The sequence below is a fragment of the Salvia hispanica genome, chromosome 6, assembly GCF_029641045.1.
Source record: "Salvia hispanica isolate PSC_SH4W2 chromosome 6, Shi_PSC_v1, whole genome shotgun sequence".
In the NCBI taxonomy this organism is placed as follows: domain Eukaryota; kingdom Viridiplantae; phylum Streptophyta; class Magnoliopsida; order Lamiales; family Lamiaceae; genus Salvia; species Salvia hispanica.
In genome coordinates, this window is record NC_142697.1 from 22735871 (window position 1) to 22807307 (window position 71437).

The 71437-nt window shown below is 36.9% G+C and overlaps 7 protein-coding genes across 8 annotated transcripts in view; 3 read left to right on the top strand and 4 right to left on the bottom strand.

Moving 5' to 3' along the window:
* The window catches only part of TBL2 (trichome birefringence-like protein (DUF828)), a 3373-nt gene extending 1479 nt beyond the window's left edge, over positions 1-1894 (top strand). Inside the window, exons 2-5 of the mRNA XM_048105380.2 lie at positions 264-456; positions 545-735; positions 866-1024; positions 1465-1894. Of these exons, the coding sequence (XP_047961337.2) occupies positions 264-456; positions 545-735; positions 866-1024; positions 1465-1795 (874 nt within the window). The 3' untranslated portion in view covers positions 1796-1894. The remainder of the gene's footprint in view (positions 1-263; positions 457-544; positions 736-865; positions 1025-1464) is intronic.
* Positions 1895-17052: 15158 nt separating this feature from the next.
* LOC125204492 (homeobox protein knotted-1-like 6) lies at positions 17053-21461 on the top strand. The gene is made up of 5 exons (XM_048103159.2): positions 17053-17585; positions 17663-17782; positions 17903-18014; positions 20929-21170; positions 21242-21461. The coding sequence occupies exons 1-5, from the start codon at positions 17283-17285 to the stop codon at positions 21383-21385; spliced, it is 921 nt and encodes a 306-aa protein (XP_047959116.1). The 5' UTR covers positions 17053-17282; the 3' UTR covers positions 21386-21461.
* Positions 21462-30135: 8674 nt separating this feature from the next.
* LOC125205789 (cysteine-rich receptor-like protein kinase 2) lies at positions 30136-32729 on the bottom strand. Its single transcript, XM_048104912.2, has 5 exons — positions 31761-32729; positions 31219-31683; positions 30917-31151; positions 30693-30843; positions 30136-30607 (listed from the first exon to the last, which is right to left on the bottom strand). The coding sequence occupies exons 1-5, from the start codon at positions 32491-32493 to the stop codon at positions 30296-30298; spliced, it is 1896 nt and encodes a 631-aa protein (XP_047960869.1). The 5' UTR covers positions 32494-32729; the 3' UTR covers positions 30136-30295.
* A 450-nt stretch (positions 32730-33179) lies between these two features.
* CRK3 (cysteine-rich RLK (RECEPTOR-like protein kinase) 3) lies at positions 33180-35774 on the bottom strand. The gene is made up of 6 exons (XM_048104911.2): positions 34943-35774; positions 34749-34865; positions 34322-34672; positions 34004-34238; positions 33760-33904; positions 33180-33673 (listed from the first exon to the last, which is right to left on the bottom strand). Exons 1-6 carry the CDS (start codon positions 35712-35714, stop codon positions 33359-33361), a joined length of 1935 nt encoding a protein of 644 aa, XP_047960868.1. The 5' UTR covers positions 35715-35774; the 3' UTR covers positions 33180-33358.
* Positions 35775-44393: 8619 nt separating this feature from the next.
* NRT2.5 (nitrate transporter2.5) lies at positions 44394-46431 on the bottom strand. Its single transcript, XM_089060106.1, has 2 exons — positions 45118-46431; positions 44394-45044 (listed from the first exon to the last, which is right to left on the bottom strand). Exons 1-2 carry the CDS (start codon positions 46260-46262, stop codon positions 44672-44674), a joined length of 1518 nt encoding a protein of 505 aa, XP_088916232.1. The 5' UTR covers positions 46263-46431; the 3' UTR covers positions 44394-44671.
* An 8446-nt stretch (positions 46432-54877) lies between these two features.
* Positions 54878-63191, top strand: LOC148923387 (alpha-glucan water dikinase, chloroplastic-like). The gene is made up of 24 exons (XM_089060430.1): positions 54878-55005; positions 55545-55888; positions 56341-56385; positions 56506-56615; positions 56693-56771; positions 56875-56966; positions 57047-57200; positions 58239-58646; positions 58731-58838; positions 58974-59072; positions 59185-59325; positions 59423-59511; positions 60031-60165; positions 60447-60609; positions 60702-60791; positions 60901-61086; positions 61371-61433; positions 61501-61563; positions 61650-61709; positions 61809-61961; positions 62075-62158; positions 62410-62586; positions 62672-62778; positions 62976-63191. Exons 2-24 carry the CDS (start codon positions 55619-55621, stop codon positions 63160-63162), a joined length of 3063 nt encoding a protein of 1020 aa, XP_088916556.1. The 5' UTR covers positions 54878-55005; positions 55545-55618; the 3' UTR covers positions 63163-63191.
* Positions 63192-63543: 352 nt separating this feature from the next.
* Positions 63544-65545, bottom strand: LOC125204599 (uncharacterized). 2 transcript variants are annotated; one of them, XM_089060429.1, is made up of 3 exons: positions 65373-65545; positions 63860-64884; positions 63544-63780 (listed from the first exon to the last, which is right to left on the bottom strand). In XM_089060429.1, exons 1-3 carry the CDS (start codon positions 65373-65375, stop codon positions 63702-63704), a joined length of 1107 nt encoding a protein of 368 aa, XP_088916555.1. In that variant the 5' UTR covers positions 65376-65545; the 3' UTR covers positions 63544-63701. The 2 variants fall into 2 exon arrangements, with proteins under 2 accessions (XP_088916555.1, XP_088916554.1); XM_089060428.1 differs by having other exon boundaries at positions 63860-64887.
* Between the last annotated feature and the right edge of the window lie 5892 nt (positions 65546-71437).

A 71437-nucleotide genomic window follows, 5' to 3' on the forward strand; every position in this document is an offset into this window, starting at 1 on the left:
GGAAATTTATCGGGGATATGTTGTTAGCAACGTGTTTTTCACAGTCGGAATTTATGGAACTACAGTTTCTTGTTATTGTTAAAGAAAATGAAACCTCTAACATAAGTTTGCTAAGAGGGACATAGTGAATGCTTCGGATTGCTTTGCATCAACTTAATATCTAATTGTAGAACTGATAATTATGCTGCTGCTGGCTTAGCAGACACTATGGTAATACTTATATTCGTTTGATGTATAAATGTACTTTTTTTTATGGTTTCTAGGTTCAATGTGATTGATTTTCTCGAGAGACTTAGAGGGAAAAAGCTAGTATTTGTTGGCGACTCTTTGAATAGGAACATGTGGGAATCTCTTGTTTGCATTCTCCGCCATGGAGTTGCAGACAAAAGCCGAGTCTATGAGATATCTGGGAAGCACGAATTCAAAAAGAAAGGATTTTATGCTTTCCGATTTGAGGTATGTTCTCTACATTTCAAATTGAAAAATAAATATTGAAACACACGTTTCTAATTCTTTACACTTTGGCTGTATTTGAAATTTGAAGGACTACAACTGCTCTGTAGACTTTGTTAGTTCTCCTTTCCTTGTAAAAGAATCATCCTTCAACGGAAAGAATGGCTCTGTTGAGACATTGAGACTGGATTTGATGGATGCTACAACTTCAATGTATCATGATGCAGACGTGCTCATTTTCAATACCGGTCATTGGTGGACTCATGAGAAAACTTCCCGTGGGTGAGTTTGTCTTATATCTCTCATGAAAGTTGAAACAAGGTTTCATTGAAACACATACCGTAGTTTAATTACAAGTACTACTATATGTCGATTATTCCTATTAATTGTAATATTTATATTCTTTTTATAGAGAAGGCTATTACCAGGAAGGTGATTATGTGCACCCGAGACTCAAAGTTTTGGAAGCATTCAAGAGGGCGCTCACCACTTGGGCCAGATGGGTTGATAAGAACATTGATAGTAACAAAACTGAAGTTGTTTTTAGAGGATATTCGGTCACACATTTTAGGTATGTTTGTAAACCTCAGTGCCCTGCTTTGGCCTCACATATAACTTTATATGCTGTTCATGTTATCGTCGCTTGTTTTCTATTTATGACCATAGCATAATGTTTGTGAAGATTGAGGTTCTGATGAAATGATGTTAATTTGATTTAGCCTCATTCTGAAAAAAAGACAACCTTCCTAACTATATGTTTAAGATATTTTATTTTCTTAGATTGTGAATGGATTGATTATATCAGGTTTAAGATTAGATTTTTTGATAGGGACTTACATTAAATGTTTGAGCGATGCATTTCCCATTAAATCTAAGTAATACAACTGCATTGATAGGTGCATAATACCAAATTGCATAATGCATATACATAATGAATTTTTAGGCATTAAAGACTTGAAATAATTGAGCTATGTATTGTCGAGGATGATCTTAAATGTTGGTTTGGTGCAGGGGTGGGCCGTGGAACGCGGGAGGTCAGTGCAGCAACGAAACGGAGCCAATAATGAAGGATGCTTATCTAGCAAAGTACCCTGCGAAAATGAGGATTCTAGAACACGTGCTCAAGGAGACGAAAACCCCGGTGGCGTATCTGAACATAAGCCGGCTGACGGACTATAGAAAGGACGGGCACCCATCGGTTTACAGGCCGGAGTCACAGAACGAAGTCCACGCGCAAGACTGCAGCCACTGGTGCTTGCCCGGAGTGCCGGATACATGGAACGAGCTGCTTTATGTGTCACTCTTGAAGAGTGGAAAGGGATCTTGGAGTGGTTCCCTTTAGATTTGTTCAATCTTTGTTTCTTTACACATATTTTTTGTTTGTTGTGGTGCTAAATGTATAATAGTAGAATGTTTGATGCAATACACCATTGTTAATCGATTTAAGTGTTTATAAGTATTTAATTAAATCCCACATAAAAGAGAGGCAATAGAAATAGGATAATAGTACAAAGTAAGTGAAGGTACGAAATACAAGAGCCAAATAAGGTGAGTCCTTGCCGTAGGGTGACTTGCCGGTGAGGTGGAGAGATGGAGCAACGCTATTGGTCGCTTCAAATCGCCGCCGCTGGGTGGAATTCCTCATTCCACCACATTTCTGAACTCTCACATAGAAAGCTGAGGAGGAATTTGCATCTGGATTTAGGGGGTTTAAATAGAAGATGTTTGTATCATTGTGTGTGTGTGTGTGAGAGAGAGAGAGGTGGTAACTGGTAATGGTATGATGATATCATGACCAACTTATGAATTGCCTAATCTCTCTCTCAGTAGACATTCCACCATTATTTAGTTAAGTTGTTATGGATTTCTTGTTTCTACGATTTTGTATTTTTGTTTGAAAGATGCCAAACTCGATTTTTACCAAATGAACATAATCTCACGAATTAGGGTTTTATTAAAACATTGTTACAATCACCACATAACTATTTACCAAATTAACACAATCAATGCTCGCTTAGTCAAGGGTGTAAAACATATTTTAGCCTGATTTTGAATGGAAATGGAACATTTATTTATCAGCTCAATAAGATTTCAATTAAAAATGAATATAGAAATCGTCATTATAAATTTGTTTTATAATTTATCAACATATACTTCTATTGATATTAACATGCTAGCTTTTGCTAATTGAGCTACTTTAGTGTGGTGTAGTGTATGAGTAGCACTGCACCCACTAATTAGTGCTACTTCACCACTTTCTCTATTTCACAATCAACTAATCTTCCACTAGTATCACATTACGTGTCGCCCATCAACTACTATTATCTTTTTCTAAATTTTATAAAATTAATTTCAAGAAATCATTCCAAGAGTTGAGTCACCATATATATTTGGTGACCAATCAATACAAATACATAGAAAAGGTTGTCCATGCGAGGTGACTCGACTCTTGGAGTATTATTTTTATTTAGCAATTTTATTTCACTGGTATTACAGGTTTACCTACTTAATGCTACAATTATCTTAAAAGTAATTAGCTTACTCAATATAAAAATTAGCCATCATCATATAATATAGTATGTAGTTTTGTTTGACTGTGAAATTTTAATTAAATCATATCACATATATAATCGTGGCTAAATTTAAGGTAGTCATTACATAAAGTGAAAATTACAAATTATTCCATTTTCAGAAATTCGAATAGATTGTTTTTAGAATAAATACAATCAATATGACAATATCATTACATTGACCAAAATTTAATAAATACATCTAAAATTTATTATATTAGGAGTAATAAATAACTTTTCACTTCTGTTGGAATGGAGAAATCAATTAATTGGAGAAAAAGAAATTAAGAGATGAAGTTATGGCAAGAATAAAGAAGGAAATTAATTTAAGATTATGGAAAATCAAATAAAAAGGATATTTGTATAATTAGAATATATTTTTCATGTATAGCTAGACATAGAGCCTATAAAAGGTGGTGTAGCATGCAGAGAATTAATTCAAGTCATTCACAATATAGTCTTTAAAATTCTCCCCCGTCTTTTACTTTCTACAATAGTATTTTATTTTCCGCATTTTACTTTTCAATATGGTATCGGATCAAAGGATCGTTCACTGTCTCTATATCAAAAAAAGAAAAGAAAAAAAGAAAGTTAAAATGCTAGATGGCTGAGTATTGTTTGAAAGCTAGATAGCTGATTATTCTGGAATTTGTTTGGTTGACCAAAGCTAAAATTAGGTGCAGCAGCAGACCTTATGTTTGATTCCACAGTTTGTCCGGCCGAGGGGGAGAAGAAGGTATCCGGCCAGACAGTTCACCTTCAAATCTTCTAATAAGATGCGTAGACCACCAAGGAAAAGTCCGAGAATGGCAGCCAAGAACCACAGCAGAGGAGGAGAGAAATGAGGCATTGTGGTAAAGAAGGTGGAGCGAGTAGCAAGGCCGCAAAGGCTGACTGCAGATCGGGAACGCCGAGGTGGCTGAGAAAAGCCGTTGATGGTGGAGTCAGTATGTTAAGGACCTAAATCCCTAACGATTCGACGGAAAATAACAAGATAAAGATAATCCGGCACGGCGGCACCCGTGAGGGTCGACGGAGATAAGGATCTGGGCGGCTGTGCGCGGATTCCAACCCGTCGGGCAACGACTACAGATCAGATATACATTCCGGTTGTGCGCGGAGACCTTCCGTCGGACAACAGGTAGCGTAGAAAATTATGGATTCAAAACAGTTTGCAAGGCATTTGGCCAAAATAATATATTCATTGATCCATTGATTGGATCATTAAACATATAACAAGCTCTCCTATTTATAATACTACTAGACTTCTACCCTAACTTATTGACTAAGAAAACAAAGATATGGAAAAAATATGAAGAAATAAAAGATACTAAATAATTGAGAGATATGATCGTTTCAACTGCCCACGGTTAAAACCCGTCTTGTCCTCAAAGTGGAAACCACAACCCAACGACTTGAAAGCAAAAGCTTTAGTGAGGCGTCTCCTCATGGATCAAACACACACCGAACAACGGAATAGCAATCAATACTAATACATAGAAAAGGTTGTCCATGCGACTCGACTCTTGGAGTATTACCTACTTAATGCTACAATTATCTAAAAGTAATTATCTTACTCAATATTAAAATTAGCCATCATCGTATAATATAGTTATAGGATTGCAATATAGTAGTATGTAGTTTTGTTTGACGGTGAAATTTTAATTAAATCATATCACATATATAATCATGGCTAAATTTAAGGTAGTCATTACATAAAGTGAAAATTACAAATTATTCCATTTTCAGAAATTCGAATAGATTGTTTTTAGAATAAATACAATCAATATGACAATATCATTACATTGACCAAAATTTAATAAATACATCTAAAATTTATTATATTAGGAGTAATAAATAACTTTTCACTTCCACTATCCATTTTGAATAGTTGTCACCATTTACTTTATATCATTCCTAGCCTAGGTAGGTTTCTAACAAGAAATACATATATACTAGTAGGGTAGTAGGATTGCGATTATATCATAACTCATACTTACGTGATAGTCTAATAACCTTATCATTTTATGGGTCAAAAGTATCATTTTTACTAAAAATGATATTTATATACGATAAAATGATATTTTTTCAGCATGCACAAAACGATACTTTTATTCCATAAAATAATATTTTTCATCCAAAAAATAAGAATTATTAAATTATCACCATAAATATGGGTTATGAATCACAGGGTAGTGATAAAATGCAAACCCATATATTGTACAAACTCTAAACTTTTTCAACACAATATCAATATAATGTCAACACAGTATAAAATTTCAAGATTCTGATATCAACACAAAATCAACACAATTTCAACACAACATCAACCGTTGACATTGTGTTGACATTTTTTGTTGCTATTATTTCATGATCTGTTGATATTTTCTAACGGTCCAGATCAAAGTTTGGAGTTTGTACAATATTTAGAGTTTGCATTTGATCACGTCCCATGAATCATATCTCTATACTAGTACTTCTAAATTTCTAATTCATGAATAATAAAGCAACATCTATTTAAATGATAGAAAGTAGGAAATATTGAGCGGTGTGAACCGAAAATAAGGAGACAATATTGGATTGGCCGACACAAAAATCATTAAAGTAATACTCTCAATAAAGACGTCTACTTTGAGATTATTATTTGGTCTATATTTTCGTGACTCACCAAGTTTCAACAGCTACCAGCTTCACAGTAAGAACAACTCATGAATATGAATAATAAAAATAGGGGATTCACATTATATTTCTTGTTTGAATATGTAACAATGATCTCATGCACAATAACTATTTAGAAGTTCATAACTTCAAGAAGCTAAAATTTTGACTAAACGTATCAAAACACAAATTTTCTTAAAATATGTCATCGGTAGATTCCAATCTTATTATAACCAATTAACCATAACCTAATCGAGTTTACTAGTAATTACGTTGGATGAGTCCCCAAAGAAACCGAGCGATGAAGACTTTATGTCTGTAAATATAGTGATATAAGAGCATCCCCATCCGTGTTTTTAGCTAAGAGCATGGAAGTGGGCCCGGACCCACTTTTACTCTTTGTCCTTAGCTAAGAGCACAACACCCACAGTCGTGCTCTTAGCTAAGGACTTGCTCAAGGGTCCCACCATTATATTATTCAATTTAAATAAAAACATTTCCACAATATTAAAATGCATTAAAAATTTAAAATTACATAATTAAAATCCTAAAAAATAAAAATTACATAATTAAAATCTTAAAAAATAAAAATACATAATTAAAATCCTAGAAAATAAAAAAATACATAATTAAAATCCTACAAATTAAAAATTACACACGTGGAAGACTAGTCCTCTATCCTCAATTGCCTCTTGAGACCCCGGATCATTTGCTCATGTGTTGCAAGTTGATCCGGAGTCATCTTAGACGTATCGGTCAAATAGAGTTGACCCAAGAGGGTCCACAACGTGTTGTTCGGGGGTGGAGGAGGCACAAAGGGAGCGGGGGTGGGGGCGGATGGAGTCGAGGCGCGACGGCGGGTGGTCGTCGCCTTCTTCTTTCCTTGCGGCCGGCGGGAACTGCTCGGGCCAGCGTCGGGGCTACCCAAGTTAGTTCCGGCAAGTTGGGTAGCCACATCATCGGAGGCGCCGTCGGATAGGGCTACCGACCTCGACCGTTTGCTGGAGGAGCTGGAGGAGGATGCTACTACGCCGCCCTTATACTTCGGATGTAGGTGCCCCTCCTGCCAACAATCGAGGTACTTGAACGCTTTGAACTTCATGCGTTGGTAGGTCGCCAAGGCGGCATTGATGATGTCGAGCTCGCTCGTGCCACTCCCCGCCGACCGCTCTTCCTGGAGGTAATACTCCTGGAACTTACCGATTGCCTCGTTGCATCTGAAGAGGCAATTGCGCGCACCATACTATCATTGCGTTAGATGGTTCCCCCCCGGCCGGATTTCATTATAAAGACGAGTGATGCGCCACCAATACGTTTCCCCGATTTGGTTCATGCCAGTCTCCGGATCTTCGGAGATTGCCAAATAGGCTTTGAACATCGCCATCATCTCACCCGGTGTGTACGGGGAGAGGGTGCCACGAACAGGATGAGTAGGAGTACGAATAGAAGTATGAGTAGGAGTAAAGCTGCTGCTCCCACCCGATCCGGGTTCGGGTGCCCACCCGAACCCGGAGGCATTTTGGTCGTGCACCGGTAAGGACGGTAGCCACCCGGAGCTTGCGAACCTTGGGTTTGAGGAGGGGCCGTAAATTGCGTTTCCGGACTAGGGAACGAGTCGGAGTCGAACCAATCATGGTTCCAACCGCGATTGCCGGAGGGGTGATCGCCGGAGCCGAACATTGTGTAGTGTGGTGAGAATTTAGATGAGAGAATATGAGAAAAAAGACGAGAGAATGTAGATGATAGAATAGATGAGAATGTGATTTTTTTTTGTGTTGAAGTGAGGGTATTTATAGATGAAAATGTGAATTTTGGGGAAAAAAATTGAAAAATAAATTAAAAGTGGGTAGAAAACGGATATAATTTTTTGGGAAGTGGGAAAATATATATTTTTTATTTAAAAACTTTTTTTAAAATAAATTTCGAATTTTTAAAAAATAAAAATAAAAGATTTGAATATGCCATCGGCTATGCTGTTGGCCAATAAGAAGACGCCATGTAGGGCTGCTCAGCGGCACGGACAGACAGTTCGCAGCGGCGTACGAGGTCGTCCTTGCCGCTGGCACGGACGGACGGACGATGAAAAACCTACCGCTGCGGATGCTCTAAGGTTCAACTCCACCTCTTTTATGTTAGTAAAAAAAACTTATGTTGAAAAAATATATAAATCTCACTATCAATACACGTCATAGTATATATTTAGGTTTACAATATCTATAACCTTATATGTAGAGAGGCTAAAAAAAAACCCCTTATATGTAGAGAGGTAGAGTACATTAACCAGAGTAAACTACGTGTAAGTGTAACACAATCATTTCAAAAATTATTTTAAAAGTAAACTATCAGCTCCAATTATTTTGGCACACTAGAATTTATAAAACCGCGCATGCAGCCCATGAAAGGATAGATACAATAGGCCCTATATATATATATATATATTCCAGCCCAAAGAAAAAATTGAAATTAGGGCATTATCCACAACTTAAACTGAGATTTGTCATTCAAGTGGACCGTTATAAGCCCAAACATATATAGTCGTTTTACAACTTTTATTATTAGACCCGCTTTAATATTATAAAACCATATATTTAAGTGGTATGGCTTGTAGGGGAATGTGATCAAATGAAAATTTTAAATATTGTACAAACTCAAAATTATGATTTGTACCATTGAAAAATATCAGCAGATTATAAAAAAGCATCAACAGAATTTCAACGGTAGTCAATGATTGATGCTGTGTTGATATTCTGTTGATACTGTGTTGACATTAAAATCTTGAAATTTTACAGTGTGATTATATTATATTAAAGCTGTATTAAGGAGTTTTGAATTTATACAATATATAAGTTTGAATTTTATCACTACCACCATATATATTAAATGTGAAAAAGGGACTACAGTTCCATTTCGAACATCCAATCCAACGATAAAGATCCTAGTTAATAGAAAAGTATAGGATTCAGTGCCGGCCGTACTCATTCTTTCATGTATAACAGCATGGAATAATGCAATTTTCATAGATATCAATAATATTATATCATATCTTCCTATTTTGCAGTGAGAAAAAGGCGAAAGATAATGGCGCACCTCCATGATTAGGGTTACGAGACGATGATAATATAATACTAATTCAACAACTTGATTTGCTCTTCTATTTATGTCCTATTGACTACCCTTTAAAATAGCATCACTTTATCCTAAAAATGGTTAAAGCCCAATTAAAGAATCTATGCATCTTTTTGACTATTAACTCCAATCCACGACTGTATTACAATCCACTTGCAATAAATTACATTAGTATTCAACCACGTAATAAATTAATTAATTAGTCTCAACAATTTTTATTTTATTAAAGGATATGATGCCAAGTGCCAACACCACCACTTGTCGATATTAGCCTTTAGGGCTGGGATCTTTGCAAAGCTTGTCCAACAAAGAAATTAATGACTACCCAAGAAACTAATTCTACATAATATATGATTTCAAATAAGATTTCTACTATTATTTAACCGTGAAAAAAATATAAAGAAGAATCGGATTTTTCTGACTAAAATAAGTCAATATATTGTACTCATTATATATACATGAGACATGCATGTAACGAGGGGAATGAATTAATTTAAGTCATTACAGCTTCTAATTAAATATAGTAAATACTACATGTATCCATGTTGCTTAATTTAGCTAAATTTTTTATCTCTAGATTTCCTACCCCAAAAGATATTTTAATCAAAGATAATAACTGGTTTTAACTTTTACATATGTTCTAAAGTTAATTAACAATTCTGGATATGGATGTATGAAGTGTTCTGTCTAGTCCATCACACAATTTTTGATCATGAAGGGCTAAGAACCTAATCGTGAGTGCAGTCGTAAAACTCAACTAGTATTTCCTCAAAAAAAAACAAATAGAAGTAAAAGTCAATTAGTTAAATGTAGCCAACCAAAGACCACGTGATTGTGCTTACTAATATATATATATATACTATTGTTTACCTTGTTGTTCTAGGCATCCACGTGTCTTTTTACTAATGACAAGCAACATAAGAGACTTATATTTTGAAGCAGGAGTATAAGGTAGAAGCAAAATGATAGTTTAAAATGTATTACGAAATGGCCCTTCTACAAGTTCTTTTATCCAAATAAATGCATTCAATAGTCAATACCCAATATAAAGTTATAGAAAGAATGACATACTACTATAAAATTGAGAGAATTCCATTCTCATGGACCATATGTTGTTGGGCATGACATATAGCATAATATACAATTTGGAAAGACATCCCATCTTTCACACAAATAACTTCTTCCATCATTAAGAAATTAGCCTTTAGTGAGTTAAGTTAATAAATACAAGGGAGAAAATAGAATAAAACAAGAAATAGAATAATGTAGCAGAATTAGAAAGTTGCGTTTTTGCTAAATGATGAAATGTAGAAGTATAATTTATCTTACGGTCCCAATAAAGAATATTATCAATTACCTAGTGGACTGGGATGAATGGAGTATATGATTCATGATCTCATTTGAGGCTGCTTTAAAGTTTAAATACTACTCGCGCCGCAAATTTTCATGACTTAGTCTTATTAAAAAAGGGTGATTTGAAATTTCTATTGTTCATCTTTGATAACACATTCATCATGCATGCTTGTTGGTTTTATATTTTCTCTCTAAATATACAGTGCAAAAACCATGATGATCATCACTCACGTAGTTGGCTATACTACTACTAAAACGTAAAATGATTGCCAGTTAATAAATACTCCTTCATTATCCACTTATAAGTTGAAAGTGTGTATCATTTCATAAATGACTATGTTAATTTGGTAAAAATAAGAAGCTAAAAGATTTTAAAAATGGAATTCATCCAACCATATAAAAGCATCCTTAACGCTAGAAAAAAATTGGGGCTGGACCGCAACTGGGGTTCGGCCTGGGCCCAGCAACGTTGGAGGTGGCGGTGGATTGGAGAGGCCTGGGCCGCGTCTGAAGATGTTGGAGAGGCCCAAGGCCGCGCCCGGTTGCGGCCTGGCCTGGCGTTGCAAGCTCCTGGGTTGCGCTTCGTTGCGGTCCGGCCCGGCGTTGTGGGCGCTCGGGCTGGAACCGGACTCCAATTGTATTTTATTTATTAAAAAATGATTTTTATTTTAATTTTTTTTCCTATTTAAATTCCACAACATTTTCATTTCCTTCCTATATATTCCTATGAATTTTTTGAAATATAATTGTTCAAAGTATTCAATTTTTAGGAATTGTAATTTTTAATTTAGGACTTGTAAATTTTAATTTATAGGGTTTATAATTATTTTATTTATATCTAGGGTTTGTAATTTATAATTTCGGAATGAATAATGAATTTTCTGAAATGTAATTGTTCAACGTTTTCAATGTTAAGACTAGTTTAGGGTTCCCTGGGATTGAAGATAACTTGTGTCTTTTGCAAAGAAGAGCCAGAGACTGTTGATCATGTCATTTTCGGATGCAGGTGTTCTAGTAGATTATGGTATTTCTGCTGCTGTTGAAATTTATCTCTTTGTTTTCCCATAGACCCGGTCTCGTGCTTACTCAGCTGGATGGACGCTCCTTTCATCAAATTTGATAAAAAGCTGTGGTGCTCCCTCTTCTATGTGATAAAGGATAAATCATAGAGAAATTTTTGTTCTCGTGTGGCATAACCCTTTAGAGAACTACTAGTTCATATATAATTTCATTATAATTTTAATTTCCCCATATAAAATTGAAGTTATCTAAGTATTTGGGCAATAAATATCACACTTATTGTAGTTGGTTTGCTATAAAAAAAATTTGCGAATTAGTGGCGGAATATTCCGTTGGTAAAGTTGAAAAATCCGCTGGTAAAATGAATTACCGGCAGATCAGCGGCGGAATATAATGAGGTCGCTCCATATTTATATGAACATACTATACTAATTACTTAATGGATCCATAGACAACGAAAGATTAAAAAACATGAATTGGGACCAATGGAACATTTATATTGTCGTGCAACAAGGAAAAAAATATTACATTGTTACACAAAAATAAGCAATCAGTGTGACGAAATGAAGTGTAAATTGTGTTACTGACTTACTATAAATATAAATGTATAACTGGGCATTAATTAGACATTAAGTTGTGCAACTAAAATCCTACGCAGATTAGTTCACATGTGGAATATTCAACGCTAAACATATATGACTATACGTAGCATTTATTACTTTCACCTTCAATTCAATAAGTTTGATTATTTTTGGAGTGATGATTTCGGTAAAAGGACTAATATATCAGTGTAAAAAAATGTTTCTATTTTGGGTACGTAGCTTGTATGCGTCAGTTGATATTTCACAATTTTAGAAAAGCAAGATAACTAAGAGTCATATGCACGGGAGACTCTAAGAGATAGGGTTAAGAAAATCTAACAACGTTTACCAACAAGGGTAATAAGGAGTAGAGATGGGTCGGTACGGTATACCCGTACCGAGAACGCCATAACGCATATCGTACTGAAAATCGCGGTATGACAAAATATCATGCCGATACCATACCAAATTTTTGGCATACCACAATCTGGTATACCGAAAATTTGGAATGATCATTTTTTGATATTGTTACCTTACCGTTATTGCGGTATACCGTAATATCGTCAATGCAAAAAAAAATCTATTTTATACACAAAATATTAAAAAAAGGATTTTCAGAGATTTTTTCTTTTTTAATTATATTTTATATATAAATATAATATAATTTTAACAATATACCGATTTTTCTATATGCACCAAGGATTCCGGTACAGTATGATTGCGGTATACTGAAAAAATGTTATTTCTGTATTTTTCGGTACGGTAAGTGCGGTATTTCGATTATTCGGTATTTTTCCACACCCTTAATAAAAAGCATATTTTAGTAAATCAGCAAATATATGTATATATATCTAGAAATTATCATACCAAATTACCAATATGTGATAAATGAGTTAGTCACCCTTTGATCAATTTTCCCTCGATCTCTTCTTGGACCGAACCCTTTGATCTTCCTCACTATTTTCCCCTCTTTCTTCTCTTGATCGATACGGCAAAGCTTACTCAACCAAAGACTCTTATACCAAGGATTGACGGCCCAGATTAAAAAGCCCCATTCGACGCATGTGAACCGTTCATCTCCAATGACTATAAAAACACTTGAAATTGGCCGTTGACCCCTTTTTAGATGAGCTGAATTTGACTCATCCGATTCAATCCATTTTGTGATCACAATTCCTCAACTAAAAGCTTTGTATTAAGAATATTTTTTACTCATTTATGTAAGAATCAGGATCACTATTTTCTTGATGCAAAAAAAAAAAGGTTTTAATATAATTAACTGTATATATATATTTTTTAATCATGATTGATTTTAACTTTATATTATATCTCAATGTAAAAAAAAGGTTTTAACAATTGAACGACACCTTAAATTGTTTTATTGCTCGGACAAGTCACAACGAATTCTCGAGTGCCAATTACTTGGACTTAATTTATAACCGTCCATAATAAAGCAGAACCTTTTTTGTTTCTTTATTTGTAAGAGAATTTTTACTTTACAGTTATAATATTATTACTTACGCATATTATACAGTAGTGTGATAAACTTCGGATATTCTTTTTGTTCATCTCGTTTCTTTGTTTTCATAATACATGGAGTATATATATAATTGCCGTACCAAGTCGTATATCTATTTACATAGAAATTGACCCTAACATATTGTATAAAATGTCACTAATTGTAAAATGACAGTATTAATTTTCTTAAGTTGTCTAAGAAAGAATTTTTGTATATATGGACAATTTTTATTGTCTTCAGGCTGACAAATGTGTCACGCTAGCTAGCCAGTACATAAAATTATTGATGAGTATTATTGGTCCAAAGATAAGTTGAGATATTTTATTTGTTTCTAAAAAAGGGAATTGTTTGTAAGCGATCACTTATCTTAGCCATTCACTCCATTTCAAGCGTGATGGTTCATTTTGTAATGGATTGTTTGTTTTTGCTGCAAACAAAATTATGTTATTTAATAGGCCTTGTTTACTTTGATAGATAATGATGGATTATTAAGAAAATTCAAAGTCGTTCGTCGCTTTGCCTTTTTATTAAATGAAGGACATGAATTTTCAGTCAAAGCACATATTCATGCACATTTGAATATAGCTGATAAATAGTGATAATCGGATCGTTACAAGTCAATCTGATAACGATCCAGTTAATTAAGATCAAATCAAAATACGACGTGCTACTTTAAAATTCAAACACAAATTGCACTATACACTGGCTTATTATCGACGCAATTCCATTTATGTTGACACAACACGCCTTTATAATGTCACAATAGCAACAAGAATCCAACACTGGATGATTCAAGAGTGATGCAAATGAGATATGACTCAGAGTCAATGTGGTAGTAGAGGCCGTGGCAGTGAATGCAAGGAATGGAAAGATGATAACCTCATTTTAATTTTAATAGGGTAATAAAAAAGTAATTAAAATAATAATTTAACTATAAATGGGTTACCCAAATCCGATCTGAATCCAACTCGGAAAATCCTTATGTCCTTATTGGATCGATCCGAAAAGAATACATACACGATAAGGCTTGACACTAACCTATTAATTTCACGCGTGTGCTCAGTGGCGTATGCACACTGGAACAAGGGGTGCAACTGTACCTCCAAAAGTTTGTTGTTTAATACCATTTGTAGTCATATTTTGATAAAATCCATCGGTAGCCTAGTGGTAAATTCGCTCCTTCTCTGTGCTAGAGACCTGGGTTTGAATACTCTTAAGCACAGTTTTACTTTTGACTTTTTCTTCTCCAAACTTGACTTTGCTTTAATCTATACTAAGTACTACAATCCAACTTTGCTTTAATCATTATATTCACACTCATATATATATATATATATATGTATGTATTGCTAGGTACTAACAAAATATGAATACTTGTATTGCAGATATATAATATACATTCCAAATGTGTAATTTATGTGATACTATAAATTTATTTGTTTTTTATTTAAAATCAAGTTTTTTGATAAAAAGATAAAAATAAAGAAAAAGATTTTATTTTTAAAAAATAGAACAATTGAAAAAATTTAACAAAGAAAACAAAAAAATTAGTCAAAATTTAAAATTTAAGTCATAATTAATTTTTGCACCCCCAGATTAAAAATCCTGGATACGCCACTGCGTGTGCTTATCATGTAAAAATATTGTCAGCCATACAGTTGAATATGTTTAGTAGATTCACCTCGACTCGATAAGGACACAAACAAACTTGACACTAACTTTTTGATTTTGCACGTGTTCAGTCGTGTGTTTGGGTTATGCTGAAAATTTTCAGCTCTATATTTGAATATGTACAATATATGTACCTCAAATAAGATTAATGCAGTTCCAACAGATGACGTCAACAATACCAAAAATATTATACGTCTTGGAATGACTTGGAATTCGCATTGAACGAGACTGAATAATCAAACTCATTGCATGAGATTCAAACTCAATCCTTTTCTAATATTAGCAAAAACATGATTGTTTTTATCATCTCTGGAATATATTATGCTGTGACATGTATAATAGAGTAGTAAAATTAAATACAAATGATTTAATCAAGAAAATGAACTCAGATTTTTGTTCCTTCGCCTCAGTCATTCAGAGGGGCCTGCTTAAAGCCTAAAATAGAGTTTGCCCCAAAAAGATCAGTTTTCCATTAAAACATAAATCCCAATTATGTTGAATGGAATACTGTATTGATAATCACTAGCTTATTTGTATTAAATGCAAGGGTAAAATAATAACAAAGAACTATCACTACAAAAAAATTAGATTACTACTAGTATTTTTTTAGGATACAAAAATCGAGATGTTAGTATTTTTTTAGGATACAAAAATCGAGATGTAATGACTCGTGTTAGAAATTTTTTTTAAAATAACAATAATTTAAAGCGCTCTTAAATTTAAGACAAATTAACTTATAAACCTTTTGTTTTTTTGACATTTCTATTTGTGTTCTCTAATTTTAATTGTGACAACGACAATAAAGATGCTTTTTAAAGCGTTAGGAATATATTTCAAAATAAAAATTAGCATTCTTAATTATATTAAAAAATATCTTTAACTATTTTTTTTATTGTTGTATGTACATGTCTAAAGGAAAAAAGTATGGTGTATTTTCTAATTTCTTGATCTATAAAAAATCTCAGCGAGCGCATTGTCTCAATTATTGGGACTCGCATTAACGTCTCTCTTTCTCTCTCACACAGATAAATTGCAAGTAAAATTTAATGCGTTAAACTCCGTAATCAAATTTGGTTACTCTAAGCACAATGCAAATACTATTAACGATCTAAATAAAAAATACTAGTAGCACAAATTTTTATTGTGTTAATTATTCGTAATTCATTTCCAAAGGACGATTAATATAATGCGTTATTTGGATTGTATGCATCTTAATTATCTAAAACCACATTGATATTGATCAGTTTTGAAAGAGGCTAGGGGCCGGGAGAGTGTAAATAATTCATATTAAGACGGGATTTTAAAGCTTTATAATGTTAACTATGCACATTAATAATTTGATTATAAATAATAGTTGGTGGATAAAAAATGTTGTTAAAATGACATATTTATAAAACAAAATTTCAAAATGATGAGAAAAATGTCATGATTATATCTCTAATTTTTGAAATGTACACTTACTAGGAAAAATGGACAATTATTCAAACGAGGGTGAATCACGACGACTTACTTTCTAATCGATAAATCAAATCAATTCATTTGTATGACTCGTAATTGTATACTATTTTAAGTAGGAGTGTGATCAATTGCTTACTTTTTTAAGTTGCTAACTTGCTAACTCATCAATGTAGTGTATTAAAAATGTCAACACGATGATATTAAAATGTCACCACATAATTTTGTTGAACTTCAATATAATGTGTTGACATTTTGATGTCATCGTGTTAACATTTTTAATACACTGTATTGATGAGTTAGCAGAGTTAGTAACTTAAATAGTTAGCAATATAACACACCCATTTTAAGTGTATATAAAACTCTAAATTGTACTGCTAGTAGTAACTCCAAAAGTACTATATCATGTTTTTTTAAGAGTACTAGCTATATCATGTTAAATAGCACTAGATGAAATTTCTTAAATAGTTATAATGCTTCATTTTAGTAGGTAAGTGTACATTTTTTTTTTTGTATCTGAGAGAGTGACGACTCAAAATTGAACAAGTAGAGAATATATAGAAATTAGAGGCAGAAAGAAAGAGGAAAAGAAATATATTCCACTATTACTATAGAAAGTATAAAAACTGGAAAATGTTGATAAATTAATAATGGAAAGAATGGGCCTCCCCCATCACTCCTCCACCTCACCTTCACCATCACCATCTCCATCTCCACTTCTTCTCCAATCACCTCCACACTCTCCACCACCAATTCCGCCGCCGCCGCTGCTGCCATACCAAACTACTGCATCCAGACAATTACTACTCCTAGTACATATTAAATTTTCTTCGTAATAAGATAGTACTATATATATCATAATTGGTATATATATATATGGATGAAATGTATGGGTTTCATTCGGCGGGAGATTACTATGTTGACAAGGCTTTGATGTTTCCGGAGAATATGATGGTGCTGGAGGACTACAATCACTACCACTACCATTCTCCGATCGCCGGCGAGCACTATATTCGGACTCCGATGTTGTTTAATTCCGAGGAATTGGGATGTCACGATTCCGCTTGTGTGAATGTCCAGAATCACATAGATGAGGATGATTCGGGTTTGATCAAGGCCAAAATTGCTTCACATCCTTCCTATCCAAAATTGCTCCATGCCTATATTGATTGCCACAAGGTTCAATTAAACTTTGTATTAGTCAGCTCACGTGTTTGATTAAGTATTTGCTTATTTTGTGTGTGGTCACTGGTCAGGTTGGAGCTCCCCCAGAAATAGTGTCTGTGTTGGATGAGATCAAGCGAGAAAACGACTTGTGCAAACAACACGCTGTTTCCCTTTGCACACAGACTGATCCTCACCTCGACGACTTCATGGTCTCTCTCTCTCTCTTCACTGCACACGCACACGCACACGCACATATAATAGTCTGCAACTTTCCATTTCTCCATTTATTTCCTTCAATTAATCGATTTTCTTCTTCTCTATATATGAAGCAATCCTACCGCGACATACTGGTCAAGTACAAGTCGGATCTGTCGCGCCCCTTCGACGAAGCAACCTCTTTCCTCGCCCAGATTCAAACGCAGCTCCTCAATCTTTGCAATGGTACTCCTCTCACACACACACCACACGCACAAACACGCGTTATGATTAATTGTGGTAGCCATTTATGAGCTAAGGACAACTGTGCTGCTGATTACGAAATATTCCCTGCGGAAAACCCTAGAATTCAAAGAAATTCTATATCTGAATCCAAAATTATGTGTTTCCAATGTCCGTAACCATTCTAGGAAAGTGCAAACCTTAAACCGTTAAGTCTTCGCTTCTGCAAACAGTATCACGCCACTTTCCCCTTTTCTTCATCAGTTTTTTTTTTCTGGGTTTCCGACTACTCCATCCGTGCCCATTTTTTTTGTCGTTTAACTTACTAATAAATTCCTTTTTTCCTTTTTCTACCTTCGTCTTTGTTTCATGTCAGGGGAAATTAAAGCTTAAAAATATACACATTCATTTGCTAGAGATTCTGATTTGACCTATCATTCAGCAGTGACGCGATTCACAGTACTACTCACTTCCCTTTTTTCACTTTCTTGCCACAGTAACATTTTTCTTTTATTTACTCACATACAATGTTGTTAGGTGGAGTACTACTAAATGATATGAGCAACTCATTTAGAAAGTGGACTTTAGGTTAATATGGACTAATTTCACTTGTGTGCATAATATGCAGGCATAAAATGTGGCTCCATGTGTTAAAATTGTTATGCCTCGTAACTTATTATCCAATCAATTATTTCCTCATTTTGTTAATGTCCTGGCTCATAGCGTAATCTAACACAATGAAGAAATTGAAAATGGAGTTAAACTTCTCCGGGAATTGATTTAGTATAATAAATATAAAGTGGCAAATGAACATAACTTTAAAGACTGAGTCACGACTGACTCTTCTCGTTGTCCCTCTTGTGTGGTGTAGTTTTACATCGCAAAAGATAAATAAGAACAAGTTGAAATAGAAGACTCCGGATTGATCTAGCGTATATTTATTGTGTTACATTTACCTGCCTATCTAACAAATCTCAGGTGTTGCACTTGAATATTGTATTCACCTCTCTCTTGTCTCTCTCTCTCACACACACTAGGTAGCTTGTTGGATAGTAGTATTGTACTTGATTTCATTGATAAAATCATACTAGTAAAAGTGAACAGAAGGCTAGATAAGAATCTATTTATGCATGAATGACTGTCCCATGATAAATATCTTACAAATTTTATTTCACATGTTACAAGAAATTGACAAGGTTGTTGCCATAATTATGATAAGGTGAAATTGAATTTATAAATTTGCATATATAGGTCTGGCAAAAATGAAATAGAGGCTCCAAGTTCCAACAAATCATGTGTTGAACGAGCGTGCATGAAATAAGACAAGATATATAAATAACATGTGAAAAGCGTCAAGTGGTTTATTAGTTGGCAGTTGAATGCATTGTCTTCTATGTTTGTGGTAGTTGCTCCCTCCATTAAATGATTCTTAAAAGAAAAAGATAATGTACTTGCACAGAATATAACTTGTGAAAAATCTATCCTTATCATAAGACTCCAATTACTATGAGAATCTCATCACATTGTTTAATTAATTGCCATCTTTAATTATATTGGATATGATTTTTTTATTTTATTTTTCACTTGTACATAGATTACCGAGCTTAAGCTATAGTAAATTGCAGTTAAGTACACTTGGGATCTGTTGCATGCACAAATCTCAGTCAGATTATATTGATTTTTTAGTTACAAAGAATCTGGGAATGTTGCAGGGCGTGGAGGTAATTTATATATGTTGTGCAGCTTTAGATGTTGTGCTAATCCAATAATATTAGTTAATTAGTGATAACACGTAGATAAAGAGATCAAGCTCGTTTTCGTTTGGTTGACAACGAATCATTCTTTTAAGTTGGAAGTACAAGTTTTATTTTCCAGATGTGTTAATTTTGGAGCACATTTTCACGTGCTTACGACACCAGTAACCTCATGGTGCTGTCTGCATTTGGAATTAATTTGATTCGCTTTTCTTGCTTTATTACCTTCTTGACAATATAATTTCTTGATCATCATCGTCATTATAAACTGTTTTTCACGTGCCTGACTTGGATTCTGTCAAAAAACTGTGAATATATGCAATATTTGTTAGTCTGTTTCTGGTGGCGCCTTGTGTTGTTTTTACATATCTCAGTTTCTACATGCGTGTGTTGTGATTTGTGTGGTATGGTTTCTTTGTGCATTTTGGCCTTGCAGAATTGTCGCGCTCATTTGTTTCCATTTTGCTCTTTCATCTTCCCTAGTTTCTATCCAAACTCCTTGTCCCGCATCAATAAATTGGCGATCTTGACTTTTCTTTAAATAAACAGATAATCCTTTTTTTATAGAGCCTTTTAAGAGGCTGAATGATCTATTTCTAACGTGTTATTGGAGTGAGCCCAAATTGTGTTGCGCATATAGACCAATATTTTGATATTGAAAACACACATCCTGCATTATTGTAATTTAGTGGACTTAATTAGTGCCTACATCATACATATACTAGTAGAGGTGATCAAATTAAGAAGTTCAAATTGAGAGTGCTGTAAAAAAAACTGCAGTATGGAATGGGTTGGAAGGAAGTGGAGAGTTTGGGCAAATAATTGAGTGGGGCAAGTGGGGAAGAGAGGAAAAGCTTTAATGGGTAAAAACCCGGATAGCGCGGGTGGTCGTATATTCACATGGCCGCCCGGGGTTTACGCTGACGCACGGGCCCTTCCCTCTCTCATTCATAATTCCAAATTAAATTAAATTAAACTAAACACCAATAATAATTTCAGAGTACATAACAGGGTTTGATATATAAATAATAAATTCATGTTTTGGGCCCATCACTAGTGGTGTCAGAATTGAATCGAGGAAAATCGGTCGCCCCATATTTATTGACCGGTTTGGGGCCCAATAGAATTAGTGAAATTAATTGTTGTTATTTGGGTATGTATAGATGATGAAGGAGAAGGCGAAGGATCGGTGTGGTCGGAGGGGGAGTTGATAGAAATGCAAGATGCAGAGACGAAGAGGGAAGATCGGCAGCTGAAGGAGAAGCTGCTGCGGATGTATGGCAGCCATATCAGCAGTTTGAAGCTTGAATTTTCAAAGAAGAAGAAGAAAGGGAAGCTGCCAAAGGAGGGGAGGCAGACTTTGCTCGCTTGGTGGAATTTGCACTCCAAATGGCCCTACCCTACGGTTTCTCTCTCTCTCTCTCTCCGCAATATAATTGATTCAAAATCGAATTGATTTGATTTACAATTCTGCAGGAATCGGATAAGATTGCGCTTGCTGAGACAACAGGTCTGGATCAGAAGCAGATTAACAATTGGTTCATAAATCAGAGGAAGCGCCACTGGAAATCGCCCGACAACATGCTTGCGGTTGCGGATAGGATCACCACTCCACATTAACATTTATCTTTATCTTGTCTTGTATATTATTCCCATACCATACTCTCTAATTTTTAAATAAACTACACTTTCATAATTTTTTGCTTCTTCTTCGCCATTTTTATGAGGAGTAACTTACTTTGCTCTTAGAGCATCTTCAATAGTGGCTAGCTGACTCGACTTATTTTAACACAAGTGATACCCGCAAGTGTATGGGGCTAGTGTAGCAATTAGCAAGCAAGAGTATCGTATCCCACAGAGACAAATTCGTATCAACTTAACTACCACAAACAAATGTTGACTACTATCTAGAGAATCAGGAAAGTTTTGGTTTTGTTCTAACACTACGAAAAGCATATAATGAACAAATAGACAAATAAAAGCAAATAAACACGGAGTGAAAAGATAATATGGAGAAAATTGTAGAACTCAAGGATCCGATGCACAATTCCAAGCTCTTATCCAATCAATTTGCCTTACTTTTTGGTGTCTCTAGAATTACTAAGTCGTCCACAATTATAGATTAAACCCCATCCCCAGGTGAGAAACCTGTAGATTAGGTGCTAGGATTGAAGTCCCCTTTTAATCCTAAAACCCCTAACTCCCAAAAGCTCGATTAGGTCAAAGACCTCACTCAAAACCTCAACTCTCCCGAGTTTTATTGCATTAAGGTGTGAATTATTCCTATTTCCAGATTAATTATTTCATCTCCTGATTAATCTAATTAATCCTACACAATCAAGTAGTGATCAAGCAATTGAAAGGAATAAACCCAAGAATAATCAAATAACTATAAGAGCAAAGTAAGAACAAAATTAATTGGATAAAAACTATGAAATTAGTGCATCTTCACCAAGAATTCTACAAAAAGGGATTTAGCTACTCATGTTCTTCATAAAAACCATGTTCCAAACAAAAGATTCTATGAAATACATGGAGAAAAGATTAAGATACTCCTGTGAGAATGAATCTATGGAATGAAGTCTTCAATCTTCTGATTTAGAGTCTTCAATCTTCAATTCTCTCTCTAGAAGTGTTCATGGCGGTGTGTGTGGGTGTTGGAGGCGGTAAGTGTTGAATGATATGAACCCTAGGCGTTTTCCCTTTAATCTCCCATAAAAAATCGCGTTTTTTTCAAGACAATACGCCAAAATAGCGTACCCGGCCGGGTGGAATTATAAAGAGAAAAATTCACCCTTCCAGGTGGTCATTTTCGACCACTTTCTGACCCTTTTCCCGCAGAATCGCTGTACCCGGCCGGGTGAATTTATTGTGTAATAATTCACCCGGCCGCGTGAAAGTTTCTGGACAGCGCAGTGTTCTTATAACGGCCATAATTTCTTCTACCGAACTCCGATTGAGGTGTGCGAGATACCCACGCGAAGCTCTTTCGAAGATGAAGAGATTGATATGCATTAGGGGCTGACTGGACTTCAAAACCTCCAGTAAATATTGTCTCAAACCAAGGCTGCTGCATATCCACATATTTTGTGCCTTTTCTACACATTCTTAACAAAATGGTTAACATACCGACATAATAGAGAAGTAGATATAAACATGTCCAATAATAGACAAAATATGACCAAATTCATACATAACCACCCTCTAAAACCATGTAAAATCCAAGTATGTCAACTCTCCCAAACTTAAATAATTGTTAGTCCTCGAGCAATGAAGAAAAAGAACTAAAAGAAGACTTGGATTTAAAGGGGTTTAGACATCATCATTGTTTCAAAGAGTATGGAATACAAGAGCATATCAAAATACAAATTCTATAAAGTCAAGCCGTCGAATGCACTTTTACTACTAACTCGTATATCACATTGGATTCATGCTTCTCTCAAGATATGTGTATGTGTATCTCACTCTCAAAGGTGTATGTATAGAAATAATACTCTCAAATCAAAATACAAGTAGTGTTTACCATATGCTTGCTCAAAATCAACCATCTCCTTTACTAGAATGTGAATGTGAATCTAGAATCAGAAAGGACTTTATTAAGGTTGTAATATGGCTTTTTGGACGGTAGGGAACATTTTGGCTAAAGTGGCTGAAAAGTAAGAGAAGCCCAAGTACTCGCATATTACAAATCCCAACAAAAGACCATTTCCCATAACAAATCTCAGATATGTAAGACATTGTCGAACTTCTTCCTCCCATCCGGTCCCCACCTATTTAGAAACCCAACCAATAACTCTTCTAGACTTCGTCTAGCTTATACCTCCACAAATTTATTATTTTTTTTTATCTTTGTTCCTCTAGACTTCGTCTAGCTTATACCTCCATTATTTTATTTTTTTTACAACGCCCCATATGTGCTTCCAAGTTTGTAGGCTTATCACTCTTGACGGTGACTTAACAAATATTTGACATTGTGACACTTTTTAGGCTAGGAGGGCTAACTAGGGATTAAGACAAAAATATATACACTTGTGAAGGGGAGAACAAAGAATGCCTAACGTCATCTCCTAAATTCACATTCACTATGTAGATTTAATATGATTAGGAGCAAGTTCTAGAAACAACAACAAGCATATGATAAAAAATCACACAAAAAAGAAGTTTTGGCTCAAATCTCACTCGGTAATAGCATGAAATCAAGGCAAACAAGCAATTCGTTCCTTATGCACCTATTACTCAAACTCTTAAATCAAAAACCATGATAGCTTAAAAGATGGATGAAGTTTTTATCATTAACAACTAGTCTTTACCCCAAGAAACCAAAATTCAAACAAGTTCAAATTCAATTCCATAACAACCAAAACCAAAACAACTCAAAGAGGTCTAAAGCAAAACAAATATACCCTAAAACATAAATAAAAGCAACAAAAGACAACTAATCAATTTGAAACAAAAATAAAGCAGTAAAATACCTCATAAGGCTCACTATCCACCATATCACCCTCCCAAACTTATTCAAGACTATGCAAAGAATAAGTTTGAAAAGTTGGTGGAGAAGGGAGACTTATATGATAGGCAAACTAAAACGAAAACAATCTAAAAGTTACCTACTAAGGGTTACCTCCCCTATAGTGCCTTTGGTTATCGTCGTTGGCTCGACGTCTTCAAGCTCTCTCAATTTATCCTGAACCGGATGATGGAATCCGCATCATTGCTTTTTGCCACTATCGCATGAATAAGCCTATCCATTTGCTTCATCCACTGACTCACCATTGAGCTTTGAAAAAGTAGAACTCCACTCATTTTGGCCATTTTATTCTTCTTTCAAGACCTTTTCTTTTTCAGTCTGACAGTCACTACTTCCTCGGTTTCTTTCTTTTCTTCATCAACCTTGCCTTTGTCATCCTCACCATGATTATTTTGGATTGCCCGTCGGATATAGATAGAAGTTCTTGACTGATACCACTCTTCAGACCAATGGCATTGCACTCTTTCGGGTGCACAATTGTCATCTCCTGAAATTGAACTGGTTGTTGTTGAATGATAACAACATGAGCAATTTGACTCATCTGAGTCGCCATAATCTTCATGTGTGAGCTCAATGAAGGGGTTGGCAGCGGAAGCGCTCACATAAATCAATTACATTACAATTCTGATCTATTTAGCGGATTATTTAGACAAATTCTATTCGCGTAATTATCACATGTATCATGCTCATAACTCAAATAATAACATGTTTTAAATTAATTGAAACCTAAAACATGCTTTTCTAAGGTTAAGCCATTATACCTTGATGATTCTCCAAAGAATCGAAGATGGCTAGCGCCTTCTCCACGTGAAGATCTTTAGTACAAAACCACGGATCTTCTGACTGGTTCCCGGACTGTGAACTGATATCAGGGTGGGTTGATCTCACCAGTGCACTAGGACTTAAATAGAGAAGACAGAAATCCTTTCCCTCGGAGGAGAGAAAATTCGACCACCACTAGGAGTAGGGGGCCGAAAATTTTAGAGAAAAATTAAGTGTATTTTCTGTCTCTTTTATTCTCCTATTTATAATAAGTCACATATTGGGCCCAGACAGGGATCTATGGAAGGCTTTGGATATGGGCTCCTCCAATTAGCTTTTTACTAATTAAATTAAACCCAATTTAATATAAGTTTGAAATTGGAATATTACGAGCAGCCACTACAGAAGTAATACTGCACTCCCCATCCAAATCCGAAATTATAAGTACTTCGGGTTTCCAATACTTTATATTTATTTCCCACGCTTAAGATAGAAACATCCATTAATTAATTATTGTCTGCTATGGACTTAATTAATCAATATCTTATTTATTCCAAGAGAAGACTCAGCAAGAAAATCTTATTTATTATTCATAGAGTAATTAAACTCCAACTAGCTAGGTTCCGAATAATAAAACCTTATTTCAAGCTTCTCTTGAGGATGTTATCAAACGAGACTCACCTCGCGCACGATTCAACATAATAGCAATCCTAGCACCGCTAGATATTAATCACCACTACCCAATATACCAGGCTTATTGGGTTGCAAAAAACCCGCACCATTTGGTAAGTCAAAGTAGTGCATAATCAATACCGTATGCTCAATGCTAACGTACATTGATTGAGAAATAATTTACGAGACCTCGTCTTTCAGTAGATAGCATAAAGACTGTCTCGTTGTTAGATCCATTCAGTGTTATACCACACCAACGTCATCTTATTTCAGTAAGGCTTAGAAATAATTGGACTGACATTGCAACCTTTCACGATAGGTAGTGATATTATTCTTTTTCTTTGTTTAGAACTGACCGTGTTACCTTAAAGTGAACGACGCTCACAACCGGTCTACTAAAACAAAGACTTAGACTTTGTTAAGTTACTTATACATTTAAATATGCAATAAACATCCATTAAATGTAAAACATAACAACATTATGACAAAAATAATCTGTTTATTCATTTGGAAAATAAAATAAGAGTTTTAACAGTATTCAATCAATCGAAAGGTGATTTTTAGTATACAAATTCTAACACTCAACTCTTCCATGGTTTGCTATAGCTTGTCTAATCTCCGGGACGAACTTTCTATGTAAGCTTCAGTGTTTTCCATGAAGGCAATCAACAACTCCTCCGAAGAATTCTTCTTAGGCTCATCAATGAAATAATGTGAGGGTTGCTGAGCATGGTCGGAATATCCAAATGATGAGTTATGAGTGGACTTGGTTAGACTATAATCATCACTACCCGTTTGATTGAGGTAGTATCCGTCAATAGTTCTGTCTTGGTCCACTTGCTGAATATAATTAACATACTCAACCTTCCCTTGAGGTTCCATTATTGGTTCACTTCGTAATAGTTGGTGCGATGGATCCTTATATGCTTCAGGTTTTCGCATACATGCTTCAGTTTGCTTCATAAAGGTGGCGAGAGCCTCTTCTAGGGTTGGCTTCATATTTCCATATAACGGCTCATCTAAGAAGATGGAAGGGGGGTGGCCTTCGGTGTTGTAATTGTAACCACCTTGACTTCGAGCGATGGACAACAACAACGAGTCCAGTCCAGCGACGAGCGGATCTCAGACTCCCATGGTACCCGTGGAATCTGGATGAGGCCAGATGGGCGGGTAGATGGGCCCAGGGTTTAACGTGCCTTGGCAATAGTTGATGGGGATGATGGCGGGAGCGCAGGGGGGGATGCAGGGAAGGATGCCGGGCGGGGTGCAGGCCAGCGGCGGGCAGGCAACGCCGGGGTGGGGAGGTATGCCCCAGATGCAGCAGGAGATGATGTGGATGATGCCGGTATGGCAGGGAGGGATGCAACCGGTATGCATCCCGGGATGCAGGGGTCACCGATGGGGAAAAGGTCTATCGTCCCTCTCTTGATTTTTTGACGGCTTCGTCTCACACGTCGACCCAAGTGGAGACACAATTCACTGGCGATGACCTTTTGTTATTGCATGAGATGAGGATCGATCTTGGGGAGCCGGACACTCCCGTTCCAGAAGGATCGGGCCGCACCGAAGAAGAAGAAGACCAAGGGGAAGGGCAAGGTGGTCGGCGAGTCGTCGCAGCCCGCTGTTCACGACATCCCCACGCGGAGGAAGTGGACGGAGGATGAGTACGCCGGCGTGGCCAAGGCATGGTTGTCGATTCGCGACGATTCGCCGGGTCGTCAACATGTGGGTGAAGATTAGAGCAGCCTACAGGAGGAACTGCCCGCACAGAAAGGACTACAGCGGGGAAGAATGCCGGAAGGGGTGGGAACGCATCAGGGGCACGGTCGGCCGATTTTCGGGGTTGTACGCCAACGCCCTCCGCATGCTGACTAGTGGGCAAAATGAGGAGGACGCCCGGAGGATAGCGGAGAGTCAGTTCCCCTAGCCGGGGAAGTATAAGGAGTTCACCTTCTAGGAATGCTAGGTGTTGCTGAAGGACTCCGAGAAGTTCCGGGCGGGGTGCGACGCTGGGTGGCCGAAGAAGCAGAGGCTGAACTATTCCGGCGACTACAGCGTCAGCAGCGGCGGATCCCACGATCTCCCCCCAGATGCTGAGGAGTTTCCGTCCCCTCCATCCTTTACTCGTCGCCCTCGCCCGGTTGGCCAAAAGCGGGCGCAACGGGCAGCGAGGGGAGGATCCACCCTATCACCCCAGGAGGTCATCTCGGCACCCCCCACGCACGTACACCTTATTCTCGTGTGTAAAAACAGAGGAACGGATGTATAAGGTCTTCCAAGAGTGGAAGGCCGCAACTGACCCCACGGAGAAGAGGTTTCTCCACTCGATGCTCGAGAACATGCAGGTGGATTTGGATGCCACGAGAGCAGTGGGGGGTTCAGACGCGGGCTCAGATACCCCGGGTGGCGGCGGCGAGGACGGCGGCGGCGATAACGAGGAGTAGAGAGTGGCGGGGCTCGTGTGTGGAAGCCCGTTTTTTTTAAAAAAAATCATGTACTTTATTTTATCTTTGTACCTTTTTTTTAATGAAATGAATGAATTTTCCCGTATATGTCTCGTAAATTTAATTCCGTAATTTAATCGTAAATTTAATTCCGTAAATGTAGTTGTTTTTTAATTATTTTTATTGCGGCTGGCCTAAGGCTAGCTTATTTGAGTAAAATGCTGATGTGGCAGGTGGATTTTTAGTGCTGATGATGTGGCAGAGAGAGAGAGTGGTTGGCCTATGACTGACCTATTCTTAATGTGGATGTTCTTATTTTGTCAACTTTGATCCCACCCGGGCCTGGCATATCTCTACATACAAATCAATAATTTTATTTTTCAATTTTTGATAAGTATTTTTTCAAAGGGATATTGACATCTAAATATCACAGAAATTTCAAAAAGTTGGGTTTTCCCACAAACTTTGAAATTGACAAATAATATCACGAACTTTATCCCGAATTTGTTATTTTCCACCAAAGAAAAAATTCCGGCAAATAATATCATGATACAGATTTTTTTTCGTAATTTCTCGACAACAACTTCGTGAGCTTCAAGTTTTTCAATCTTTGAGGATAGTTTTTTTTAAGCACACCCTTCAAAATTGTCTTCAATTTATTACTGCAGCCCAAATTTTTTTACTGATAGAAAATAACAAACTCAAGGTAAAATTCGTAATATTATTTGTCAATTTCAAAGTTCGTGGAAATAATCCAACTTTTTTAAAGTTCCATGATATTAGGTGCTAATGTCCCTTTTTCTAATAACATAGTCAGTTTTTAATAAAACTATGCAACATATTTAACTTGTAATAACATAGTCAGTTTTTAATAAAACTATGCAACATATTTAACTTGTTGGAGCTTGAAAATAGAGAATTTTCATCTTAGTACGAGACTAGATATATACAAACATTTTTGTTGTTATAAGTGGATGATTGCTACCTATATCTCTGATGTAGTTATGCTAAAATAGAGAGGTCGGCGAACAGTTACAAGCAAAGCTAGAGCAAGTCACTATTGAGGTGCGCGAGCAGTTGGAGAAGCAAAATGAGGCGTCGCGCGCGAAGTTGGAGAGGCAAAATACAATAGCACGTGCTGAATTACAGAGCAAAATGCGAGTTGCGCCCGGATTTATTAGAGAAAAAAAGTGGGAGGTTGGAAAAGTTGATGAACCATAGTGAATGGGTTGACGAAATGAGAAGTCAAAAATAGCATAAACTAAAAGTGTAAAACAATATTACTAATTTTATGTAATTTTTGAAATTTGTTACTTTTTTGTTGTCATTATGGTTTTTATTTAATAAATTGTCCACATAAATATTTTTTTTTTAAAATATTACAATTGCTGATGAATACTAATTTTGCGAGCAAAAAATTTGTGATGAATAATGGTCGACAACCTTCTAGCACAATAGAGGTGCTAGAAAAACTTGCGAGCACAATAGAGGTGCTAGCAAAATGACTTCTGCTCGCAAAACTAGTCGCAAGTTTGCGACAAGCGTTATCGCTCAAAACCGGTGCTAATGTGCTAGCAAAACGGACTATTGCGAGCACTTTATTACCTTTTTACGAGCACAATGGTGCTAGCAAATCACCTCTCTTTTTTTACTTCACTAAAAAAATATTTATAAGTGTTTTTTCATAGAATTCTTATACAGTTAGCCTACTGGGCTTTACTTAGTCAGGAGTATATGATTATTTTTATCATAAATTAATGGAAATTCAGTTTGGACCTTTAATTTTTTTTTCTTTTTATATTTAACTATGGTATCATATTCTTGGGATATATTCATGCCTTATCTAAAACACAAAAAGGAGAACTGATCTTTTGATTCGGTCCATAAACATTGTTTAAATTGAAACATGTTAATTCATTTTATTCTAATTGAACAGCATGTAACTCAAAAAATATAACGACAAATTGCAAAAATGTTTTCTTGTTATTATTAGTAGTATTAGTATGCAGTTGTGTACAAAAACCAAAACAAAAAACTCTTAGACTAACATTACTCATCTCATGCTGTGTGCTATATATAGACCATTATGAGCGATCAAACATGATGTTAAAACCCCAATCCATGTCACCTGGGATATAATATGCTGTGAGAAATGGTTGCAACTGAAGCTGCACCATTCCCATAATGGCTGGGAATCTCACTGAGTTCCATTGTGGTGTCATCCAAGAATGGGGGGCTGGTTGGTGCAGCCAGTTCTGCTTCATTAACTAGCATCTGCATCACTCTCGTCATCGTCGGTCGCAGAGAAGATATTTCTTGAGTACACAACAGACCTATGTGAACCACCCTCACCGCCTCATCTTTTGTGCTGCTACTCAACATTAGGTTAGTATCAAAGAGTTCTTCAACTCTCCTTTCTTGGAAATGCTTCCATGCCTGTTTTGTTCAAAACATTTCATTATCTTATACTACTAATACTACAATATGCATGTTTGTCATGTAGATTGAAACATTAACTCACAATATTGATCAAGCTATCAGAGTAGTCTGTGTGTTTGCTTCTGTTGTTCTGCCTGCCCGTTACGATTTCCAGCAGCAGCACACCGAAGCTGTACACATCTGCCTTCTCAGTCAGCTGCCCGTGTGCCAAATACTCCGGTGCCATATATCCCCTGCTCATAAAAGTTCATGTAAATACACATATAGTAACATAACACAACTAAATGTAACATGTAAAACACTTACAGAGTCCCTGCTATGGCAGTGCTGATATGAGTCTTATCCTCCTGAAACGACCTAGCCAATCCAAAATCTGCAATTTTTGCGGCAAGTCTGGAGTCGAGGAGGATGTTACTAGCCTTGATGTCTCTGTGAATGATCCTCATGTTGCTGTTCTCATGAAGGTACACTAACCCTTCCGCTGTTCCTAGAATGATCTCCAGCCTCGTCTCCCACCTTAACGCTTTGCCTCTGCTCGAATCTGCCCACATTCCACATCCATTAATCACCACCATGACTTCAAACACTCTAGTCTACCTACAACTTACCAAAGATGAAGCGGTCGAGGCTCTTGTTTGGCAAGTACTCGTACACGAGTAGGCTCTCGGGTCCTGAGCAGCTGCACCCCAACAACCTCACTAGATTCTTGTGCTCTACCGTGCTGATGATCTTCACTTCATTGTAGAAATCTGCAGCTCTGTGTTTGTTATTGAAGTAGAGCCTCTTCACTGCAATCTCCCTCCCGTCTGGCATTACTCCTTTATATACAGAGCCAAAACCGCCTTCGCCAAGCTTGTTAGCCTCGTCGAAACAGCCAGTGGCTTTCTCCAGAGTCGAATATTTGAAGTTCAAGCTGCTGTCATTGAGGCTCTTCACATATCTCTCTGCTTCACCACAACCTTTTCTCTTCTTTTGGATCTTTCTCTGCTTACAAATATAGACCCCAAACATAGCTCCAATGGCAACAACAGCACATACACTAACCGTTGCTATTACAATAACTATCACCACCCCTGCAAGTTATTTAAACCGAATTAATATATAAAATATCCTCCCGCCGGCCTATAAGAATAGAGTGTGTTATCAGTACCTCTTTCACTGCGATTACGGGGAACAGGATTCATGAAATCGGTGTCGGAATACCTGAGGAAGCAGCCGGTGTTCAACGCCCTGCCATCAGAGGAAGGCAAGCACCGTAACACAGAATCAGAAGCATTCTCAAGGCAAGCTCTGCAAGATCCGGCATCGATAGTCCTCCAGCATTCTGCCAAAACATACGCCGACTGATCACGCGCCGCCCGGCCAAAGCCACCGCCACTGACAGCGTCAGAAACCGCCTCGGACACAGCCTGCCTCGCGGCGGCCTTGAACGCACGATCCCTCCGCGTGGTGTTGCCGCAGAGTGCGCGGTCTCCTGGGGCGGCGTGCTCGCGGAAGAAGGGGTAGTTCTCGGCGCGCATGAAGCAGCCGTCGAGGAAGATCCTGCCGCCGTTGGAGGGGAAGCACTGCGGCAGGAGGGTGCGGGCTTCGGCGTAGCAGAGGACGCAGTCGAGTAGGGAGAGATCGCCGTAGCATTGGGCGAGGCCGTAGTTGGCGTCGGGACCGGATCCGGTGATGGCTTGGCCGAAGCCCGAGGATCGCATCTGCGCGCTTATGGTCTCCATGGTGGCCACGAAGTTGGGCACGTACACAGTCGCGTTGTGCTCCGCCTGCTTCCCGCACATCATTTTAACCGTTTCCGATCTCGGCGATGCCAATGCTGCGTCGGGATATAGCACGGCTGAAACTACTACTATTGCCGTCAAGATTGCTTCCTCAAACATCGTGGCTCAATTATTTCACCACTAGAGATTGTTTCAGAAGAATAAGAAGGATGATTTGGGAACCTAACTGGAAGTATTCACACCGGAATTTCAATCCTTCGATAATGATTGTAGCGCCGGCCACATTAATTTCAACAAACGGATATCGGGCCGGGCCGGGCCCCACTTTTAACTTCAACTACGCCTACAATTACACACACCACCAGACTTTCACATCGCTCCAACTATAACATTAATAGTAGGAGTACTATTCATAATTCACGTGGACGATTAGAATTACTTTCTGGTGAGACCATATTCATTATTCAAGATATTTAAATCTGCAATTAATGCTCTGGAATTATATTGTAGATTAGATGATGATTATATTTGGTGTAGTATTTCTTTCTTCTTCTTGCATCGTTAGAATAATATCCATGTAGACATTCTCTAATACTATCAAAGTTGTCATCAATGCTACTTGCGTCTTAACTTCAAATTTATACGCGGGTGAATTACTTATTTGCTTTGGATTCGGCCCACTGGAGTTCGTTGACCAAATTGATTGTTTTAGTTTTAGGAGAATTCTCTAAATTAAATTAATACTTACCTATGTATATTTGTGCATTCTGGGAGAGAAGAGAACTACTTTGACTCTAATTTAACTTGTGCTAGTATTTTTGAAAAGATTTTTTTGGCAAACACAATTTTAAGTCAGGAATTAACATGTCTTCACTCAGCTATATATATATACACCACTAACTTTGGTTGCTTAATGGTAGACCGTAGACTCAACGGCATTGTGAATAAGTGTGTTGGGGATGATTTCATGTACATATGTAGTACTACTACCTTAGCTAACCTAGTCACTGAAACCAACATTAAATTATCTTGGCTCCACAATGCTCTCTGTTATTTCATTGTTACCAGAAGACTGCGTGTAAGAATCTGGCCTCCTAAACGGGCTGATAAATTCTGCAGAGGCAGAGTTGAGAAAGGGCGGCTGCGTTGGCTGATAAATGTCTCGATCACCGTTAAGCATCATCACCACCGTCGACATGGCTGGCCGCAGCTCTGCATTGGCCTGCACACAGAGTAGGCCGATTTCAAGTAACCTAGCCGCCACCTCTTCTGGGAACTTCCCTTTTATCGACGGATCAACTGCTTCGGTCACATTACCTGACCCATACAGATTCCACACCTAGTCAAGAATGCCAAAAAAATCATGATCAGTTTGGTTTGAGCCCTTTATAAACCACTAGCCACTGAGCACAGGAACAAACATACCCTTTGGAATATTGATTGAGAATCCTGAGAGAAAGCATTGTTCCTCGTCCCGGTCACCACTTCAATTACCACAACTCCAAAGCTAAAGACATCTGCTTTCTCTGTTAGCTTTCCACGAACAATGTATTCCGGTGCCATGTAGCCACTGGTCAAATCATAACCAAAAGTATTATAATGTGATATCATATATAACTTGGACATAAGCATATATAGAGAGAGAGTAAGTAGAAATGTATAGACTCACAGTGTACCAGCAAGACCAGTGCTGATGTGAGTCTTGTCTTGTGGAAACATCCTAGCAAGCCCAAAATCAGCAATTTTGGGAGTGAAGTCCTCCTCCAGAAGCACATTGCTCAGTTTTATGTCCCTGTGTATTATCTTCAAGTTTGAGTTATTATGAAGATAAGCCAGACCCTCAGCAGTACCCTTTACGATCCTCAGCCGTTGCTCCCACTCGAGAGGGGGAACATCCTTCCTAACTGGAGACAACGAAGTAGGAGTATTAGATTAATAACCTCCAAACTTGGGAAAAAAAGTGGATTAGCTAGGATTCAACTAGCACCGAATAGATAGTCGTGCAGGCTTTGGTTTGGCACGTATTCGTACACAAGGAGGCTCTCGGGGCCAGTAATGCTGCAACCCAAGAGCTTCACCAAGTTTGTATGATCCATGTCTTTGATCAAATTAACCTCGTTGAAGAAATGATCAGCCCATTGCGTCGTGTTGAAGAATAGCCTCTTCACCGCAACAGTCTGGCCGGTTGGTAACACGCCCTTGTAGACAGAACCAGACCCCCCTTGGCCTAGTTTGTTCGAGCTATGGAAGTAACCCGTGGCCCTCTCTAGCGTTTCGTACGAAAAGTTGATCTTCGACTTTGTAACAATAGACAACAGAGCACCTAGCTTCTTCTTCACTGTCACACCAAATCATGTTATATATCTCCCAATCCATTGTTATATTCTAACAATCATATTAATTGTTACACTCACCTCTTCTTCGTTTAAGAATCTTGTTCCTCACAAAAAATGAAACCATAGCTACAAATAGCAGGAAAGAAAATGCAGCACAGGTTGAGGCTATTATAGCAGCACGACGGCGAGTGCCCCCTAACAACATCACAAGCTAGATTAACTCAAAAGCTATATACTAACATTAATCAGTAACAATAAAAAATCATAGTCACCTCCGTTTCCATTGGCGGAATCGATGATGGAATTGTTGTAAAATTTAGTGGTGGAGAATCTCAAGTAACAGCCTGCATTGAGAGCTCTCCCTTCCACCTTAGGAGGGCAAGAATCAACTCTCGAAACTGCATTCTCTAAACAATCCACACAGCCACTCCCTCTCACAGATTCCCAACACTGAGCCAAACCGTAAACACGCAAATTACCATCACTCACAAACCCGGTAAAAAAACCGTTATTCGTGGGGGCCACCGCTGTAACGCTCCTCAACAACTTGGAAACGTTATCCTTAAAGAGAGTCCGATTCCCGGCAAAATCAGCGGCGGCGCAGACGGTTGTATCGAGGGAGCTCAAGCTCTCGTTGAAGAACATGTAATCGTCGTACCTGAGAAAGCAGCCGTCGTAGAAGAGCCTGCCACCTCTGGTGAGCCTCTGGAACGGGCGGCAGCTGGGGATGTCGGTCTTGCACTGAGCGAAGCAGAGGTTGCAGTCGTTTTGAGAGAGATCCTTCATGCACTCGCCCATGGCGTAGACGGTGTTGTTTCCCGTCCCGTTTATGACGGTGCCGTGTCCTCGCCTTGCGACCTCCGGCGTGATGGAAGCCATGCTGGCGAGGAAATTAGGGACGAAGAGTTGGCGGTCGGATTCCGGCGCTGTTTTGTTGCTGCATATTTGAGCCGCCTCTGTGGCTCTTGGGTCGCAGAGTGATTGCTTAACGTTGGATAGGAATAGGATTAGTACAAGGATCATCAAGAGGGTTGACGATGACATTTTTTTATTACATCGGATTGGGATGCATTCATAATTGGATTTCTATTTGCGAGCAGGAGAGACATTGACTTGGATTTTCTACCGTGTCCTTCAAACTTTGTGGGTCCACGGTCCACTAACAAAAATTTAAGTCGGTTGAATACTTGATATTCGAAAAATCTTCTACAAACTGGTCATGAGACGTTTCATGACTAAATAAATAAAGAAGACAAGTTGAATGCAAGTATTAAGCTTCCATCCCTTGCTATTGTAAGATTTTCATCATTATTACGTCAATACCTCATGCTAACCTATTTTTTAACACAAGTACCTTTATTTATACGAGAAGATAAGAGCTTCCAAAACTCCTGTCCGAATTCAGGCTCCAAGTCCCCTTTATATAATCATTCCCCTAAATTTGAGTCCCAAATCACAACTCCTCTAACCCGCAGGCTCCATCCAGGCCCTAACTATTAAATTGCATTATTCACAACTCCAACCTATTTTAATTTTAAAAATTGAAAACATTGAGCAATTATAACACGAGAAATTTATTTTTAATTCGAAAATAATAAATTTCCAACATATAATTATAAATTATACTATAAATTAAAAAAATTGAAAACATAAAAAATAATAAGTTCCTCTTCCGTCGCCCCTTCCCCTCTCCCTCCCTCTTCTTCCTCTTCCAAACTAAAAAAAAATCAGAAATTGGGGCTTGTGGTCCGGCCCGAAACACCTCCAACGGCACGGCTCCGGGACGCCACTGTGTCACCAGACTCGGCCTAGGCCGGAAAATTGCTCCCTCCAAAGCGCGAAGCCGTGGGCTGAGACTCAAGTGCGGTCCAACCCACAGCGTTAGTGATGCTCTAATATGAGTATAAACCGTATTAAAATAAATCTATACATTGACACAATCAATTAAGAAACTGCGTAAGCTGAATAATAAATGTTCTTAACTATAATATTTACAAAAGATGATATCTATACAAAAGATGATATTAGAACAAGTATTTATCAAATACTCTTGATCCTTATGTTATCTATAACATCACATGCAGAAGATGAACGTGTTTTCAAAAATTTGGAATTAACACTACAAAAAATCGCTAATTAGCGGCGGAAATTTCCGCCACTAAATCTCATTTTTCCGCTAGTAAACTAGTTAGTGGCGGATTTAGTGGCAGAACATAACCGCGGCTATATAATCGCCGCTAAAATATCAGTGGCAGAAAATATTCCGCCACTGAGTCGCAGTGGCGGATTACCCACGGAAAATAGTTCGCCACTGACATTCCGACACTAAAAAATTAAATTAGTGGAGGATTTGGGGCGCCATAACTAGTGGCGGAACTTTTGTATAGATTTTGTTCCGCCACTACATATAATGCTTTTTTAGTGACAGTATGCATCCGCCACTAAATTTTTATATAGATTTTGGTTATATTTATTTTATTATTTATCCACCCTACTAAGATAATTTTTCAACAAATCAATACATTCATAGTAAAAATAACAATAGATACACCAATACTCATATTACTCATAACATCAGTGATTAATTATATTAATCATTAGTGCAATTCTAAAACTTAGTTAATAACAAAATAGCCGAGCATGTAGCTTCTCAAGTCTGCAAAATAGTTGTGGGACCGTTTTTGACAAATTTATCATCTACAATCTTGTTCCTTCCTAGTGTAATAAACTTCGTCTCTCTCCAAATCTTGGATCTTGTTCATCTTTGAACCACCTCCTGAAGCCACACACATATACATTAGCATTAAAACAACTTCCCCTAAAACCAGAAATCAAATAAGTGGAATATCTTCCACATAAATCATCCATCCCATCTCCAGTTTCAAAAACAATTGAAGTTATATCGAAAACAATTGCTAGCATAAAGTTAAGTCTAGTGCATTGATTGAAAAATGACTTTTAAGTAATTAAGCTGATTGTAAGTAGAAGTGATTTAGTTAAGAAAAAAAAAGGCTATTTAACAGTTATTGACTTCCACTATAAAATAAAACATGGAATTAGAAGGATAACATCTATATGTAACACCATCATTGGCTGTCAGATTCTCAAATGGCAACCAAGTCCCTCCACTAGCTTATATCCCCAAATATACACTGGAACACTACAGCCTCTCATTAAGTTATTTGGACGAAGTTTGAGGAACTAGCAGCATCAGACTGCTCCATAAGAAATCCAATCCAGAAGATAAGAAACGAGTGAGATATGCTTGTTCAAGCTGCAAATACACAGCTATATATCAGTAAAAAATCAAGGCCTTTACTGAGAAGAAAAATAAATTCACAAAAAAATAGAAAGCTAACAAAATAACTTTTATCAGACAAATCCAACAACTAAATCCTAAAACGGAAACAAATTATTCAATTTTTTTCTTCGATTTCATACGGCACAGAAAATTAAATAATTTTCTTCGAGGAAGACCACAACCTCAGTCAAATTTCAACAAACGCAAGTCAAAATGCACTACATTTTAGAATAGTCATATAAATAATGAACAACAAAATGGCCATAGATTTGCAGAAATAAAAATGATTCAAGTAGCAAAATCACAACTAACCTCCGCTTCTAGCATCAGGTAGAATATTCTTCATCAGGTCGGGCAGCTGAGTAACTTGACTGGTGGGACTGGTGGGACTGTTGGCTCACCAACAGATCCACCACCTTCTGCATCCTGCTCACGTCCTCTTCCAACTTCATTCTACGCTCACGCTCTTCGTTGAGATTTTGTTGCATCTTACTTTTCCACTTGGCATCCTGTTGATTGCTAGTTGAAGCAGCCACAAACTTACTTCCTAAGAGCATTGGTCCAAGGACTCCCGTTCCAAGCATCCGCTTCTTCTTGTCAAGGCAGCCTCCCATGACTTGATTGACATATATATCATTTAGATTTGTTCCCTCACTTTGTGCAACTGCAATCTCTTTTACCTTGGCCTATTAAATGAAAATTCAATAATTATTGTATGATTAATAATTTAAATGCGTATCAACTTTTAAATAAACTTACATCTATCTCTTCGGCCTCCTTAGTTGTATATTTTCCATTCTTGAAGTATAGTGCCAAGTAGGCATCATACATACAATCTCCAATAGAGACCCCCTTTTCATTTGCATGTTTGTCAAAGATAATAAAACAAATATTAATATAAATAATGAACTTGATTTATTACATGTCACTTACTATTTTCTGAGCTTTAACTACAGCACACGATGTGCCCCCATAATGTTTGCTATAGCCCGTGCCGGGTCCACCTTTCTCTGAATATCTCGCCTTCCGTGCGATTTCTGACTTGTATTTAACATCCTTACTTTCCCAATACACGAGCAGCCCATTCCACAATTCTTCTGACACAAATGCTAGCCTCTCTTTCAATTTCTTAAGGGTAGAGATGAAGCCGGAGTATCTCTCTCTTGCCCTCGACGTCCAAAGTGTACGCACATCGTGTTCCCATGAATCCGGCCAGAAAAAAAGATTTCTATAAGAATAAAACGTTATAATATTATCTTTATCAAACAAACCTTCTATGTATATACAATACTTACTCTAAATTCTTCAAAGTAGCGATCCTTAACGTCTTTGGGTGTCGCCTTCCAGTTAAATCCAGTGTTATTGCGAATGCGTTTGTATATGGTGGTTACCTCTCGCGACATCTGAGGATGGATAAGTAATGCCCTATAACAATCAAATAATATCGATTAGTTAAAAAATCAAGGTGAAGATGGAGATATTGCACCAACAACCCCAAATACTCCAGGTGAAGGCTGCTTCATGAAATATTTGTGTAACTCTGTTCAGTTTCTGATGTTTATTCTACAATCTGTTCAGTTTGATGTTTATTCTACAGTTTCTGATGTTTCTGATTAACAAAAGGGTCAACTGAAAAATACACAAGTGAAATACAACTACGGATGGATGGATATTGAGGATGGAAAAGTAATATCCTATAAACATTCAAATAATATCGACTAGTTAAAAAAACAAAGCTTATTTAATAATCAATAACCAATAACTAACCCCGTATCTGGATCCCTTTGTAAATGTATCCTCACATCAGGTACGGTTCCATCATCATCAAAGAGATCATCCTCACTGATGGGATCCCCATGATCAACGGATCAGGACTGCACATCCTCTGCTGGAATAGCTCCTCCCGTGCGAGAGGACTCACTAGTATGACTATGCCCACCACGCTGACGATGCATGTCTAAAATACATACAAATAAATAGTTCAATTTAGATCAATCTATAACATTTAATTAATAAAAATACATAGCATAAGTGTTAATAAAAAAATCATACATCATCTTCTACATCAATATTTTCATCATCAGAAAACATAAATTCTTCATCCGAAGGAAAACCATCATCATCAATATCGACCAGCCCACCATTTGGATGAAGTATTGGAGTATCATCACCTATTGTCAAGTTCATATCCATCTGAGTTAGACACATTTCAGCAGCAAGGAGTTTAGATTTGAAGAACATACAAATCAACCTAATTTTTTAAGGTTGTTGAGCAAGTTTTGAACCTCCATTTCTTAATTAAGCTTCCGAAAGGCTGCAAAGGACTTAACAACCAAATAAGAGCAATAGTTTAGGGATCTCTTGGTATCAGAACAGAGTACAAATGAGAAGTTGTCAAAACTGTAAGAGCGAATAAGAGTCTGCCATTGCCATGTATGATGATATTTAAGGCCAAGAAACAGAGGCCAAATATTCAGGCAGTTGCACCATCGATACTTTCAACAGAACATCTAACAGATTTTGGCACAACTCCTTTAATTTCTCAGATTCAGGATCAACAATTAAAAAGCCATACAATATTCTAATCTGACCAAATCTCCCTGCTGTCGTGCATATATATGCACACAAACTCACTCTCTCCTCCTCACACCCACTCTAGTCTCTACTCTCTACTGTCGTTGCACAAAATCAAGCAAGGAGATAGGAGGCGGGGGTATGGTAAATTGAGTACCTGGTGGCGACAGCGGTGGTTGTTGAATGCGAGCGGACGACGGCGACGGAGCTGGAGCAGCGAACGACGGCGGCTGGAGCGGCGAATTGCGGTGGCTGGAGCGGCGAACGGCGGCTACAGGAGGGAGGATTCGTGAATTCGCGAAGGAGGGAGAATTCGCGAAGATGGAGAATGAAATACGTAAAGCCCTAATTAATTTAATTAAAAATTCGTACTCTGGCGGAATATAATCCGCCACTTTAGCAGTGGCGGAAAATCCGCCACTATGTTTAATTTTTTTATAATATTCTGTATATTTTATTTGAAAAAAAATTTGTAGTGGCGGAATTAATCCGCCACATGGGTGGGCAAATTAAAATCCGTCACTAATCCGTGAGAATTCCGCCATTGTTCGTAGTGGCGGATTATTCGCCAGTACCACTGGCGGAAATATTCCGCCACTGATTTCCGCCACTAATTAGCGATTTTTATGTAGTGTAACTCTAATTAAAATGAAAGTTAATTAAATGTAGATATAAAAAAATATTAAGATAGGATGAAGTCTTTATTGAGAAACAAAGACGGATGCAAAATTGACAGATTCTAATAGAATGCAATTATAGATCACATAAATGCAATGTTGGAACGTATTATATATGTAGAAATAGTTTGAAAACTTGGGAATGGCCATCGATTTTGCTGAATTTTTGAATCAAAATATGAAAAAACTTAGATGAAGTAAGCATTAGAAAATGTGGATCGTAAACGAAAGTAAACAAATTCATGGGGAAGATGAGCTCGAGAGTAGACTGCTATCTTAGTGAAATAACTCTGTGTTCAAAATCAGTCAAACATTATATCAGGGGCTATCCATATATATATGTCCACATACAGAAAGATCCAAAATACATCCAACAACCTAATCAAGCACATGCTGCCACGATATCTCTCCAAGTCTTGTTGTGGTCCTGCATTCCACATGTAGCCTTCACACACTCCATCCACACTCTCTAGGACAGTAGGCACTGTTTCATTGGTGATGGTAGTTGACTGGACAAAATGATCCTCATCATCATGTTCCTTAACAACAACTCTATGATCTTTCCTTGAGACACTCCTAATATCCCCCCTCAAGCCTAGTGTGGAGCGCTCAACAACTCCAAGTTTGTTGCGCAATCGCACATAGGATTGACTACTCAGTGGCTTGGTAAGAATATCTGCAATTTGATCTAAATTTGGTACATGCCTTAACTCAATTTCTTTAGCCAAGACTTTATCTCGAACAAAATGAACATCAAGTTCTATGTGCTTAGTTCTTGCGTGCAAAACAGGGTTTGAAGCCAACGCAATTGCGCTGAGATTATCCACCCATATCACAGATGCAACTTCCCTTTTAATTTTCAGCTTAGCAAGTAAAGAATGTAGCCAAGTGACCTCAGATGCAACATGTGCTAGGCTCCGATACTCGGCCTATGTACTTGAACGTGCTACAACTTGCTGTTTCTTAACACTTCAAGACACCAAGTTTCCACCATAGTAGGTGTAATATCCGCTTGTAGATCGCCTATCATCTACATCAGACGCCCAGTCCGAGTCACAAAATGTAGTGATTCCTCCATTTGATTTCTTGATGTTAATCCCATGAGTTAGAGAACCAGACAAATAGCGCAATATTCTTTTCACATCTCTCCAATGTGTATCAAGTTGTTCTGCCATGTATTGACTAGCTTTATTGACAGCAAAACTAATGTCTGGCCGGGTAATAGCAGCATATTGTAATGCTCCATTGTACTTCTATACAACTTAGGATCTTGAAAAGGTTCACCAACTGACTTGCTAAGTTCACAAGTAGAAACCATGGGGGTTGGACTTCCTTTAGCCCCTACCATATTCACCTTCTTTAAAATATCTTGTATGTATGTTTCCTGACACAGATGCAGCCCCTCTGGAGTTTTAGAAATTTCAACTCCAAGAAATAGACTCACCTCCCCAAGATCTTTCAAAGAGAATTGTGAATTGAGTTTGGAGATAACATCCCGGATGGAAGAAGAATTAGTGCCGGTGATGAGCATATCATCAACATAAAATCAATAGATAAATGATGTCATTGCCAATGTGCCTTATGAAGAGAGAAGCATCCGCACGTGACTAAGTAAAACCAAGAGAGATGAGTGCAGAATGAATGGTCAGAAACCAGGCCCGTGATGCTTGTTTCAATCCATAGATAGCCTTATTGAGTTTACAAACCAAGTGTGGCCCTCCTTGCTCAAAACCAATGGGTTGTTTCATATATATTTCTTCCTTCAAATTTCCATTCAAAAAGGCATTGTTGACATCAAGGTGAGAGATAGACCAACTCATAGACACAACAATCGAGAGTATTAATCTTATAGTTGTTGGCTTAACTACAGGGCTGAATGTCTCATTGAAATCAAAACCGGCATGTTGGGTAAAACCTTGAGCAACAAGTCTAGCCTTATGCCGAGCAATGCAATCATCAAGGAGTCTTTTGATCTTGAAAACCCAAGTGCACCCAATCAAGTTCTTTCCGGGAGGTAAAGTTGTGAGAGTCCATGTATTTTTTTTTAGGAGAACAATAAATTCTGCAAGCATTGCAGCTTTCCAAACAGGTATGAGTAAAACAAGAAGAGCTGACCGAGGAAGGAGATCAGGAGTATAGCTTGGGTTTGAAAACACCTGCCTTGGCACGAGTAATCATGTGATGAGTGGGTGTTGCCACTAGGAAGAAGAGCTTTGTAACCTTTATAGGATGGACTGTACCCCAAGAAGGTAGCCCCCTCTGATTTGTACTGCAATTTGTTCTTATTATATGGCCTTAGAAAAGGATAAAAGAGACATCCAAAAGTCCTAAGTGAAGTGTAGTAAGGTTTTAACTTGTGAAGTCTTTCATGAAGGGAAAGATTGCCTATGACTTTAGAATTCTCGCTGCCCGACGGAAAGAACCGCGCACAGCTCGAAATCTAAATCTCCGCTGACCCAACGCTTGGGCGCCGAAACCGTTTGATCGCCGAGCGAGGACGCCGCCGATCATTGTTGAGGGATAATGCCTTAACACAATGATTATCACCGAGAATGAGAGAGCGTACGTATAATAACTGAAATTCAAAGAGAGAGGGAATATTTGAAGCGGTTAACCTCATGAAGCCGAGTGGTTTGACACGTGGAACTCGGTAATACATATATCTTTTTTATATTTTTTATATTAGTTCATTTGCGAGGAAATAATGATGGGCGCGCAGACATTGACTTGGATTTTCTAAGTTGCAAAACCGTGTCCTCCAAACTGGTGGGGTCCACGATCCTATTATCATGCGATTTCTTGACTAAATAAAAAAGAAGAGAAGTTGAATGCAAGCATTCGTTGGTTTCCATTCCTTGCTATTGTAAGATTTTCATCATTATTACTGCATTTATTTTAAGTTGATGCATTATAAAATGGCCTTAATATCTGAAGAAGAAGAATCAGGGTGCTTTAACTATTGCCCCAAAATAAATTCCTTCATTTTCTCTACCGATTTTTCACATTTTTCTTACCTTGATCGTGTGTGTTTATGCTTATTGATTTATTGATGGAAAAACAGAGAGAAAGTACAAAAGTGCAACTCCTAACAGCATCGAAATTTGACTGTATGTAATATTCCTAACATCATTGTGGAGTATGATAATAGGATCGATCAATTGGTTTCTGTATTCCATTCAACTCAATTGTACAAGGGATTTACCTTATATAGGCTATACAGAATGTTAGATATGGTAAGCACAATTCTAGGGATTTTAATTCTATTTTCGTAAAATATCAATCTCCATATCTTCTTCTGATTTCTCTCTGGGGATTTATTTCCAACATAACACAAACACGAATTTAGAAAGAACATGTTTTTACAGAATCACACTCTAGCCTATAGTACAAAAGCAAACGGCATATATTGTTGAGTTGTCCAAAACAAAGCATTTCTTAAGTGGTTTGTTTTAGACATATGCATTTGGAGTGGCAAGAGTTGGTGTAGGTGCTGGTTGTACTCGTTTGCCCCTTTCGTTTCTGCTGTTCTCCGAGAATTTCAAGCTGGCGGTGTGGAAACCCCGGTCCTGCTCAGCCGCAGTCCATTCAGACAGATAGTAATCTTCCTCCGTGGCGCCTTTTGAAGACGGCCCACAGAACATCCCTCCCCATTGTGGGAAGTGTATCAACATGATCACTAGGGTGCAGCACACTATCATCACCCCCATCAAGGTTATACCTGTTTCTGTAGTATAGTGTGATCCTCTAAAAAAGATCACCTGAGTTAGAACCGCCCCTACGTTTCCGCCACCACCCGTCATCCCTGATATAAACCCGAGTGACCTGCCAAGAAACCATATTCTAGTTTTAAGATTTTTGAAGTTCATACTGTTTTTTTTTTTTAAACTGATCATACCTTCTTGATACAAAAGGTGCAACCCCGAAGGTGAGGCCACACGCTGCTTGAACGAATACGGAGAATATGAGCATGACTACTACTGATACCCCGAGAGATCCTACTTTCCCCAAAAGGATGCAGAAGATGCCTCCTAATGTCTGCACGATCCAAAGAGTCCAGAGCCGGCCCCTCATTCCATACCTGTTTGCCACAATATCTGATAGGATTCCTCCTCCCGGCCTGGAGAAGAGATTTGCTAATCCGAAACTGGCTGCTATTATCCCCGCAGTGTGGAGGCTCACGTTGAATCTGTCGTAGAAGTACTGCGCGATTATGTTGTCTATTGTCAGCTCAACACCAAAGCAGTAGCCATAGGTCAGTGCAAGGATCCATCCCCTGTAATTTGTGACCGCGTGATATAAAACCTGCTTGAAACTATCCTTGTGCTTATCTCCTGATTTGTGGAGCTGAGAGTAGTTCCCATCTGGCAAATCTTGGCCTAGAAAGAAAATTCCATATGCAGACAGAGTCTGAAACAGGCCAGGGACGAAAAAGGCGATCCTCCACGCTGTGAACTGTGTCGCGCCTATACGCTCAATCAAGTTGAACACCAGAGGCATGATCAGCTGAGTTGCTCCACCACCTAAGTTCCCCCACCCTCCGGCCACGCCATTGGCTGTCCCAACAACTTTGGATGAGAACAACGAGCTCATCCAGAACTGCGTTGACACGAAGGTGGCTAGGGAGAAGCCAGTGAAGAAGCGGACAAGGAGGAAGGAGGTTGGAGAATTGGCAATGGCAGTGCAGTAAACTGCTGGTGCAGTAAGAAGGGTAAGAGCGGCAGAGGCAAGGCGAGGCCCGAACAGATCACATGCTGTCCCCATGGCAATCCTGGCAAACACTGCACCGGAAACAGCAGCTATGCCTGCATTCCCAATGTCGGTTGCAGTTAGGCCAAGATTGTCGCGGATGACTGGAAGCAGAGGCGGAGCAGCAAAACTAGAGACGAAACAGGCAAAGAAAGATATCCACGAGAGATGAAACGCCCGCATGTGAGGCGCTGCCACTGAGAACAGCCTGAACTCGGTGGATTTGTGCTCAGAGTCCACAGGAAGTGCAAACTTCTTTTGACAAGTCTCTTCTGCTCCATTGGACACCTCCATTTTGGTATGATCGGTTTAGGATAGTGGGATCCTTTGCTATCAAATAGTTTCTATATTTTGGAGGTTATAGCAATGAGATGTTGGGATTATATAGCATCAAAATCTTGGTTCTGGCATGTGAATCTGCATTTAGGTGTGGAGACATTGGCGCTCAAGCTTGGATTTTTAATGCCTTGTTGTGTACAAGTTTAAATCTTTCTAATGTAGTGGGAAAAGGATGCTTCATGCTTGAGTTTGCTATTGGTTGCATCCATTGACTTTGGAGCTTGCTTACTAGGAATCTAAGAGATTGAAAGAGAATATGGCAATATGATTCTTTGACTTTGTTGGAGATTCCTTTCTTACATAGTAATTTAATTCTATTTCATGTGTTTAATCACAACTAAGCCATCCCATTTTTTCCAATGAACATGAAACGCTTGACTTTCTTCTTATCAGTTTTCTGAATTATGTGTTAATTCTACTACTACTCCACTTCTTTGTATTTAGATTTATTTAGCAGTTAAAATGGTGTGAAGAATAGCAGAGATTAAAGATACTTTTTCATCAAAGTTGCATCTCTTGCCTTTAAAGCTTTCATCACATATAACAGAGGGGGAATTTTTTTAAAAAAAAAGAGGCTTCCATTACATATGAACATCAATTTAAATCCTAAAATTCATACATTGTGTTATTACCTGAGGTCTGAGGTCAGGTCATTTGAAATCCACAACATATTGCATTTAAAGAAATGCTTTATTCAGTGATTGAATATAGAATTAATCTTGCAAGTATCTGATAAACAATTGATTGGATTGAGTCAATACATTGATATGTCATTCATCCTTGACGACTTCACTTCTTATTACCTACTAACAAATATTATGTGTAGTTTACCCATAATCCAAATGGTGGTTGATCCAGGATCCAAAAATAGAAGGGGCTAAATAATACCCCACCCGTCTGCTAACACATGTTCAATATTTACTTTTTGGTATGTCCCCAGTTATTTTTTTGAAGGATATTCATGGAAGGATGGAGTTTAATCAATACTCTCTCCGTCCGCCATTAGAAGTCTTATTCATGGGCGGCACGGATTTAAAGAAATATTAAGAAAAGTGGGTGGAAAAAAGTTAGTGGAATAAGGGTCACACTTGTATATATTAGTTTTTAAATGAAATGTGAGCGGAATGAGTTAGTGGAAGGTGTGACCTTATTACCATCTATACATATATAAAAGGCGAGTTTTGGCCTTAATTTGAATATTTACAAAATTTGGGTATGAACTTTAATATTTATAAATTTAAGGTACTAAGATTTAAAATATTTATGAATACAATGCGGTGTAGAATGAGAATGGACGCCTACTAAGAAAAAATAAAAATAAAGGCAAATATTAATGAGAATTTATTTGATGTAAATTATGTAATCATTGATTCCATGTCGTTAAATTTGAAACAGTTTCCCACTAATGAAATGAGCGTTAATTTCACAGCCATTTTATTCCACTAATTAAATGAGAGTGTTAGTAGGCAGCCATTTTTTACTAAATGGTCGACCATTTTATGTATTTTTATTAATTTAGACTAATTAAATTTGATATTCAATTTTGGAAAGATTCCAAAGCCAATTAACGTTTTATTTGAAACGCTCTTGGCTAATTAATGAAAACCGTTGCACCATTTAACATCATTACTAATAGAGAATTAATGTATACAATTTAAATCCGCAGATATAACCTCTATAAATACCAATGAAAAAATCCAATCAAACAAACAAGACACGAACGTCACCAAGTTTTGTTTTGAAATTGGTGAGTATTTTCTAGAATTTAAGAAACTTCCTACGGCCATGAGATAGTAGTATGGGGCCATGAGATAGTAGTATGGAGTATTTGTATTCATCTATTTACCTTATTATTTTTTTGTATGTTTTGCTAATATTGTAATTTTGCCAGAAGAAACATGACGTTATAGAATTCATCTACCTCAATGATCTACAATCTAACATAATTTAACTTCATCAGTTATCAAAGTTCGGTGTATGTGTTTTTGTAAAGACCAAACCTGGACGACAAATCAAATGTTGTGAGCTTGGAATGTGTTTCCCATGATTTTATGGTATGTGTTTTAGCATTTTTATCTTATTAGTATATTTTTTAACTATTTATCTAAAATCATTAATTAATATTTTTTTTATCTTGCAGAGCCTTATGATTCAAGGAACATTTTCCAAATTCATTACAAAATTAGTTTTGTGATCAAATTATGAAGGAGCAATTCTTTCTATTTGCTATTTGGACGGTTGAGATTTGTTATTGGGTTTTTGTTGAGCATTAGGATTCAGGGAACATTTCCCAAAATCATTACAAATTAGTTTTGTGATCAAATTATGAAAGGAGCAATTCTTTCTATTTGTTATTTGGAGGGTTGAGATTTGTTGTTGGGGTTTTGCTAGGGTGGGTTTTTTTTTTCTTCTTTCTATTATTGTCTTTTTCTCTTTTTATTTTACTTTAAAAATAATGAGAATTGAAGCAAAAATTATAGTAAAAGAATTTCTATTTCTATCCAAAATTTTATAATTGAATTTTTTACCTTTTGATATCTTATTCAGGAAAATTATCAACAGGGGACTAAAAATATACAAATAGCAAACATTTGGTGTTGGGTGTTAATTAACTTTATCATATATGTATTAAATATAAACAGATAAAATTTGGAATATCTTAAGCTAATATGGTATTCTTAAAATATCAAAATAGGCAAATTATTGATTCTATAGCTTTCATTTTATCATTTTATTTGAAAATTACTCATCATATTGTGATCATCAAAAATGTTATACTCAATCTGTTGTGAATTAAAATGTTGTACTACAATTTTGAATATCTTTTTTTTTGGTAGAACTTAAAAAATGACGGGATATAATTATGCATGGAGTGAGATAACTTTTAACCAAAATATGATAAAGCCAAGACAGTTTTTTACAAATATAACATGATATGATAATTTTGAATAAAATGTTGAAATGATAGTGCACATACTCAAATGCTAATTTAATGAATCCAACCAAGCATTAAAACACTTCTTTATTTATGTATTGTTAAAAGTGAGGAACTATAGTATCAGGATCAAAATGTATTGTTAAAAGTGAGGAGTTTAGGGGTTAGACCATTGCAACAACTATCTTAATAAACCAACGGTGGATTTGCTAACGTTCGAGGTGATAAGTAATATAGAATTGTCATAACTAATTGGTGAATTTTATTAAATTTGTTTTGAACCACTCAAAATATATTATTAAATCATATTTATATTTAGTACCAAAAAATTTATATATTTAAAATATAGAATTTTTTTAATAATAAATTTATTAAATAAATTGGAACATGTAATTTAAGATATTTTAACTTTGAGCCACAACATATATAGAGGTTGAATTAGCGTTTGTTTTTTATGCAACTATTAGTTTATAAACTTATTTGGTTATATGAGTTTTTATTAGTTTAATAAATTATTAATATAATTTATGAATTTAGAACTTGATTAATTATATTATTTCTCATTTCATAAAAGTATATCCACATTTTTTAAATAGTGCAGGTAGAAAATTGATTTAGTCGTTTGAATATTATAAATTTTAGGCTAGATTTTAAATATTTATTAGTTATGAATCTTTTCAATATTTATAATAATTGTGTATATAATTGATAGTAACATTTTTAGTTATAAGTAACGGTCATTTGATTTCACTAAATTTACTAACTCAGATATGTAAATTTTTAAAAAAGTGTTATTGATACTTTTCGTCCTTTATAATCTTATTGTTATAGTACATATTTTTTAAAATTGTAGTTATATATGTGCGCTTTTTATTTGTTTGTAGTTCATTACTTTATTTTTTTTCGAGATGATGTTGTTCCCTAATATTTTATTAGCTTTTTATACTCTAGGTATATAAATCTAATAAAATAATATTGTCACTTATGTAATGGTATTTTCTCCTAAATAACTTTAATCTTATACATGCAATGATATTGTCATTTATTTTATTTTATTTATTCATAGTATTTTTTCCCAAGTCGCGCATAGCGCGTGGGTTAACACTAGTTAATGATAAAAGTGAACCGAGACTCCTACTCGCGTACGGACTAAAATGAAAAAACAAGACTCCTATTCGCGGACATAGGGAGGATCTATTATCACTTTGTTTTGGTGCAACTATTTTTATTAATGGCTGAATTTTTGAAGTGCAAATTTTTAGATTATTAACACCACAACAAGTAGTAGTCGGGAAACACGACAAGTGTCATTTATATTTTCTTCCACACTTTATTATTCATTTCCAATACTAATACTACAAGAACAGAAATTCTAATTCTTTTCAAATAAATTTGTCTATATAATTATCTTCTGAAACAAAATACGAGTAGTACACAATTTCAATAATTACTAACCAAATAACAAATTAATTAAATAAAAAACAATTAATCTAACCAAATAATCAAAACATCAGACTCTGAGTTCAAAACTTTGACACAATTCACACCATTTGACACCGTTTTGGCTCCAAGGCGGACCAGGATCCGGCCTGGCTGAAAGAAGACGAAGGCCTCCAACCTACCGATTAAATAGGTCTCCTCTCCTGGATCAAACTTACGATACTAGTTTCCTTCTATAAACATATACATTCGTCTATAACGGAGTTTATACTTTTTCCATCTATATCTATCAAAACTCGAATTTCTATCATTAATCTATAACTATGTAGCACTAGTATTCAACAATCTATTAGTGCGTCACAGTACGGGTGATCGATCTCAGATTGAATTACGCAATACTGAAAAACTAATCTAGTATCTTAACATATTATTTGAGAAATCTTAAAACTCTATCTTTAATTAATTTGTTACACATGACATGGAACAGTTAGGGCTGAGGAAAAGGAAAAGGGCAGGATTTCTGTTTATTTACTCTCAAACTACAATTAATCACGGTCCATAAATGGTTATAATGGATAAGCATGAATTAAGGATGAAGATGCTACAAAAACCATATACATGAAACTGACTCTAATTTTCAAAATCCCGTAAAAATACAGAATAGTATAAATGGTCGACTAACCAAATCCGAAACCGTGAGAATCAAATTAATTCATCATACATATAGTTCTCATCGCATACATTCATATAATAAATTCTCCAACAACACAAAACCGTAATATTTTTGTTTTGAATTTCTAAAATTCTTCCCTTCAAAAAAAAAAACTAGTCCAACATTACAAGAGGTAGCAACCATGAGATTGAGAATCACCATCTGGCTATGCGTTGCCGTCGTGGCCGCCGGCTTTGTGGCCTCGGCCTCGGCCGCAGCGTCCTTCTGTGACATGGCGGACGACAAGGTTCTCTGCGGGCAACTGGTGGGCGGCGCGGGCACGTGGGCTGAGGCGATGACAAACGCGCTGAACGGCGTCCAGAAGCGAGCGGAGCGGGGGAAATCGGTGGCGGACGTGGTGGCGGCGAAGCTCCCGGCGGACGTGCTGCCGCAGACGAAGGATTCGATCGTGAGCACGTGCCATTGGGGTACGACAACGTCATGGACAACGTGAAGGAGTGCATTGAATTGGTGAAGGATGATCCGACTTCGGCAATGAACGCTCATCTCTCGTCGATGAGCTACTCCGATTGCACCGAGGGCCTCAGCGAGTTCAACCTCTCCGTGCCCGAGGCCACTCAGTTCGACGACGAGCTGCAGAAGCTTAGCAGCGCGCTCTTGGCCGTCTTCGAGAAGAAGCCATGAAAATGGATTTTCTTATAGGATTTTCATACCTTAATTCAATATTGTGTCATTGTGTGGTTATGAAATAACTAATACTGTACTAATATTTTTCGTTTGAGAATGCAATGTTTTATTAAAAAAGAGATTGGAAATCTTATTTGGTGTGGGGTGTCATTGTCATCATCAAATCTATCTCGCCAACGATTATAAATGGGTATTTCAGTAATATATCCACTGTAAATAACATCACTGTTTTCATATTGGTGATGTCAAAATCATAACGATTATATTTTGATAGCATAACTCGTGTGCTCGCCACATCGGAGACTACATTACTCACTTCTAATTAATAGTTTATGAATTAAATTAACATTTAATTGCCCTAATAAATACACTAAATACTGCATTTGTGCTCGACGCATATTGAAGTTAAATACTCCATTCATTCCACAAGAATAAAATGAACACTCTGGTGGGACGGGGCAGTACTACTACTAGTTAGCGTCCTATATTTTGGAGTTTCATTTTGAACTCAGGAATATTAAATCTTAAATTTTACTCCTTCCATCCCGCTTTACGAGTCCCGGTGAGTCGGGCACATGTTTTAGAAAAAAGTGTTTGAGTGTGTAATAAATAAATATTGTAGTGGATGTTGGGATCCACTTTTAATTGAGTGTCCAATAAATAAATGTTGTAGTGGATCTTGGGACCATTTTAACACTTTTTTATTAGTTGTAGTGGATGTTGTGACCCACTTTTAACACTTTTAACAATTTGTAGGCATTTTTTTTTTAATTTATCTCAACCGGGACTCCTAAAGCGGGACGTCTAAAATTGATCAACCGGGACTCCTAAAGCGGGACGGAGGAAGTATATGTTATAAACAAAGTTTTATTGGTTTGTAAAATCTTATGAACGTGTAAGTAAAAAATCTGCATTCCTCGTGTATATATTGGTGTGGATGAGCCCTCGGCAAAGGTTGGTGTGGCCTCGGCAGGGAAAATGAATATTCATATTAAGATGCTATTAATTTTAAAAAAGAAATGGTACTGAAAATAAAGCAACTGACTTTAGAAAAAACAACCATTAGAGAAATCTTCTAACTATCCAAAAGCCATATGTTCGCCAAAGCCCACAGGGTGGTAACAATGGCTTATATTAACATATTTTAGTTAGCATGTAGAAGAAAAAAAATAGAAACAGATCCCATGGTGCATTTCCGGTGCCAATAGTAATAAGAATTTGGTTCATATGTTTAGTCAATTCCGGATTCCATTAAAGTTAATTCAAGATCTAGTCAATTAATTCAGGCCATAAGTCAACTTAATTGAGTTCTATGCCTTGCCTTATGTGTTGTCTTAAACAACTTGATCCCTTTCAACTTTAGGAAAAAGAGTGAACTGGCTCATTAATTTCTAACGTTTTGAGTTGTGACATAGATATCTAACAAAAAAAAAAGTAGCGCCAAAGAATCCTAAAGTTTAATAAAATCTCGAATGTATTGGTTTTAGCTACTTTTCGGACGAATATGCCAAATTGGCTTGTAGGGCATTTTCGGCATTCCCTAAATTCATTGATGAATTATATCAGTAACTTCTTACGTGATTTCCTAATAAGGTCTGATACTTCAAACGTGATTAAACTTTCGTCATTATTTGCACATAAAAAACTTCTTATATCCGTATATTTCTAGTTAGTGATAACAATATAATAGTTATAACATGTAGGAAATTAATTGAGAAACAAGAAAAAATATGGAAAAATGAAGTTATTTATGCAATAAATTTTGAATAATACACAGAAAAAAAATTTCACATTTGATTAAATGATATATATATAGTAATTATTTTCTTGAAAACACTAACATTTAAAATACTATTTCATTATATATCATCGAACTAATTCGTTACTTTAAGTCTAACTTTAAGATGATTCTTTATGATTGCTATTTTATTGAGAATTTTAATTTAGCTCAAATTGAAAATTTTAACATCATATGAACATTCAACCTTTAGATATTAATTTGCATAGTTTATTGTCATTCATGAAAAAATTGAAACATGAGTAATATTTTGAAAATAGTCAAGCATGTGATTTTAGCTATCTAGTCATTGGAGAATTTTTTGCACTAATAATAGTATTTGAAATTAAGAGAATGTAAATTTATAAGTTAATAACGCAAAATTATGATATTTTCATAATAATAAAATTGATCCATAAATCAAGGTAAAAAACAAAGAAAAATTAGGGGAAACATGGAAAAGTAATAGAAAATGAGTTTTATAAGAAACGACGGGTCTCATTTTATTATATCCATATTAATGAATACAGATAATGATAAATTTATATATTATAAAAAAAATAGAAAGTATAAATAATGACAAAATTATAATTACGTATGAAGTACCAGAACTTATTAGAAAATTACATAAAAAGTTGCCGACAGAGATGTAACAATATCAATAAAGATTGACAAAAATGCCCTTATAGAGTCCGAGAGTGTTTTAATCCGAAAAAATATCATTCGTGGGTTAGAATCCTCTGCCGCTCTTTTTTCTAGAGATATGTGGTGTCACGATCGAAAACGTCAGACACTAATGAGGCAGTTCATGAAAAAATTAAAAGATTTTAATGACGAAATATATGTTTCTACGAACCATACAAATTGAAAAAAGAGAGTGAAATAGTATGGCATAATATCCAAACCGCTACGCTGGTCACGGAACCCACGCCTCATGCTTCTGGCACGTGATTAATCTAGGAACCCAGAGCCCTTTATTGTTTTATAATCTCCATATCTCTTGTACCGCCACGTGTCCTTTTTTCTCACAATAATAATTAGGAGTGTAATTACAAAAATATCAGCAGTAACGTATTAACACCGTTCCTTCTTTCTAAATCTTCCCATTCTCCACTTTTCATCATCGCGTCATTCACTTCGAGCTTCCAACTTCTCTGTAGATTTCATTCTTTATTGCTCAAGTCAGGTAATTTTGATTGCTGAATTGTTGTTGTTAGTTCACTGGTTGCAATGTTGACACTTTTTTTTCTTGTGGAACTCTAAAATTTGCGAATTTGTTGTATTTTGCACTTTGATTTAATCATTTAATCCTTCTGTGGAGCATATACTTCGATTACTCGCCAATTTTCTTTATCTAAATGATTGAGCTAAATGCTTACTTTGTATAGTTGATTTAAGTCCATTCCATGAGATTCTAACTGTTAGTGTGATCTCTGCGGAGTTAAAAAACTTTTGTATCGCACTAATGGAATTCAAATTTAGCTAGGTTCGTTGCTGAAATGTTCGCATATTTTTGTCTGTGTACATGTTAGCTCTGTTTGTATACGTGCTGTTTCGTTTTGGCGATAGCGACCACCTTCCGACGCATGATCCTCCAATTGTGATTTTGTATCCTTTTTCCTTTTTTTACCGAATATAGACCAATAGTTTATGTGTGTGAATGTGATTTTGTTTATACTCGTATATCCCAACCATGGTGTTATGTGTTAATGATTTGGGATTTAGTTCCTTTTTTTTGACAGCATAAATATTGAGGTCGAAATTGTGAGTTTTGAAGTTGATTATACAATTGAGGAAACATGAGCAATGCGATTGGGAATTACTTGCTGCATCAAAGTTTTTTTACTCCTAGAGTTTTAGAGCATCAGAGTCGAAGCAATACTTCAACCTCTGTTTGGGGAAATACCTTTCTCCAGCCTCAAGCAAATTTACTAACACACCGAGCTCCTACATCTACTGAGTTCCGGGGCAGAAGACTCACCCTGCAGAAAAATAAATTACAGATGGGAAAGATGCATACAATTTTAAGATCCACAAAGGCTGTATTGGCTGCTGATCCATCTTCTACGGTAACATTGTAAAACTCTTGATGAAATTTAACATTATACGCCTATTAGTTTCTTTGTGTATGTTTCACTGTTTCTTCTAGTGGCATGCATATCTCCCGAGGTAGTAGCTTAAGATAATTTCCGATTAATAATTCTATTTTATCCGATCAAGTTGTATAAATCAACATCTGGTTGGAACCCTTCCACTCGAGTAATGATGCACCAGTCAATTTGATTCACTTGGTAATAGTACTATAGTAGCCATTTCTATTTTCAGGCTTCAGCGTCTTTTGTTTATATGGTCATAAGAATTGGACCTCATCTGTACTTAAAAGGCTTGAATGATTACATATTCTTCAGTTTTTTAGTGGCTATACCATGACTTGTTTCCTTAGGATATTTCCTTACTACTACTCCCTTCAATGCAGCATCTGAGTTAATTGTCTTTACTGTTTACTGTTTTTGTTCTCTAGCAACAGATGGAAAAGTTCAGACTCGACGAGAAGGTTGAATTACAGGTATGTGTATACTGATCTTTAATTTGGGACGAAAAGTACATCTCTGTCCACTGTGCAAATAGGATGATACTTGTATGAAATGTGCTAGCCAATCAATTGATATGGGATGTAAATAAACAGATTGCTGTTGGGCTTCCGACATCTGGTTCTGCTTCAGTAGTAAATATTCAAGTTACAAGCAATAGTGACGGCCTGCTTCTACACTGGGGAGCAATAAAAAAACAACAAGAGTAAGTGCAGTTGAAGTAGAGGTATCTATTTTACAATCCTATATTGAGTTTTAATATTACTTCTCTTGGTTGGTTAGTAAATGGAGTCTTCCACAATGTCGTCCAGTTGGAACTATGGAGTACAAGAACAAAGCACTTAGGAGTCCTTTCGTGAAAGTAAGCTTCAGAACGCCACTTTAACTAAATGTGTCTCCTGAATTGTTATAATTGACAGAAGTGCATCACTTTTCGATGGATAACATAATGTGTCTATTCTTAGTCTGGTGCTAATGCTGCACTGAGCATAGAGATTGATGATCCTGCAATAGAAGCTCTAGAGTTTCTGATATATGACGAAGCCCAGAATAAATGGTAGAGTGATGCTCACTTATAAAAATTTAGAGAATATGTATTGAACCATGTCCTTAGCTTTGTCTTTCTTATGCTCTCAGGTATAAGTACAATGGAGGAAATTTTCGTGTTAATTTGCCAAAGACAGAATTAACAACTCCAAAAATATCAGTTCCAGAGGATCTTGTTCAAGTCCAAGCTTATTTGAGGTGGGAGAGGAAAGGGAAGCAGATGTATACCCCAGAACAAGAGAAGGTTTGTGACTGTTCCTTGCTTTAGCTTCAGCTTAAGAACACAGTAACTACTATATAAGATGGCCCATTTCCCCTTTGGTTTACAACTGTTCTATTTCTATATGCTTCTTTTTCTTGTTTCAAACACAATACTTGGTTCTTTCCTTGAACTATGTTTTCTGTTTTCTCAGCAATGCGGGAGAAAAATTTGATGTTGTATGTTGTTAAAATGTCTTATATCTTATCCCACGTCGACTTTAATATGGTATCAGAGCGGGCTCAAATCGATGATAGAGTTCTCTTTATCACTTATCTACCTCACGAGTAGAAGACCAATAATCATTCCAGCCCATATCGATGATGGTTCTCTTATCGCTTGTCTTGCCTACCCACGTGATGGAAGTCCAATGTGTCATTCCGGGCCACACGTGAGGGGGCGTGTTAAAATGCCTTAAATCTTGGATGATGGTTCTCTTATCTCTTGTCTTGCCTACCCACTTGATGGAAGTCCGATGTGTCATTCCGGGCCACACGTAAGGGGGCGTGTTAAAATGTCTTAAATCTTGGATGATGGTTCTCTTATCTCTTGTCTTGCCTACCTACGTGATGGAAGTCCGATGTGTCATTCCGGGCCACACGTGAGGGGGCGTGTTAAAATGTCTTAAATCTTGGAGAATTCCTGATTCTCCAAGTAGATTCTGGAGAATTCCTGATTCTCCAAGTAGATACAAAAGTTTGGAATTCTGCTGTTCGAATTCGATGGAACTTGTATAGATAATAGATAATCCAGAAAACGACTATCCCATTGAACTTGATTACAAACTGTAGAACAGGAAAATATAGATTAGATGAGACTATATAGATTTGATGGGATCTTCACCAAGTTGATGTGGGACAAGATTTAAGACATTTTTTTATCTCTCCTTGTAATCTGCTAGTTTGATGTTTCTTTTGGTTTAATTGAAGTTTTTGATCCTTCGTCATATGCATTGAGGTCTTAAGATAACCATTGGTCAATGTATCTGTTTGATTTTGTTCTTATCTTATGCTTTTTAAATAGGAGGAGTATGAGGCAGCTCGAAGGGAGCTGTTGGAAGAAGTAGCTAGGGGTGCTTCTATAGAGGACCTTAGAGCAAAATTAACAAGTAAAAGTGGTGCAAGTGAAAGTAAAGATCATGTTGTTTCTGAATCAAAAAGCAATATACCTGATACGGAAAAAGATACTCAAAGGAAAAAGATAGAAACGAAGGGTACAAAAACTAATTTTTCCACTGATAGAGTTCAGCGCAGGAAAAGGGACATAATGTCGCTTCTCACCAAGTATAAACCAGAGGCCATCAATGAAAATATCTCCCATGCACCAGAAGTTTTATCTCCTATTAAGCAGTTCTCTATGGATAAGGAAGCTCATATTGATGGCCCTATACTGAACAAGAAAATTTATAAGCTTGGTGACAAGGAACTCCTGGTGTGTCTGTACCATCCTATCTAATTTACCTTACGAGATTTTGAACATTGAACAGATATTTTATGATATTCTTTTTTTCTGAAGGTAATTGTAGCAAAGTCATCTGGCAAGACAAAAGTCTACCTGGCTACAGATCTTCCCGATCCTGTTATTCTCCACTGGGCTTTGTCCAAAAATGTTGGCGAATGGACAGTACATCAAAAAACCTATTAATAATTATGAACCCTTGCAACGTAGTATGTTGTGGAGATATTTTTGTCATTCTTTTTTGGTTTGTAACATATTTTTTTTTTTATTTTTCGTTGATATTGACTAATTATATTCCAGGCACCTCCCTCAACTATGATGCCCCCTGACTCGGTTTCTATAGACAAGGCTGCAGAAACAAACTTCACAACCACTTCTGTCAATAATCCGCCATACAAGGTTTGTGTATGTACATTTGTATGTTTTTTATGCCTTGACAGTTGACACCATAAGACTAGATATCAACTCATCGAGCTTAAGAGAATAACATCTTCCTAGGCTACTCTTTCAGATTCAATCATTGGAAATAGCAGTTGAAGATGAAAACTATGTGGGGATGCCATTTGTTCTTTTGTCTGGTGGAAACTGGATAAAGAACAGCAGCACTGACTTTTATGTTGAGTTCAAAACTAGCCCAGCAAAGGTTCAAAAGGTATGAATAAAATCATTGTTGTCCTTTTTTTTTATTCATTGGATTTCTGTTTCCATATTACATGTTGACTATGCTGAATGTTTATTTTGTGGAAAAGGATGCAGGTGATGGGAAGGGAACATCAAAGTTTTTGTTAGAGAAAATAGCCGACTTGGAAAGTGAAGCCCAGAAATCGTTTATGCATAGGTGATAAATCTACTTGTATATCTGAAAGTCCGAATAGAGCACCTTTCACATTCCAAATTCATGATAACATTTCTTACGAGCAATTTCATTCCCCATTTCCCTCATATCCGAGCTTCTACTGATATTTGAATTACTTTTTGGCTTCCGGGCATGATAGAATATGTGGTGTGTAACATGTATATCCTAAAGGTTCTAAATCTCCTGCTTCGAGTTTAGTACTATAATTCATTTATTATGAGAACTTTAAAGCATGTAACTGAGTCTTGGATTTCCAGATCTTGGACTTGAATAGTCAACTGGAGCTGAGATGCATCCCGACTCGAGTTAAAAACTCTTTCAAAGTGACTTGTCTAGTTTTTGTGCCTATACTTAAATTGGCCTAAAACTGTTCATATTTAATGTATAGTTGCTACTTTAATTAAAAACATTGCTTGTACTTCCACTTGGTGTACCTCATTGCATACTTATATATCAGGGTATAATTTACTGTATTGTGTTAACACCTGATGTTTCCTACAGATTTAATATTGCAGCAGACTTGATGGATGAAGCGACAAGTGCAGGTGAAGTAGGTCTTGCTGGCATTCTTGTGTGGATGAGATTTATGGCAACAAGACAACTCATCTGGAACAAAAATTACAATGTGAAACCAAGGTAGAAATCTAAACAGCGGCTGCAAGTTTCAGTGGGTGGCTTTCTGTTCCTGGAAGTTTGGATCCCCTCCTTTCTGTTGTCCATGGGCATGGCATCCTATGCATGGCCCAAGCTCATAGTTTCTGAAAAAAATTGGTTCAGGAACAAAATCTTTTGAGGAAGTTGAAAGAAAAGGACTCTGCTATGGATGACTGAGAATCATGTTCTCCATGTATTTTTTTGTCTTCTACCTCTTTCCAATTTCAGTTTAAACTGAAATTTAAATTCTTATTTTTGTGCAGAGAGATAAGCAAAGCTCAAGATAGGCTTACGGATTTGCTGCAGAATGTCTACAAAAGTTTTCCTCAGTATCGTGAAGTTATACGCATGATTATGTCAACTGTCGGACGTGGAGGTGAAGGGGATGTTGGGCAACGAATTAGGGATGAAATATTAGTCATTCAGGTTGTTTTATTAAGCATGCCCTTTTCCCCTTTATTTTCTTTTGGTGGTTATTTGGATTTGATAATGCTGTATAAGTTAATATTCAACTGCAGAGAAACAATGACTGTAAAGGTGGACTGATGGAAGAATGGCATCAAAAGCTTCATAATAACACTAGTCCTGATGATGTTGTGATCTGTCAGGTATTCAGGATATAAGTAAACAATCATTTGGCTGATCTTAATAATACACACTCACTTGCATGTGGAGAAGTTTCAACTATTAAATTTAATTGCATACTACCTATCACAGGCACTGATGGATTATATCAAGAGTGACTTTGACATTAGTGTTTACTGGAAAACCTTGAACGATAATGGAATAACAAAAGAGCGTCTCCTTAGTTACGACCGTGCTATACATTCTGAACCTAATTTTAGGCCGGATCAAAAGGATGGGCTTCTGCGTGATCTTGGACATTACATGCGAACATTAAAGGTTAGAGATTTTGGTCACATCTGTATGGCCTATTTAACATTGGCATTCACAGCTGATTCTAACAACTACTTGTTTGTATGTGTCTGCGTTATTCAAGTTGAATACATTCAGAGAAAATTCAACATGCTTGCTAACTATAATCCTTTTCATTTCACATAAAATGACTTCCACATTTTCAGACCCCCTGTTTTTCCACTAAATCTTGGCCAGCTTGATTTATTGCTGAGTAGTCAGTATTCCCAACTACTCCTAAATTTCCAAAATTTTACTCTACTTTGGTGCAGGCTGTTCATTCAGGTGCAGATCTTGAGTCTGCCATCGCTAATTGCTTGGGATACAAAGATGAGGTAAGTCCATTATGTGATAATCTCATCCCTCCTGCAACGTGTCTAAGATGTAACTGCTTCACATCAGGGACAAGGTTTCATGGTTGGAGTACAGATAAATCCTGTCCAAGGCTTGCCAGGAGGATTTCCGGTACAGCCAATTCTTCAATATGTAATGATCCCCAGAAAAGTGAAATTTTTAAACATTTTGCTAAATTTTTCTGACTATGAGAACAGGAACTACTCCTATTTGTTGTGAACCACATTGAAGACAGAAATGTCGAAGCCCTGCTAGAGGTATATTGAAATTTTGTAATTGTTCCTCATTTAATCTTGGAAAATCCTTAGTGTGTCAACCTTTTAATGCCTTGTTGGTGGATATTATTTTGCACTCAGGGATTGCTTGAGGCTCGCCAGGAGCTTAGACCATTGCTTTCCCAGTCGAACGACCGCTTGAAGGATATTTTATTCCTGGATATTGCCCTAGACTCTGCAGTTAGAACAGCTGTAGAACGTGGTTATCAAGAGTTGAATAATGCTAGCCCAGAGGTATCATATGAACCTTGTTATTATACTCCACTTTATAATCCATTTTCATGTAAGTTCCCCCTTCTTTATTATAATTTGACTGGGAGTTGCAACACTTAATGCAAATTCTGCAGAAAATCATGTACTTCATCTCTCTTGTTGCTGAGAACCTCACACTTTCCGTGGGTGATAATGAAGATCTCCTTTATTGCTTAAAGGTGAGGACCAATTAAACAGATCTAATCATTCTTCACGAGCCTTGTATTTTGAGTCCTTATAAACACATCTACATGCATTCGGAACTATCTTGCTAATAGACGTCTATTTGCTCTTGGAATATTCGGATGCCTCATACTTTTTGTCCTTGTAATACACGTCTGCAGAGTATGATCTTTCTTCGCTAATGCATTTTCTAGTTAATGGGAGATTGTTTTTGTTGAGCTGATTTTAATTTTCTTCTTATACTAAGGGATGGAACTTAGCCCGGAGCATGTGCAAGAGCAGCGATGAGCACTGGGCATTGTTTGCAAAATCAGTCCTTGACAGAACTCGGCTTTCACTTGCAAACAAGGCTGAGGCCTACCATCAATTACTGCAACCATCGGCAGAGTATCTTGGCACACTGCTTGCGGTGGATCAGGGGGCCGTATGTATACATGAGAACTTGTGTAGTCCTTTTGATATCTTTCCCCATTACAACTCATAAGTAACATTTTAAATATTTCATGCAGGTCGATATATTTACTGAAGAAATCATTCGAGCAGGATCAGCAGCTTCACTGTCCTCCCTTCTCAATCGACTTGATCCCATTCTTCGAAAAACTGCTAATCTAGGAAGGTCATAAATTTTACTAGCTCACAAAAATAGAAATCTTATGAGTTGCACTAATCCCCCCTAAACACCACGTTGCCATGACCCTGTTTACAGTCAGATGAGGAATGTCATTTCTGAGATTACATACATGAAAATGTAAAAATGTAGTTGTTGAGATAGCATTAGTAGCTTACTAATGCATGTCCCCTATTCTGTTACAGTTGGCAGGTCATCAGTCCAGTTGAAGCTGTTGGATATGTTGTTGTAGTTGATCAATTGCTTTCTGTTCAGAATAAGTCTTACTCAAGACCAACAATATTGGTTGCAAAATCTAACTTTACAATTGCCATGTTAATTAGTACTTGTTATTTTCGTTCAACCGAAAACATATTTCAAAAATTTACATAATACCGTGCGATGGTTACTAATCAAGAAGATATTTCTTGTGTTTTTACACTAAATTGTAACTTAAATTGATGGTAAAGTGTATATATATTACTTCTGGAAAGCTATGCTAGATATTACAGTGTCAAAATCATAGTTCACTTTTGTCCAAGATAAAATAGTGTCAAAGCTATGCTCTGATGAAAAAATGTTGCGATTCTCTACAAGAAAATGCAACTGGTAATTTTCAAAGGCATCCATTGAAACTTGGGTCCAACTTTGTTCATCCAATATTTTTCCTAAAGTCAATTAAATTATTGATCCCATTCCTTCCAATCTTCCTTTTGTGATGTTTAATGAATTTTAGCATTTAGTACTATATTTTAATTATTTTAGATGTGATGATTCATGAAACAGAGCTCGTTAAGTCTGACAAAACAAAATACGGCGTTAAGTCTGACAAAACAAAATACGGCGTTAAGTCTGACAAAACAAAATACGGGATGAGTTCTGCAAGAACTAAGGGAAGATGAACAAGAAGGAATTGGGATAGGACTAGGCTTTCACTCATTACGCATCATCTTCTCTTTCCCTTTCTTCTCTTCCTCCGCACCTCTCTTAGACCTTGCTTTAAAACCAAACCTGCAAACAAAAAATCAAGCATCTCCAATCCATTACAAAATAAATTCAAAATACTACAATGAACAAGGGCCTTACTTACATATACATATTTGAAAAGGGAGATGCTCTCAGGACACCGTTCATCAGAACAGTAGCAATGTAATCCCCGTCCTTGCCTTGGACAACCTCGACCTTGGCATATCGAACACCATCAGTAATAAAATTATCCACATGACGAATGAATATGTAGAAGACCCAACTAGTGCTTGTTTTATGAGTGTTGAAAGCTCCAATCACATCCGCATCAGGAAGCTCCACCTCCACGTTTGCCACCACCTCCTTTGAGGACAGATTGTAGACCAACCATTTATATGAGTAGTACATCATGAATAGAATGTTTCCACCCACATAGATGAGGGTCCTCTTATACGCATCAGAGTATGACTCAGGTAATACCCTTGCGAAGATATCCCAATGGTTTTCTACCAAATTGTACTGGAGGAGTATTGGTTCGTATCCTTCAATGTGGCAAGACATGCAAGCTCGGCCTTCGTATTCGTCCTGATTGTAAAACCAGGCATCATAGTATACCAGAACCAATTCTTTGGTGTACTGAAAGCAAGATCTTGGTAAGGGAATCTTAGCCACGTTCGTAGGCAAATCCACACTAAGAAACTGGCCTGTCTTCGGGTCGTAGATCTCAGCCCAACTACTTCTTATATGAGTGCCACCACAGATGAATATCCTGCCATCGTGTAATGGGGCTACCATGGGGTTGACTCGGACTACACTCATACTAGTGGGGCTACGAGTCCAAGTCACAGGAGATGAACCAACAGGTAGTGGCGCAGTTGACAAGTAGTTTGTTGACGTAACTTGTGTACTTGAAATGGACTGTGGGATCGAGTAGATGGAACCCCCGAACATGAACATGGTATCACCGACACAAACAAATCCAGCGCAAGCCGGAATGTCTTTATGCAAACAATTTCCTTGAAATTCTAATTCTTCTAGATTACGATCAGTACCATCCTTCAATTCCACCTCATCAATACAACAATACGTCATACTCAGAGGCATGTGTTTCAACATAATGAAGCGTAGACCTACACCACCCCCCATATGCTGCTGAATGAAAACAATCCAAAATATTAATTACTCAAATAACAATAAATTATTAAATTTCCCTTTCATAAACTAGGGTTCAGGACAATGAAATTGGCCCTAATAACATAAACGAGGGTTCAGGCCGGAGGGAAGCATGAAATTAGCCCTAAGAATTGCATGAATCATAAGAATCTAGTAGTAATTTAATTAGGAACAAGCGTGACTTGATCGAGAGACGAGAAGAAGGAAGGTAAGGTTGTGAAAAATTGCCCCCTATATCTAAGCCATGGATTATTAAATATCCCGGTTCAGGACCATGAAATTAACCCTAATAACATAAAAGAGGGTTCAGGCCGGAGGGAAAAAGAACAGGCACCATGAAATTAGCCCTAAGAATTGCAAGAATCATGAATTTATTCACCGAACAAGTAGTGGTTTAATTAGGAAAAAAACTCCGAATCAATTGTATTGATGAGCCAGACAATGATGAAAATGAGGAAACATACCATGGTGTCGGCGCAAAAGATCGAGAGGCCAGAAGGATGAAGTATCGGCGCAAAAGATCGAGAGACGGAGGAAGGAAGATAGGGTTGTGAATGAAGGCACCTGCACCCAAATACGGCAGCGTTTCTGCTAATCCTCCTTCAATTTTATTTTTAAGGGCTTGTTCAGTGTTTTAGAAATGGATAGAAATGGGCCCATTTCCATTGAATTATGACCATTCAGTGTTCTTGTATAATTTCCATTGAGCCCGACCAGAAAACGATGGCCCGCACTGTTGCTATCAGATTTTGCCCAAAATCAATTCTTCCAAGGGCGCTAAGATTTGATCCAACATCGGTAAGCACACCCAGAATTGAGCATACTTTTACGGAATTACCCCTCTCATTAACATATCCCTTTTCAAAATTTTCACTTTAAAGGGCACTTCTGTCTTTCAATAATTACCTTTAAAATAAAGCCATTATTTTAGTGGTAAATGCCAACCTATATCTAAAACACCGAACCAGAGAAATTATGCTCTCATTTGGTGGGCCCTATTGTAACAAATCTAATCCAGATTTATACCGGATAGCCCATATAAAAAACACTGAACACGCCCTAAGTGTTCACCGCCTTTTACAGAAAAATTGCCCCCTATATTTAATTTAAATACTTCTACTACTAATAGATTAACACGATTGCTTTATACTATACTTTATAAATTTATTTTATTTTATGATATGTTGGCAAATAATTTTAGCCCGGCTTGTTAATTTCCTTTTCCATTTTTAAATTTTCCTTTTCTATTTTCTTTGTATAAATATTGTAGTACAGTAGATATATAGCTGAGATAAAATAAATCTCAATAGGCTTCTTTGTCAACTACAAATTTAGCCGAGATTAATAGATTACAACTTTACAACTGTCAAATATTTTTACAAGTTCCTATATAGTAGCTATTAAATAATTATATAGAAATAATAATTTAGCCAAAATTTTTAGAAAGTAAAGTTTCTTAAAGCTAGTTTATGTTTATCATTGTCCCACAGTCGCAACAAAGAAGGGATAGAACATGCCATTATAAAAGGAAGAAAAATTGAACAAAGTTTTAGCCTAAATGTTTTAATAACCGGACCGGCGAGTGAACCGGCGAGGCTACTGGTTCACGGTTCAACTAGTCCAACCGGTCGAACCATCGGTTGAACCGTTTTACTGTAGCATTTATATATAATAATTAAATACATATTTATTATAAAACACTTGGTTTCAAAAAATGTAAATAAACCAGCATTAATGCAATATATAATTTATATAATTTAATTTCAAATAATATATAGATATATAAGTATAGATAAAGCATATATATACCAATTCTTAACGAGTAATACTAGCAATGTAAAAATACATATTCATATGTTTATTGTACTATGTATTAATTTTCATGTTACGAACACTTCTCTCATTATATATTCTTGTTATTTTATTTTCAATCTAAGCATTAGTAATTAAAACTTTATTTGAAAATTAATTAAGATTTATTAATTTTAGTTATGATATAAAATATGTATATATAGCTTTTAATTATACATACACCATTAGTATATAGTTGATAGTTGATATAATATGAAGTAGTACATATTAACAAAACAAACTATATCCCACATTGAAAAAGTAAAGGCAAAAGATTGTAAAAGATGACTATGAAATAAGCTTTTCATCCCACATTGAAAAATGAAAGAACAATCTTGTGGAATACTTCTATAAAGAAAGACACAAATGTTTTTTTAAGCTAGTTTTTATAAATTCATAGGCCCATTACAAGTATGGGTTAATATGAAATGAAAGTTTAGTGTAAATTTTATTTTAAATTGATTTAAAAAAAATTTAAAAATAAAAAAATTTGGTAACCGGTTCGACCGGTTTTTGGTCCAACCGGCCGGTTCACCCGGTCCAAAACGGTTCAATGCTCCACCGGTTTTATATGGTGAATTGGACCGGAGAGGTCACCGGTTCGCAGCCGGACCGGTCCGACCGGCCGATCCAAACCGGTTTTTAAAACACTGGTTTTAGATCAATGCGTTGATCCGATGATTGGTTGTAGTTAAGTTCAACTCTTGAGAACGGCAAGCTTAGTACAAATTTTTAAGTAAATTCGATTTCTATTTTTTAACCTGTCGGTTTTAAATGAACTAACTGATTTTTTTTTGTTCAGGTTCCGTTTCTTGTTTTGGGGCTGAAATATGGTCGGTTAACCGACCGAAGACCCAACTCTAATAATATAAACACTAGACAACAATCTACAACAATCTATAAATTGCAGTCTAGTGTATTGGATATTGCAGGTCGTAGCACTAAATAAACCTGCAAGTATACATAATATATATAGTATAGCTAAAGGTTAGTACCGGATATCGAACACGGGGAAGGCAAACACAAAGTGTTTATCCTCTACTAAGACTCAACTACTATTTGGAAAAGCAAGTAGGTTTTGAAAAACTTTTGAAAAACTAAAAACAATAAAAAGCATAGACCAACTAAGAGCAAATAAAACACAGAGAAAGACGATAGAGATAAGGGAATCCCAGGGATGTGTGTTCACTCTCAATAGCACAGTTTATACTTTGAAAGAACGAGTCACCTAGCTTATGCTCATGCGATGCAAACGTGGATTACAAAATTAGGATTGCCAATCCTAACATGTAACTCCAAAAAGCTCCTAAGACCCTTGAAAAGTCCTCACTCTCAATTAACAGTGTCGTTTTAAGGGAAGCTAACTGTAGTGTCTACTAAGTGAATCTAATTCGCTAGAACTCTATCACAGTTATGAAACAAGTTATATTAAATCATACAAGATTGTGTCACTCAATTATGCAGCATCAAAACTACTTAGGGAAGAAACAAAGTAAAAACAAAACAGATATTAAATAGAAAAAGGAATTTGTATAACCAAAGTCGTTACTAACACATCCCTAGAATCCTATGAGTTTAGTTACACATAATTGAATAAGCTAAAAACATAGATTGAAGGGAAGACACTTTGAACATAAAACTAAAGCAAATAAAACTCGTAGGTTGAATCCTTGTTGTTCTTGATGTTCTTGAAATCCTTCTCCAACCCCTTGCACAATTGAAGTACTCTAGCTCTTGATCTCTATGAAGTATTTTGCAAGTAGAAGCTCTCTCTTTTTTATGAAGCTTGAGGTCCTATTTATACGGGAAAGACAATCCTTGTTGTAGAAGGAAAAGATTTCCAAAATATGGTAAATCTTGGAGCAAATCTAGGGCTTCTCGGATTCGCCGCCTTTCCCCGGTGGGCCGGCGGTTGCCGCGTTGGAGTCCAGAGAGTCTGTTCCCTCGGCGGCGGATCGCCGCACGACTTCCGGCGGTCGCCGGACGAGACTTCTCTTCCAAACACATTTTTTCGAGGTGGACCGCTACATTGATCTGCCCGCCGGGCGCCGGCGGTCGCCGCACACATCCTATGGCCTTATTGACGTTTTTCGTTGATCGTATTGACATTTATGGATTAATGATCTAAGCCCTTAGAGCATCCGCAGCGGTAGCAGGGACGCTGCTCGTCCATCCGTGCCGCTGAGCACAGTTACGTGGCAGCTTCTGATTGGCCAACGGCATAGCCGTTGGCAAATTCATTTTTTTATTTTATTTTTTTAAAAATTCGAAATTTATTTTAAAAAATGTTTTTAAATAAAAAAAAAATTTCCCACTTTCCAAAAAAATATATCCGTTTTCTACCCACTTATAATTTATTTTTCAATTTTTTTCCCCAAAATTCACATTTTCATCTATAAATACCCCCACTCCAACACAAAAAAATTCACATTCTCATCTATTATCTATACTATCATCATCTACATTCTCTCATCTTTTTTCCTCATACTCTATCATCTAAATTCCCACCACACTACACAATGTCCGGCTCCGGCGATCACCCCTCCGGCAATTGCATTTGGAACCACGATTGGTTCGACTCCGAGGCCGGATATAGTTCGGAAACCCAATTTACGGTCCCTCCTCAAACCCAAGGTTCGCAAGCTCCGGGTGGCTACCTTCCTTACCCGGTGCACGACCTAAACGCCCCCGGGTTCGGGTGGGCACCCGAACCCAGATCGGGAGGGAGCAACAGCTCTACTCCTACTCCTACTTCTGGTCCTACTCCTCCTGTTCGTGGCACCCGCACCCCGTACACTCCGGGTGAGATGATGACGATGTTCAAAGCCTACTTGGCAGTCTCCGAAGATCCGAACGTCGGCACGAACCAAACCGGGGAAACTTATTGGTGGCGCATCACTCGCCTCTACAATGAAACCCGGCCGGAGGGAACCATATATCGCAATGATAGTATGGTTCGCAATTGCATGTTCAGATGCAACGAGGCAATCGGGAAGTTCCAAGGGATTTACCTCCAGGAAGAGCGGTCGGCGGGGAGCGGCACGAACGAGCTCGATATCATCAGTGCCACCTTGGCGACCTACCAACGGGAGGAGTTCAAACCGTTCAAGTACCTCGATTGTTGGCGGGAGGGGCACCTACATCCGAAGTATAGGGGTGTCATAGTAGCATCCTCCTCCAGCTCCTCCAGCAAACGGTCGAGGTCGGTAGCCCTATCCGACGGCGCCTCCGATGATGTGGCTACCCAGCTTGCCGGAGCTAACTTGGGTAGCCCCGACGCTGTCCCGAGCAGTTCCCGCCGGCCAGTCGGAAGGAAAAAGGCGACGACCACCCGCCACCGCGCCCCGACTCCATCCGCCGCCGCCGCCCCTGCTCCCTTTCTGCCTCCTCCACCCCCGAACAACTCGTTTTGGGCCATCTTGAGTCAACTCCATATGACCGATACGTCTCACATGACTCCGGAACAACTTGCAACACATGAACAATTGATCCGGGGTCTCAAGAGGTAATTGGGGTTAGAGGAATAGCCTTCCACGTTTGTAATTTTTAATTTGTAGGATTTTAATTATGTACTTTTTATTTTCTAGGATTTTAATTATGTATTTTTATTTTTTAGTATTTTAATTATGTAATTTGTATTTATTAGGATTTTAATTATGTAATTTTTATTTTATAATGTAGAAATGTTTTTAATAATTAGAGTATTTAAATTGAATAATAAAATGATGGGACCCTTGAGCTTGTCCTTAGCTAAGAGCACGGATGTGGGTGTTGTGCGCTTAGCCAAGGACAAGGAATAAAAGTGGGTCCGGGCCCACCTCCGTGCTCTTAGCTAAGAGCACGGATGAGGATGCTCTTAATTTGAATATCTAATGACTATTATTTAGTTATAGTTAACAATTAAGTTATGAGTTAGCAATATAACACTCCCCTAATATGATATGATAATTAAAATTGATAAGCATTTCAATTTATGAATCCAACTAAATTTTAAAGTATTTGAAATTTTAAATAAAAATATAATTGTAAGGAAAAGAGAAAAGTTAATTCAGTGTGCATATTAAATAAATATGCAAAACATATAGATTTAAAAAAAGATTCATGTTATACATACAAAAATACGTCAGATAACAATACTATATTTATAGAAAAAAAAAGAAAGCAAGTTTAGTTAAAGATTTGGCTAAAATATTTTCTGTATAGTATCATCCCCTTCTAGTTGTGTTTCTTTTGTAAAAGAACAAATTGAATCCTTGAATATAGCTAGGTAGATATGGAAGTTTGTGAGGTAATCAAGGAAATAGCAAAACGGGAGAGAGAAAAACTGAAAAACATGCGCCATTTTGGGTGGAGAAAATAATAAGAGGCTGCAGTTTTAATCAAGGGTATAAAAGTAAATATTTTTAATTAAACCGAAAATTTATGAATAAACCGATTTTTTTTTTATTGAACCGAATTATGGTTGTAGTACATATTAATAATATGGTTGTCTAACTTTTACCTTTTTCTCTAGTGAAGATTTATGTAATAAACCCTTTTATTTATATCGGAGGAATCTTGCATATTGCCTGTCCCAAGAAGAACCTCATTTAATTCCACTCATAATAGCTCCTTTGTTTTATGGAAGCTATATATCCACCAAAATAATACTCTCTTCGTTCCGCTTTAGCAGTTCGAT

Excerpts from the sequence above, each read along its gene's own strand:
- LOC125204492 (XM_048103159.2), top strand. The coding sequence starts at position 17,283 with ATGGATGAAATGTATGGGTTTCATTCGGCGGGAGATTACTATGTTGAC. Across the intron at positions 17,586-17,662 it reads CCTATATTGATTGCCACAAG|GTTGGAGCTCCCCCAGAAAT; the intron begins GTTCAATTAAAC and ends GTCACTGGTCAG. Across the intron at positions 18,015-20,928 it reads GCTCCTCAATCTTTGCAATG|ATGATGAAGGAGAAGGCGAA; the intron begins GTACTCCTCTCA and ends GGGTATGTATAG.
- LOC125205789 (XM_048104912.2), bottom strand. The coding sequence starts at position 32,493 with ATGTTTGAGGAAGCAATCTTGACGGCAATAGTAGTAGTTTCAGCCGTG. Across the intron at positions 31,684-31,760 it reads CCGTAATCGCAGTGAAAGAG|GGGTGGTGATAGTTATTGTA; the intron begins GTACTGATAACA and ends AATAACTTGCAG. Across the intron at positions 31,152-31,218 it reads CCTCGACCGCTTCATCTTTG|ATTCGAGCAGAGGCAAAGCG; the intron begins GTAAGTTGTAGG and ends GAATGTGGGCAG.
- CRK3 (XM_048104911.2), bottom strand. The coding sequence starts at position 35,714 with ATGTCATCGTCAACCCTCTTGATGATCCTTGTACTAATCCTATTCCTA. Across the intron at positions 34,866-34,942 it reads TTCCGCCAATGGAAACGGAG|GGGGCACTCGCCGTCGTGCT; the intron begins GTGACTATGATT and ends TGATGTTGTTAG. Across the intron at positions 33,905-34,003 it reads ACTGGTCTTGCTGGTACACT|TGGCTACATGGCACCGGAAT; the intron begins GTGAGTCTATAC and ends TGATTTGACCAG.
- NRT2.5 (XM_089060106.1), bottom strand. The coding sequence starts at position 46,262 with ATGGAGGTGTCCAATGGAGCAGAAGAGACTTGTCAAAAGAAGTTTGCA. Across the intron at positions 45,045-45,117 it reads GCACCTTTTGTATCAAGAAG|GTCACTCGGGTTTATATCAG; the intron begins GTATGATCAGTT and ends GTTTCTTGGCAG.
- LOC148923387 (XM_089060430.1), top strand. The coding sequence starts at position 55,619 with ATGAGCAATGCGATTGGGAATTACTTGCTGCATCAAAGTTTTTTTACT. Across the intron at positions 61,962-62,074 it reads TGAATAATGCTAGCCCAGAG|AAAATCATGTACTTCATCTC; the intron begins GTATCATATGAA and ends CAAATTCTGCAG. Across the intron at positions 62,779-62,975 it reads AAAACTGCTAATCTAGGAAG|TTGGCAGGTCATCAGTCCAG; the intron begins GTCATAAATTTT and ends ATTCTGTTACAG.
- LOC125204599 (XM_089060428.1), bottom strand. Across the intron at positions 63,781-63,859 it reads CCCTTTTCAAATATGTATAT|GTTTGGTTTTAAAGCAAGGT; the intron begins GTAAGTAAGGCC and ends TTTTGTTTGCAG.